The 72089-nt window shown below is 43.8% G+C and overlaps 3 protein-coding genes across 6 annotated transcripts in view; 2 read left to right on the forward strand and 1 right to left on the reverse strand.

The window, feature by feature from the left end:
* Nucleotides 1-11022: 11022 nt before the first annotated feature.
* Nucleotides 11023-28405, reverse strand: xkr9 (XK, Kell blood group complex subunit-related family, member 9). The gene is made up of 4 exons (XM_084326194.1): nt 28312-28405; nt 26349-26849; nt 17077-17291; nt 11023-13648 (listed from the first exon to the last, which is right to left on the reverse strand). Exons 2-4 carry the CDS (start codon nt 26663-26665, stop codon nt 13017-13019), a joined length of 1164 nt encoding a protein of 387 aa, XP_084182320.1. The 5' UTR covers nt 26666-26849; nt 28312-28405; the 3' UTR covers nt 11023-13016.
* An 11582-nt stretch (nt 28406-39987) lies between these two features.
* Nucleotides 39988-62789, forward strand: tram1 (translocation associated membrane protein 1). The gene is made up of 11 exons (XM_084325636.1): nt 39988-40278; nt 41611-41674; nt 44826-44947; nt 45745-45861; nt 47142-47200; nt 49552-49636; nt 50008-50078; nt 52402-52506; nt 56788-56931; nt 59928-60079; nt 60568-62789. Exons 1-11 carry the CDS (start codon nt 40153-40155, stop codon nt 60636-60638), a joined length of 1116 nt encoding a protein of 371 aa, XP_084181762.1. The 5' UTR covers nt 39988-40152; the 3' UTR covers nt 60639-62789.
* Nucleotides 62790-67870: 5081 nt separating this feature from the next.
* The window catches only part of ncoa2 (nuclear receptor coactivator 2), a 236939-nt gene continuing 232720 nt past the window's right edge, over nt 67871-72089 (forward strand). For all 4 annotated transcript variants that reach the window (XM_084326053.1, XM_084326055.1, XM_084326054.1 and 1 more), the window contains exon 1: nt 67871-68006. The gene's annotated coding sequence lies outside the window, so the exon portion shown is untranslated. The remainder of the gene's footprint in view (nt 68007-72089) is intronic.

The raw sequence follows: 72089 nt of genomic DNA on the forward strand, positions 1-72089 counted from the left end.
GTCCTCATTTAATTTTAGGAATTTGTTTGTCATCCATTTGTTTATTGCTAAGAGACAAGCAGAAATGGAGTTAATAGCTGTGGGATAATTTGGTTCAGCAGAAATGTACAATTGTGTGTCATCTGCGTAGCTATGGAAACATACATTGTGTTTTCTAATGATGGACCAAGGCACCTCCCCTGTGGAACTCCAAAGTAGGTGTCATGTTTCTCAGAAGACTGATCTCCAATCCTGATGTAATATTTTGTCCCTTTGATATAATGGTGCCATAATTGTCATGGTCCCAGCCAGGGATCATGCTCGAACAATGTGAACAGTGGTTTTCTGCCGCCCTCTGGTGACCAAACGCAGCAACTCCAGATCCTGGACTCTGTGGCATTTTAGTCTAGGTCTGCTGAATAATATTGGTGCTGTGTTTTCTCTGTTCATGTTGTGTAGTGTGTAGCTTCTGTTTCCAGTAGGGGTTTGTCTCTTTGCATGTACTACTGTATATGTTTCTAGTATGGAGACAATCTCTTTACATGTACTACTGTATATGTTTCTAGTATGGAGACAATCTCTTTACATGTACTACTATGGAGACTATCTCTTTGCATGCACTACTGTATATGTTTCTAGTCTGGAGATGATCTCCTTACATGTACTATGTTTCTATTGTGGAGATAATCTCCTTACTTGTACTAGGTTTCTATTGTGGAGATAATCTCCTTACATGGACTATGTTTATTTTGTGGAGATAATCTCTTACACGTACTAGATGTTTTATTGTGGAGTTATCTCTTTACACATTCTATATGTTTCTAGTTTTGAGATGATCTCTTTGCTATATGTTTCAAGTGTGAGATATTCCCCTTACAAGTATTATATGTTTATCATATTCAACCAGTCTTTTTCATGCCTGGTCTTAACCAGCTGGCGCTCCTTAGTAATCAGGGGCAGTATTTATACCTGCCAGTTACTGACTTCCTGGTCGCGCCATTGCCTTGTTTCATTGTATTTTCATTCATGGTTGTGTTCGGTCGTACTCACTTTGTCACCAGTCTTCCCCGTGAGTCCGTTCCCTCCTTAGTCCATTTTTGCCAGATCTGCTGTGTATTGTTTGTTTTCGGGTTACAGTTCGCTTTTGTTTTGCTACCGTTTGTAACGTGTATCTTTGTCGCAACTGTTCAGTAAAAGCCCGTTCACCTTGATCCGTCGTCTCAGCTTCTTCTCTCTCTGCTCGTGTTACCTGCAAGTGGGGTCTCCTCTCCTAACCCACACGAAACCATCACAATAATGTTCTGAACCAGTTTAATACATAGTCAGAAAGACCAACTAACTTTTCTAGACGATTTATTATATCATGGTCGATCGTGTCGCTTAGATCTAATGGGACGAGAATTGAGACTTTGTTTGCATCAGGTTGAAAAAGCCCTCAGCTCAGAACTAGGCAAAATCTGCATATGGCTCGCCGACAACAAACTATCATTACACATGGGCAAAACAGAGTCCATTCTCTCCGGTTCAAATAACAAACTCAGCAAGACCGACGGCTTCTCGGTTACAGTGGGTGACAATATTGTCACAAGGAAAGATGAAATTACCTACCTGGGTTCCATCCTAGAGGCTAATCTTTCCTGTGACAAAATGGCATCCAATGTAATAAAAAAAGTCAACCAACAAACTCGATTCTTGTACTGGATCTCCTCTCCGGTAAACAAGAATACCCTGAAGACTCTAGCAGGAGCACTCATTCAAGGGTACTACGACTATGCTTGCACCTCATGGTACCAAAGCACCTCAAAGGCACTAAAAAAACAAATTACAAACATCTCAAAACAAGCTAGTCAGACTACTGCTTGACCTGACTCCTAGAACCCACCTCACCCCTGCCCACTTTGACAACCTAGGATGGCTTAGAGTAGACGACAGAGTACAGCAACTTGCAATGGGCCTGGTCTATAAGATACACTACGCGACCAAGGTACCCATGTACATGTCAAAATACTTCCCAAAGGTCAGTGAATACCACGATCACAACACCAGAGGGAGCTCCACAAATCATGTTAAACCCAGATTCGGCTCAAACAAGGGACTAAACACGTTTCGCAATTATGCCACATCAATGTGGAACGCCCTACCCAAAGCTGTAAAGGAATGTGAATCACTACCCACTTTCAAAAACACTCTAAAAAAACACCTACGGGAGACTGCAATTCGAAACTGGCCCCTACAAATGTCCTAACCCAGTTGCACAGTAAATGACCAAGTATGGCTTTGTCAGTATTCCAATGTACAGTGTACAGTGCCCCCCCCCCCCCCCCACCTCCAATGTACAGTTTCTACGTCAAATGTATATACACTATTTTTCTGGACACTTTTGTATCACAAACAGTACTGTATTTGCAAATCTGATATGTCATAAATGTATAGATGTAGCAGTACTGTCTATTGTATGTCATGTATATATGTGTAGCAGGGTGGATTATCCCTGCTTCGTGGGAACGGGTGTGCACAGCCACTGGGTAGCGAGACACAGTAGATCTCTGTCCGACTGCACCTCCGTCTTTGGGTCTGGAGCACCAACTGGAGGCTGGCAGTGGGGGTGGATGGGGCCCGGGATTTACCAACCTGGTCTGGTACTCTGGTCTTCCTCTCCCTTCCAGGGCGGTCAGCAGTACTCCCCAACACGCTCTCACTTCCCCCAATTACTCCTTTAACCCTCCCACACCTAGTGACTGAATTGTAAATAAATAACTTGCAAGCAGTACCCTCCCTCAGTGACACTAGAAACCTTACAATAAGAAGGGAAAGGTGGAATAGGAAGGGGTTAATTATAGTAGCGTTACCCACACCAAAATGGTTAACACTGGGCACAGGAATGGACACGCACACAGAACCCCATTTAAGCCTTTATGTTATCTGTGCTGTTCAGTTACAAAGATTTACTGGTAATGGTTAAATAGCATAGAATCCTACCATTACCCAAGTTGCAACTCATTATCCTCTAGGCACCTATATGACACACCCATGTGCTTAACTCATCACCCACGTCTGGGTTAATACCAAGAATAATACCTTTACTTATGCTTTACTTGATGCACCAGGTCTGTAACCTCCCCACAGGGAAAGGGTTAATTAAATGGGAATTATTATTAAAGAACCAACACGTTATCACACTCAAAGGAAATCAAAAATGTGGGCCCACTGTACCAGAACAAAAGTCCTATGCTAATGCCGGCATGTAATGTTGATGGGGTACCCCTATGAACTGTAGTTAGCAACCATTAGCTTCGCCTGTAGGCCGCACCACACTGTGTACTGTGTAATAGATCCGGAGCATTGACGCCCTATTGTACTCAACCAAAATGGCGGCCTCGCCGTGCCACCACCGTCCAGGTAGCAAGATGGCGTCGAACGCTCTCGTCGCGGGCGCTAGCAAGCGGGGCTGGAGCAGAGGGCAGTAGCTGGCTGAGAGCGTGTGCTGGGTGATGGCGACCTCTGCTGGACGAAGAACTCCCGTGCTGGGCTGTCGACCGCCGGAGCCGAGCAGACGTCGAAACGCTGGTGAATGCTGGTTGACGCGCCTCCATACACTTGCCCTACCTTACACTGAAGCTACTCTCTGGGTTCCAAACAGCCCACCTGCTACACGGTTATACTGTTGCGCAACGTGGCTGACTATACCACCGGTTTTCTTCAGCGCCCCGCGCTCGGTGTACACTGGAGTCAATATAGCCGTTAGCAGCATGCTACTTATACCGTCACACTGCTACTATAACACGCTACCTATGGACGTTAGTCCTTGGGTTTAGTTTCTCTTACTCACGCACTATCACGGGTCCTTCTGGGATAACCCGTCATATACTCAAGTTCAATACGTTCGCCCGTGTGGACCACACCACGGGGGCTCTGTCGAGACACGTCTGATCACATCAAAGTCCAAACTCGAAGAGGCTCGTTCTTCCCCCTTCCGTCTCAATTCTTGCTTCCTTCCCATCTCTCTCGTACACTCTCTGCCTGCCACCGCCCCCTGCTGGTACCGCCAACTAGTCACACAGGGAAAACTGGATGGTAGAATATGATCCAGTAATACTGTTTATAATCCATATTCCAGCCGGTAGAAGAAGGAGGAGCCCGCGTCATTGTTCGAGGGAATATTAATGGAAACTAGTTAGTATGTCTTGGTGCACCAGGGGAGATAAAAGGCAAGTCAGCACTTCTGAATAATAGCCATATTTTCAGGGTGCTACATATGTTATGATGAATTGAAAATGGGGGACCCTGATGTAAACAAGACGAAAGTCTTTCTCTGGTCTGCATCCCCTTAACAATTGTATCTATTGAGCTGTACTGTACTGTACCCATTCTGCAATCTGTTAATAAACTTTTCAATCAATCAATCAAGAGTTTAGTCTGAGGTCACTAATTATTTTAGTAAGAGTTATGTCAGTGCTGTGGTGCGTTCCGAAGCCCGGTTTAAATTCCTCCATGATGTTGTTTTCTTTGAGAAAGGAGAGTATTTGTATTGAGAAATTTTTTTCATGTATCTTGCTGATGAATGGAAGGTTGGATATCGGCCTATAGTTGGTCAGTACATTACTGTCTAGTTTGGGTTTCTTTAGTAAGGGTCTTACGACGGCTGCTTTGAATGCATCTGGGAAAATGCCTTTAGTTTTCCTCCATTTCCGTTCAGCAGTTCTACAGTCTGACCAACACTGCTATTATTTAACCATGGGGAGTTAATGGAGCAATCTTTAATGGAGCAACAGCATGTTGTTGAGATTTTCAACCATGCAGTTTAAAGAGCAGTCCAGGCTGGATGGTTCAGATAGGGGCCTTTCTCACTCACCCATTCGGTTCCATTCCATTCCGTTCTAGTCCGTTCCGAGATCTGATGCGAACTCCCCCCCCCTCTCCCCCCTCTAGTTTGTGTACACACTCAGTCTTGGTGCGCTCTGGGTTTTGTTTACGGTTTGCGTTTTGAGCTTGCAAGCTTGCCGTAGGCGATGATGTCACGCTCGAAAATGTAAACAGGAAGAGACTGAGAGACACGGTGGAGACTGGATGCTGATATAAAATGAACAAATAACCAATAAATATGAAGTTATATTTGAACATCTGTTGTCAAGCCTTGTCAATATAACCCACCCCATTTTATCATGAATGGATGGTGTTGTATAGTTAGCTTTTGAGCGTTTCCCAGGGCTAACTGTAGCACTTATTTTTCAGCAAAGAACGTGCAATAAACAAAACGGATACATTCACTGTGTGTTCTGCCTCTCATTTGTTGATGAAACAAAACTAACATCAACACAATTGAACACCAAAAGCGGTGTTTAGTCTAATCTGCGTCTTTTTGTTAGCTTACATGCTAACGTGAATGGAATATGCCAGTATAACAGTATAGCATTGTGGCTAGCAGCTAAACGCTAAGCTAACGCTATTTAGCTTAGCTTGTTCAGCAACTAACATCCCATCGCTCGTGGCAATTACATTGCATGTCATTGATCTACTGGTCGACCACGGCCGACTGGTTGGGCACCACTGGTCTAATAGAAATAAATGCATTCGAACAAGAAACCAATGTATAGACATAGCATGGCAAACAAAATTGCCAGGCCTAATGCGAGCCAGGGAAGTGCTGTGCGTTTGTAATGTGGCTTCATGTTTTCATCCACTGAGCTGTGAGGCTCCACAAGGCTTGTTTTTGGTTGAGGTCTGAACTCTCAAATTGCCCATAAATATCGTTTTTGTGGGTATTGTCCAGTTGTTGCTGTGTGGTTTTATCTGCCCAAAATTCAAGCAAGCATGAAAGCATATTACAGTAACGACGTTGTGTGTGTCACGCCCCCCGCTCCCACTGGCCCGCACCCGAAACCACCTATTTCAACCGTCCCAGGTTCAGCGGGGGGTATTCCGAATCAGCGCCGCTTCGCATCCAAAAGGGGTGTGTCCGTCTGAGTGAGAACACTCCCCCCCGTCCCCGGGGGCGCTGATTCGACCCCGATTGGTGAGTGAGAAAGGCCCCTTAGTCTCATGATATTTGAGAACTTCACTTCTGCCATGTCATCTAGTACTCTTTAATGTTTTTTCTGTTAAGTTTAGGTTAGCATAGAAAAATACACAGTAATGATCAGATATAGGTATTTCGATTTGTGATACTTTATCAATGTTCAACCTTGTTGTTATCACTAAGTCTAGGATGTTACCATGTTGGTGAGTCGGTTCATTTACATGTTGTATTAGCTCAAAGCTGTCCAGTAGGTTGATAAGCTCAATAGCCTTGGGGTCATTCTTCTTATTAATATGAATATTCAGATATCCATGTATGATTAATCTTTCACATCTAATGATACCCATGATTAGCTCTGAAAATTCCTGCAGAAATATTGATGAGTATTTTGGTGGCTGGTACAACGTGATGATAAGCAAAGACAGTGTTACGGTTTGTATGCGACCCCAATAGCACAACACAAGACAGGTATGAGAGTTAGCCAAAACAAGGGCATCATTTATTCACAACAAAAAAGCGGCACTGTCCCTTTAAGGGAGAACTCAAAATACACAGGTGAATCTTCTAGAGTCCATGAATGAAATGAAAGTTCTGAGTCTGGTCCTGTTCAGACTCACGAGAACACTTGCCGACGGGCAACACAGCAAACAGGGGTCCATGAAAAAGGAGTGAGAACATAGGCATCCTCCCGTGGAAGCATAGAGAGCGATGACGATGCCTCACACCACAGAACACTGCCGACGTGCAACTCAGCAAACGGGACCCACGAAAAAGGAGTGAGAACATAGGAATCCTTCCGTGGAAGCATAGAGAGCGATGACGATGTCTCACACCAGGAACGAGGCCCATGGAGAGAGAGTAGGGCAGTAGATGGCACGACGTCTCACCCCAGAGACGCGGCGGTAGATGGTAGCAACGGAACGACCTGGCAATGAGTGGAAGGCAGTAGGCAGTCCTTGTAGTCTCCCGACAAGCTGACTGCCAACCACTCTCAGGTGCGTGAGCTGAATGTTCGACATGCTCCCTCGTTGGGAAGCATGCAGTTCCTAACCAGCCCTCACAGACAGTTCAGCTTTGAGCTCAATAGCAAGATATTCAAATTACATAAATTCACCCATGTCAATGTCATTACATACAAACGATAAAATAGCGGCAACCCCTCCCACTTTCCTGTTTTGCCTGACCAACTGATAATATTTATATTTTGGAGGAATAGAATAGAATAGAATAGAATCTTTATTGTCATTGTTGGTACAACGAAATTTAGTTTGGAGCATCACCACTGGCATACAAGCATACTGAATATAGCATGTGCAAAATAATAATGTCAATAATAATAATAATATAATAATATAGTATCAATGTCCCAATGTCCTCAATAATAATAATATACCATCAATGTCCCAAGTGCAATAGTGCTAGTGCAAATAAATAAATATTACAGTGACAGTCCAGTTGAGTTAATGGATGGAGGGGGGATGGTGACTTGCAATGGATGGAATAGTGTATAGTGCAGCAATGCAAGTCCGGTTCACAGGTATTGTTGTAATGGAGAAGTGGGAGTTATGTCACCGGGGGCGGGGGGGGGGGGGGGGGGGGGGGGGGGGGGCGGGGGGGGGGGGGGGGGGGCGGGGGGGTGCGGGGGGGTGCGGGGCGGTGCGGCAAGTTGATGTTGATCGTTGAGCAGCCTGACAGCCCGTGGATAGAGGCTGTTGGTCAGTCTGCTAGTTCCGGACTGGATGGATCTATACCTTCGACCAGAGGGCAGCAGTTGAAAAAGATGGTGTGCTGGGTGGTACTGGTCCTGTAAGATGTTATTCACATGACGTAGGCAGCGGGAGGTGAAGACTGTGGAGATATCTGGGATGCTAGCTCCAGTGATCCTCCTCGCAGCCTTGACCACTCTGTGGAGGGCCTCCTTCTCTGCCCTGGTGCAGCTGGAGAACCACACCAGTAGTCCGTACGTGAGCACACTCTCTACTGCACAGTGGTAGAAGTTGGCCATCAGTCCCTGTGGGAGTTTAGCCCATTTAAGCTTCCGCAGATAGAAGAGGCATTGCTGTGCTTTCCCCACAGCAGAGGTAATGTTGATCCCCCAGGACAGGTCATCAGACATTGTCACGCCCAGAAACTTACATTTTGAAACCTTCTCCACCTCCTCATTTCCAATGAGGAGTGGAGAGTGGCTGAGGTCACCAGTCCTGCAGAAATCAAGGATAATTTCCTTGGTCTTCGTGGGGTTGAGAGCAAGGTTATGACCATCGCACCACTCCACTAGTCGCTCAACCTCCCTCTTGTATGAGGTCTCATCGTTTCCTTTGATGAGGCCAAGTACTGTTGTGTCGTCTGCAAATTTGACTATCAGGTTAGATGGAGAGGAGGAACAACAGTCGTGGGTGAAAAGTGTATAGAGAAGTGGGCTGAGTACACACCCCTGAGGGGCCCCGGTGCTAATGGGCAGGGTGGGGGATGTGTGCTTGCCAATCCTAACATGTTGTCTGCGATTTGTAAGAAAGTCCAAGATCCAATTGCATAGTGTGGTGTTCAGTCCGAGTTTGTGTAGTTTACTGTGAAGGACAGGCTTCTATCAGTGTTGTCGCACCAGTAATGTTGTTTAGCCAGGTCTCGACATAGGAACATGCATTGCAAATCTTTTTCAGTTATTAGATCATTGATTAAGAAAGATTTGTTGCTAAACAATCTGACATTCAGGAGGGCCATTTTCTGTGATTGGCTGAGCGATGATAGGTCTCAGGTTACTAGAGTATTTCTTCTTGAGTCTGATAGTAGTGAAAACAGGAACAGCATGGTTTGTTATTGGAACAGACTGATAGTAGTAGTTTGGGGGCGAGGTGGGGGGGGGCGTGGTGGAAGTTTTTGGGGGTTGCAGTTGTGGGCTGTCGAGGAAAGAGGGCATTTACAGTTATTTTTGGGGGTTTTGGGGATGGTGCCTGGCTGTACATGAGACCAGCATTTACCCAATTGTCCATCCTGGGTGTGAATGGCTTGGGTCGATGAAGGGGAGAGTTACTGCTCCCTCTCCATGGAACCTAACTGAGGAGGGAGAGGAGGGAGGGGGGAAGAGGAGAATGACAGGGAGGAGGGAGAGGAGGGAGGGGGAGCCTGGTACGTTGGTGATGAAGCTGGCAAGACCCTGTGTTTTAGGGCTGTTGGTGGCTGGGAGGGGGTAACTGTAATGAGGGGGCCGGGGGGGGGGGGGGGGGGGGGGGGGGGTAGATGGTACATGGTCTGATAGTTCCATGCTCTCCTCTGTTCTGAGGGTGGGTGGAGTCATCCTGCTTAGTGGGGTAGGGCTGTGGATGGGTGGAATCATCTTGAGTCTTGTATTATTGTAGTGTCTGTCTTGGAGCTTGGCGCCTTGGCGATGACTGCCTCAAGGTCGTTGACTGGTTTCGAGGCGTACTTTGGTGTCATTGGGTGGTGAATGGAGTAGAGCGTGTGTGAGGTGTACAGTTTTCCTCCAGATCTGTTAAGAGAAAATCCATTATTTTGGAAAATTTGTCCACGTCTCCAGAACAGATAGAAGTTTATGATATAATTAACATTGTGTAGCACACAAGCGGTTGAGAGCCATTTGTTTAGCTGAAGGAGTCTGCTGAATCATTCAGTCCTTTCAGTGACTATTGGTAAAGGACCACTAATGCTAAGGCGTCTATGTTTGTGGAATCAAGCATTTTCAGCAATTCATTAAAGTCATGTTTCAGATTGTCAGACTCGATTAGGGATGTAATTTGCTCCTACACGAATGATTAATTTCTTGGCTGCTGTGTTTTCAGTTAGGATTATTGGAATTTGCTTTTCACAAACATTTCAATTAAATTAAACTGGACTTTGAAGAAGTCTTTATTCATTGCACACATTGACAATGTCGTCATGCAGCGTGTGCAGTGGGTTGGTCATTACCATTATTATTGTATTTGTAACACCATGTAAACATCAGGTTATTATAGGTAAGTTGTTTTTGGTATTTGTCTAGTAGTTGTGTATGGTGTGGTGTCACCGAGTAACAATAGACCTGTCTCAAACCCTGCCCCTTTTCTTGATCCTCCAATCACAACTGTCGCTTACCTCGGACAAACCAAGTTTGTCCGAGGTAAGCGACAGTTGTGATTGGAGGATCAAGAAAAGGGGCAGGGTTTGAGACAGGTCCATTCCCTTTTGTGTTTCCCTCCTCTCCTCAGGTACCGCCCACCCTTTCCTGTAAAGTGCCCAATGATGACTACACAGCTGAGGGCAATCACTCATTAAGGGGTGGGTGGATAAAGCCTGAGAGACTGCAACCACACGGGGCGTATTTTGCCATTGTTGAGAGTAGTGTAGGAATGCGGTAATGATAGCGAAGACGGAGTCGTGTTCCGATGCAAAAACACTATTTTATTATGCACTCTACTGTCGCACAAACAACACTTCCATTCATCTTTCACTCGTCTCTCTTTAACTACGTCATCCCCCGCTAAGGGTCACGGGAGATGTAGTAAACACCACAATAGGCTAGAATGCCGTGAATTATGTCCCAGTAGCCACTACAGTAGTCTCATTATTGTGTCGGCCTTGTTCCACTGTGGTGTGGAAGTGAGTATGTGAACGTGAGGTTCATATGCGTTGGTAAATAGCCTGTGGCTTGTGTATTGTGTTGCTGGGTGGTTTTCCCGGTTTGCCAACCATACCTATATATTTTTATTTTCTTGTGTTACTGTGACACTGGGTCACATGTGTCCAGGGTTCCCCTTTGTTTCCCCCATTTGTTGGGGCTAGTAGTAGAGGGGCATTATTGACTGTGTGGTTTTTGTGTGGCACTGTGATGCTGGGTCTCAGTGCCCCAGTTTCTCCCCCCATTTGATGGGGTTAGTAGTGTAGGGTCATAATTTACTGTGCTTATTTGTGTTTGCCGTTATCCCTGTTGTGTACTCCCCTCCCTTTGTGTCAATTTATGTTGTGGGTTTCATTCCCCTTTTTGGGTACAAAATAAACACCATTTACTTTTGGAAACCGTCTTTATTATTTCCTCCTACTAAAAGCACCTGCTGGACGGGTTGATTTTCACAGCAACCCGGTTCAGCTACCGTTATACTGTAAGTTAAACTGATATGTCTGTAAACATTTACATCATAACAAACAACATTTATAGACCTTTGTATGTGACACAGCAACACACACATGCGATGGGCGGCACACACACATGCAATATTTTGGGTCGCCGAGCGGCGTGGGGCCGAGCTCGGCGACCAATCCAAGTGCTCCTGTCCGCCTTCGTCAGGGACGCGACAGCGTTAGTAGCGATCTGTTCTGCATGTTTTTCCATTGGGCTTATATTCTGGAGGGGAGACCCTTGCGAGCACGGGGAGAACATGCAAACTCCACACAGAAAGGCCCGGGAGATACCCCACCTGGGTACCTGGTCCCCAAGCGGGAATCAAACCGTGGACCTTCTAGCTGTGAGGCGACAGTGTTAAACACTACACCACCGTGCCGCTACAACAGTCCCATCAGGGTAGCAGTATATCTTGGTATTTCTCTTACCATCAACGTTGATATAGCCTACAGCAGAGTCACCAGGGACCATGATGGAAATAAGTGCTTGCATTTTATCATGTTTTTATCCCTTGGATGATGTCTCTAATCCACAATAAAAATCAATCAATCAACCAATTATCAGCGCTGTTCTCGTGTTCGTCAGAGGCTTTATCATTCTGCGGCCTGTTTTCTTTTGCAGGTCCTGGGCGTTTCGTACCGTGAGCATTCGTTTGTAGCTGTGGTGGATTGTCCATTTGCCCACGCCGCCTTGTTCTTCCCGAGCAGCGTGGAGTTGATGACAGGGGTGTCAGGTCTTCCGATGATAATCCAGGTTCATGCAGTAGTGGTAGGTATTGGTTATCTCTTTTTGTGTTAGTTGTGATAGTGTTAGCATTAGCTGTGTTAGCTGCATTAGCCGTGTTAGCTGGATGGCTCATAGGTAGAGAGGGCCACCCAGTGTCTAGCCGCTTCAGGCTTCGTAGTTTTGCAGAGGATCAAGCGATAGAGTGACACAGAGCAGCAATAAAAGCAGCTTGAGTAAAATATGTGTGCAGAGAATAAAAAAAAAATGTCAAAACAATGCATAAGATAAACATGACGTTCACATATTGTGACTGAAAGTAATAAATATAACTATTTACAGTTTGAATTACTGAACCAAAGTGAGATCTATGGCATTGCACCATGGATGCTAGTGTCATTATGAGAAACCTTAGCGCAGATACGTGAGAAGACAACTGACAATATACAGCTAAAATAAACAGACAGTAATATGAGGCTATTATTACATTTTGTTCTCTGCACTGTGTGTGTGTGTGAGAGAGAGAGAGAGAGAGAGAGAGAGAGAGAGAGAGAGAGAGAGAGAGAGAGAGAGAGAGAGAGAGAGAGAGAGAGAGAGAGAGACTCTGATTTCATCTCATGTGGGAGTGAGTTTCAAGTTCAGAGAGGATTGATTGAGTCCTTTTTATACCATTTCCTACGTTGGAACACTGCTACGATTTCATTAAAACACAGTGTATATTTAATTGTAAAAGAATACATTTGACACCAGCACGGTAAGTTAAACGTTTCAAATGTACTCTTATGGAGTCTAATATACGGATTTCTGGGGAAATACTACTTCCGAGAAGAGAGATCAGGCCCATGCATGTGGCATAAGTATAAAGTATAGTATTTTGGTTTGCAAAAAAAGTATGCAGTCCTCAAAAAACTGAAACTAAAATGGCCAATTTTGGGGGCACCTGTTAACCCTTTCACTCCCGCGCTACCAAACGGTTAACCCTTTTCACTGCGACAATACACAGGAGGTTAACCCTTTCACTGCCACACGACAGTCGGTTAACCCTTTCACTGCCACACGACCGTCGCTTGTGTGATAGTAAAGGGTTAACCTTCTGTCGTGTGGCAGTGAAAGGGTTAGGCTAATATACACAAAATAAATGTGTATCATTGTTTATAATCTGCCGTGCAGTCTAGTCTAAATGCATCAAGGCTGCAAGAAGTTCCTGATTCTCAGTGTGGTCTCTGGCTCCTCCTTCTGCAGACCGTCCACCTCGTCCGCCTCGCGGAGCTCGTCTTTAGGGTGCAAGTGGGCGTAGTACACCACCAGACTCACCAGCCCTAACACCGTGCCCACGAAGATCACGCAGGTGACCGGCAACAGATACCCGGCTGTCCGCACCTCTGGCTTCAGCCAAGTCACCAGCACCGGTGCCAGGAAGTTAACGAGCGCGTAGAACAGGTAGTACACGCCCATGGCTACTTTGGTGTCCTGCCCTTTGACGTTAAAAAAGGTGAACATCAGGATGACGCCCACGATCGCCCTGTAGAGCCACTCCAGGGCCCCCCGTGAGCAGAAGTTGGTGTTGAGCGCGTGGGCCCAGGTCGTGCCCACGAGCCAGACGCAGGCCAGGGCCACGACGCTGTAGACGCTCAGTATGAGCAGCAGACAGTAGCTGAGGATGTGCGTGGTGATGGTGAGGAGCTTGTAAAGGAGGTAGACGATGCTGGGAAGACCGGAGGGCATCTCCCTGACATGGTCCAGGGACCGGCGGAGACAGCGGCGGTAGTCCACCAGGGCACAGGCGGTGTTGAAGATCGAGAAGGCCACGCTCACGTCTGAAAGGCAGACATCATAAAGTTTGGACGTTGATCTGGACCATTATCAATAATAAGCATTCTAAATTAGGCCCACGTTTATTTCCTGTTGCAGTGTGTGCTAGTATCAAAGCTAACAGGAACTTTTCAAACTTCACAACATAAACATTCTAAATGTATCCAACTGTATTTCCTGTTGGAAACTATAAAAGAAGGAAGGGTCATCATGTCAGAATACCTGTGGTGTGTACCCTTGGTATATGCTTGGTGCCAGACTTTGGTGCCAGTTCAATTGAAGCCTGTATTAAAACTAAATATAACAACTTATCTGAGAAAATATACATCAACCAATCAGCGTTTCCGTTAGCCGGTAATTACCGGTATTTGACCGGCAAAATCTGTTGAAGTCCGACATATGTAATCTCTCCGGTCTTAATGTCCGGTGAAAATAATTCCCTGAGTCTAAGCACAATTTGATTATTTGAATTGTATTAAAATAAGCTAAAATTAAATAGCCTATGCGATGAACGAAACGATCATTACATTTGTTTCCTCGTTGCTTCTAATAATGACAACGACGTTGTCAGCGAGAGCTTACTGCTGGGTGTGCGAACTTTTGTGAAGCTGCAGAGCCAGAGCAACAACAGCACAATGCAGTATTCCAGCAGTACTCCAATTCAGCCATTTTCAGCCAATGTTGGGTGGGGGGCGCTGCTGTGCGGTTCCCAGAAAAGAGCCAATAACAGCTAAATGAGCTGCTCTGCAGCGCCATACTCTTTGCAAATAAGTCGTTGCGAGGTGGAGAGAGTCGTCACGCAAACCACGATAATGTTGCCGTCTCTCTGCTTTCTCAGTTCTTCGCTTGATATAATTAATACAAATGTCCAATATAACGGAATTCGTTAGCTCATAAAAATGTGATTATAACAGACTGCTGTTTAGTGTCGGACCGACTGCCCACATACGCGGTCTATTTTATTTCAAGTCAGCAGCAGCACGGAGTATCGAGGGACTTATTTTATTTGGAATATATTAATGACTGTATACGCAAAAGTAGCCTAGTTTTAAGTAATAATATTATAAATCTACATGCCTTGAGGATGACATTCTTTATATAGCCTGCCTATCAATTGTTTTAAAGCTCAATAAACTATGACCGGAATTAATCTCATTTGTCCGGTAGATTGAAATCTTGCAGGTCACGGAGACCGGCAACAATTTTTTCTAACGGAAACCCTGCAACCAATATATAAAACGTGAGCTAGTTATCAATGAAACAAATTACCCATGATTCTGACATCCAACGTAATAACCTGTTTAAATGACTCATAAACTCATAAACGAGGAGATGACTGATCCCATTCAACTTATTGTCGGGTGGACTGAAGGTTCCCACACTTGGCACCGATGTGTGTTCATGTGCTACAGTGACGTGATTACCTTCCTTTTATAGTTTCCTTGGTTGCAGTGCAAGGAAACTATAAACAATAACATATAATTTACAGTTACTCAAAAAGGACAAGGACCCCAATGACGGTGGTAGCTATAGGCCCTAAGTATTCTCAGGGCCGACCTTAAAATATTTGCCTTAAAGTACTGGCCCGCCATCTACAGAAGTATATGACGTGCTGGTACACTGTGATCAAACCGGATCTATTCGGGGACGCTTTGCCGCAGCTAACCTTAGAAGATTATTGCATGTAATTGACAACAGTAAGGACAATATAACTCCGGCCACATTTCTGTCTCTGGATGCCATGAAGGCCTTCGATAGACTAGAATGGTCATATCTTTGGATGGTACTGGAGGCTATGGGACTTGTAAAGAAATGTATACATATGATTAAAGTACTCTATGCCTCACCCTCAGCAATGAATATGCTCCCCACTCTTCCCGGTCTCTAGATCTTCTAGACAGGGTTGTCCTTTGAGTCCCAGACTTTTCGCGCTTTCCCTTGAACCATTAGCCCAATTTATAAGACAAACAGAAGAAATTGCCCCTATAACGATTACCCCACACAAAATTGCTCTTTATGCCGACGACTTACTAATTTTTATGGAAGACCCCTCCCAATTGGCCACAAATTTACTTAGGATAATTGATGAATTCTGTAAACTATCAGGCTTCAAAATTAACTGGCCCAAATCAGCTTGTTTACCTCTGAATGAGTTGGCCAAAGCGGTGCAACTACCGGCCGACATCCCCATAGTTGAACACTTTAACTAGGCATAGAGATTCCCCCCACCCTAAATCAGACAACTAGATATAACTTTACAGGCACATATAATAAAATACACCAAGATCTAAATAGATGGTCGAGCCTTCCCAACTTATTACAAGCCCAAGCATCCATAGTTAAAATGAACGTACTGCCCAGAATAAACTTTGTCAGCTCAATTCTCCCCTTACCTCCTCCAATAGACCACTGGCGCAAGGTACAAACTATGATATCTAAATTTATTTGGAAAACAAACATCCAAAAATCAAAAGACCCACCACTTAACGTAGGAAACAGGATGGGGGTTTAGCAATCCCCGGTTTTAAATTATACTTCTGGTCCTTCTCGCTGAGACCCCTGATAAGCTGGTTGGATCTTGAAATTGCTGTGTTGTGGTATAACCAAATATTGATTATCGAATATCGATAATATAACGACCAAATATCGGTTATTCGATAATTGCCGGCCATTTATCTGGCACTATTTAAAAGTTTAACTGAGATCGGAATAAAGGAGTTTTTAAACCTGTTTAGTCTAGAGCGTGGAACTCTAAACCTCCTCCCAGAGGGCAGTAGCTCATACTCTGCATGTAAAACATGGGAGGGGTCCGAGACAATTCTATTGGCTTGCCTTAGAGTAGCCTGTTCAAAAATAGACTGTAGGGATGGGTGACCTTTCACCCCTATGATCTTCCATGCTGTCTGCATTAGACGGACCAGTTTGGACTTTAGTTGTACAGACAGGTACATACACACACACAGACACAGACACAGACATACACACACACAGACACAGACACACATACACACACACACACACACACACACACAGACAGACAGACAGACAGACAGACAGACAGACAGACAGACAGACAGACAGACAGACAGACAGACAGACAGACAGACAGACAGACAGACAGACAGACAGACAGACAGACAGACAGACAGACAGACAGACAGACAGACAGACAGACAGACAGACAGACAGACAGACAGACAGACAGACAGACAGACAGACAGACAGACAGACAGACAGACAGACAGACAGACAGACAGACAGACAGACAGACAGACAGACAGACAGACAGACAGACAGACAGACAGACAGACAGACAGACAGACAGACAGACAGACAGACAGACAGACAGACAGACAGACAGACAGACAGACAGACAGACAGACAGACAGACAGACAGACAGACAGACACACACACACACATACACATACTCACACTGCATGATGGATTTCTCTTCACTGCCCAGCATGATGTAAAGCTGAAGGAGACTCTGGGGAACACTTTCCAGGAAGCTCTCAAACAGTTTGAGCATGCTCAGATCAGTGGCCAGGCCAAACAGTCTCTGGTGGACATATCTCCTGTCTTCCATGGCATCAACAGACGTCTTGGTCCAAACCACATGGAACCCACTCTTCAGTAGGTGATAGTACCTGATAATAGACAGACATAATAGACAGACTGGTAGGTATTTGTACATATATATATATATATACATCATCATTGTCATCATCATCATCATTGTAACTGAGGGGTACAATTCCCTGACTGTATTAATAAGTATGGTATCATTAAACCACTACTGTCTTATGTACATTACTACTGGCCATACAGTACACAGGTATCTTATGATGAACACTTCCCACAATGACTAAGTTCCACACAAAACTGGATTTAAGTATTTATTAGCAGCAATGATAGTACATAATATACTTTACTTTGGATGCGCTTATAAGGCAAAGGAATGTGCGTAGGCAAATCAATAACGTATGTCCATTCTCATATTACGCAGGAGATAATAATACAACCTGAATCTTAGGAATTATATCTATGGTACTCTGGTAATATAGCGGGAGATACTGGTAGGGTCCCTCCGGTCGTAAGCCAGCAAGGGGAGAGGATTTGTCGGTAGTAGAGTCTGGGTCAACGATGATAAAGAGACTCCAAGTACAGGAGACGGTGCAATAATATCTTGATCCGCAGACGAATACAGCTGTTCTCCGTAGCATGCAGCTCCGCATGGAAGAAAGCTAGCCGGCCTCAGGCTTCTGAGAGGCGGGCTCGACGTGGCTCCTCACAGGGTAAATCCCACACAATTGTGGGTGTAGGCGATTCTCCGCTCCATCAATTACAGGACCAAAAGCAAATATAATCCAGCCGAAAAGGGCTATGCAGTCGTCGGTAGGTTATCCAGTGTACATGATCCACACGGTCCTCGTCTAGGGCTCCTCGGGTGAAAGCGCCAGGGTAAGCAGCCCAGCCTGGATAAGCACACTAGCTGGTACGAGGAAACGTTGGTGATGCTGGTCACTGTAGAACGGTAGCCGCACGATACACTATACATAAATAGACTATTACTGACTTAATAGAATAGGTCGAACTCGACGGTACAGCGTTAAACTCTGATACTTCAGTTATTAATTCGCATGCGGTCTCAATGCTCTATTTGGGGCCAAACAGGCCATACTTCACCGCACGTTGTATCGTGGGTGAGGCTTCAACTTATTGGGTAACTCTACTTCTGTATTGACCTGCGCCGTATTTATACGTTAGGTGAACAAACTAGTACCAGCTTTATTCCTGTCTCATATCCTTGCGCAGAACCGTTCATGCCCAGGCATGTCTTTGGCGGTGACTTTGAACCAGACCTTGGAGGTATGGCAATGGCGCCCAAGGGACCGCTGTCCAATAGGAGAACGAAATATTATGGTCTGTACTAGGCTAAAGGGATATTCCGTGTATATATACAAGGAATACACAAGGGATATCAAACGATATACAAATATTATGCAATATATAACAATCAATAAATATATATATTCGGTTTAATCTGATCCTTCGTAACAGCCGCCTCCTAATTAGTCCCACCTAATTAGATAAGCAGAGACAGAGCCTTGGCAACTCTATTAGCCTCGCCACGGACCGGGTGTATATCCGCCCTTGGACGAGCACTTCTGCCGCTCTGACCTTTCCGTCAGCACCGGTGATCACTTTGCTTACGCGGCCGGCCGGCCACATAGCTCGGGGTAGTGACTGGTCGATAATCATGACGACTGTTCCTTCTGTCAAATTGTCTCTTTCTTTCACCCATTTCTGGCGGGTCTGTAGAGACGGTAGATAGTGGAGTAGGAAACTGTTCCAAAACTTGTCAGCCAATACTTGACTGTACTTCCACATTCTTCGGCCGTTCGCTTCTTCAGGCCTGTACACTGTCTGTGGTAGCGCGGGGTCCAGCCGCCCCATCAAGAGAGTGTTGGGGGTGACTGGGTCGACATCTGCTACATCACTTGAGATGTAACCGAGGGGCTTTGAGTTCAATACTCCCTCGATCTCCGTGAGGACTGTCGTTAGGACTTCTTCCGCCACGGTCTGGGCCCCAAGCACGGCGTACAGGGCTGTCTTTATTGAACGTACTTCTCGTTCCCAAGTTCCACCGAAGTGAGGTGCATTCGGGGGATTAAACTGGAAATCAATCTGGTATGGAGCGAGGTGGGTCTTAAGTTCTGGGCCCATAGCTTGGAAGCTCTCTCTCAGCTCTCTTTCTCCGCCTTTGAAGTTTGTCCCGTGATCAGACAATAATATAGACGGTTTCCCTTTCCGCGATGTGAATCTTCGGAAGGCCATAAGGAATGAGTCTGTGCTCATGGTTGGAAGGAGGTCTATGTGTATCGCTCGGGTGGTCATGCATTTGAATACAATACCCCACCGCTTCTCTGTTCCTCTTCCTTTCTTTACATACAGCGGGCCGAAACAGTCCATACCGGTGGAGTGAAAAGGCTTGTCGCCGAGTCGGAGGCGACAGGGGGGTAGGTCAGCCATCCGGGGTATACTCGGCTGTGCTCGCCATTTACGACAGTCTAGACAAGTCCGCTGGAAACGTCGTACTGCTTCTCTCCCTTGCAGTATCCAATAACGACGTCTGATCTCCGCGAAGACTCTCTCTGCCCCGGCGTGATGCGCGTCCTCGTCGTATTTCTTTATGATAAGCTCTGTGACCTTGTGTCGGCTGTTTAAGACTATCGGGTACTTGACGTCATCCGGTAAGTCTGGAGCTCTCCTCAGACGACCACCCACTCTGATGAGATTATGGGCGTCGCTCTCAGGGGCTAGGTGGAGCAATCTGCTGTCTGACGGGACGGGCTTTGCTCCCTGTAGACAGTCTAGCTCATCAGGGAACAAGTCTCTCTGGGCTCGCTGTAGCAGAAGAAGTTCTGCTTCTTCGTAGTTAGCTGCAGTAATGTCAGTAGTGGGCTGAACCTCTGGGTGGTGCCACAGGAATGTCTTTAGCTGCGCACTCTCAAGGGTGAGGCAGTCGTCTATGTTGGGGTCTGTGGGGACGAGTTTGTGTGTCAACCCACAGAACATAGATTTCTTGTTCTCTGCCTCCTCTTCACTCGCCTCCCGTGGGGTGGGTGTAGGCCACTCTTCTTCCGGGAGCTTGAGGAACTCGGGCCCGTCACTATATAGATTGTGACGGGTGAGGTCATCCAGGGACATTCCCCGGGTGATGACGTCAGCTGGGTTGTGTTTTGTGTCCACATACCTCCAGCTTGCTGCTTCTGTTAAATCTTGGATCTCTGTGATTCTGACTTCCACGAAGACCTTGTATCTACACGAATCAGACTGGATCCATGTGAGTACGGTCGTGGAGTCTGACCACAAGATTGTTCTTTGCACCGGGATGGTGAGTTCACGTTGGATTAACGTGGCGAGTTGCGCTCCTGCTAGGGCTGCGCAGAGCTCTAGACGCGGGATAGATTGTTGCTTGCGGGGGCTATTCTTGAGCGAGCCAGGATGAAAGCAGTATGTATTTCTCCTCCCTCCTCTCGGGCACGCAAGTAGGCCACCGAACCGTAGGCTACTTCGGAGGCGTCGCTGAAGACGTGCAGGTCCATCTGGCACGTCTCCGGCCTCACTGTGGGTGGGAAGTAGCTGCGGCGTATGTTGACACCTGGGAGTGAGCTGAGTTCTGTCTCCCACTCTCTCCATGTGGAGGCAAGGTGTTCGGGTATGGGGTCGTCCCAGCCCTGGTCCTTGTCCCATAACGCTCTTACAATCATCTTTGCCCTGGTGGTGTAAGGTAGAATACATCCCAACGGGTCATATTGTCTGGCGAGTGTTCTGTATACACTCCGTCTTGTGGTCGGTAGTGCAGTCGACCTTCCCTGCTCCTTGGTCAGGGGTGTGTGTTTATAATGGAGCGAGTCTGTTTTGAAGCGCCAGACTAGTCCTAATGTCATTTCTTGGGCTTCTCCTTGGATGGTCGCCATCCAGGTCTCGCTGCTTGCTGCCTTGTCCTCTGGGGAGAGGCTGCGCAATACTTGAGGGTCGCTGCTGGCCCACTGCCGGAGATCAAAGCCGCCTTTGATCAGGGAGGCGCGGAGCTTGAGTAGGAGGGCCTCGGCTTCTTCTGGCGTCGAGACGCTTTGCAGACAGTTGTCCACGTAGAAACTATTTCCTACACTTTGTCGGACCTCTTCATCAGCTGCTGGGTCCTCTGCGACGTGTTTTTGCAGTGCAAACGTAGCACAGCATGGGCTGCATGTGGTTCCGAAAGGGAGGACTTCCCATTGATAGATGGCTGGTTGCTCGTCCCCGATCCTCTCTCTCCATAGGAACCGCAGCAGGGGCTTGTCCTCCTCCACTAGTCGCACCTGCAGGAACATCCCTTTGATGTCGCCGCTGATGGCCACCTTGTCTTGGCGGAAACGTAGTAACACGCCTAGTAGAGAGGGGCCGAGTGTTGGGCCGGGCAAGAGCTCAGAGCTTTATTCAGATTTTGTGATCCTATCTGGTAGCTGCAGTTGAACACAATACGATCCTTGCCGTTGTGGTGGACTTTGTGGTGCGGCACGTACCATGATTCGGTCGTCTGATCGGCCTCTTTAATGTCAATTTTCTTTATGTGTCCCGCTGTGATTAGCTTGTCAATCTCAGCGCGGTACACAGTCTCTTGAGCGGGGTCTCTGGCTAGGCGCCGCTCTGTGTTCAATAGATACCGCTCCGTCGCTTCTTTTGGGGCGTGGAAGGTAGGCATACCCTCTCGCCTCAGGAGTGGAGTTGCGTATCTCATCACTCCGTTGACTTTGACTCTCTTTGTCCCCCACTCGAGGAGGGCTATAGCATAAATGTCTTCCTTGGAACGAATGTCTTTCTTTTCGTTCTTAAAGGGCATTGTCTCTAGTGTCCATAGCCTCTCGACATGCTGTAGGAGGGTGGTGTCTTCTTCTGTCACTCTGGAGTGGAGGCAGCTAGTGGCTGCTGTTCGGTTAGGAGACCTAGCGAGGGGGCCTTGTAGTGTCCATCCTAGGCGGGTCTCGACTGCTACAGGACAGCCTCTGGGCCCTGTGTGGACCCGGTCCATCGGGACGATGAGGTGTGCATGGTCGGATCCTATCAGCAGGGTCGGGGTGGCACCGTCTATGAGCAGTATAGGTATTTGACGCAGGTGCACATATTTATCCATCAGCTTGGCGATGGGGTAGGTGTACTGCGACAGGCCTATGTCTTGGCTGGTGAAAGCGTTAGTGATCCTATACCGTCTCTCTGGCTGCCCGCTTGCTGCGATAGTGAAGGAGACATTCTCGCCCTTTATCGTCTTTAGGTCTCTTCTTATTGTCCGAATCGTCATCGTTTCTTCGCTCCCCCGCAGCCCCAGCTGGGCCGCAGCGGACGCGAGGAGAAGGGTCTTCTCTGACCCGTCGTCAAGGACGGCGTAGGTGTCCATGACCTTGTCTTGGTAACTCAATGTTACGCGGACCACCTTCAAGAGCACCCGGGCGCCCCCGCTGCTGGCGGGGTCAATGTACATAACACTTGCCTTTGTGCTGCTTGAGGGTGCAGGCTTTCTTCTGTTACTGTCATGTAGGACGTCCAAGTGGGCTCCGTCACACCGACTACACCTCTTCTTTAAGCGGCAATCGGCTGCCATGTGACTGCGCGCACATCGGTAACAGCGTCGGTTGGACTTTATCCATTGACTCACCTCGTCGGCGGTCATCTTCTTGAACGTGTCACAGTGTGACAGCCAGTGTTCCTTTTCGCAGTACGGGCACACCATCTTCCACTTCTCTTTCATCGAGGGGGTACTGTGGTTCTTGTTGCTCGGTACTGATTCTGCTTGGTGCATGACGGTCACCAGTCTGCGGCCATCGTTTGCTCTCCTAGGTCCCTCTCTGGAGCTTGGTGTGCTCCGCACGAACGTATCCAACCGTAGGCTGTTGACTTCTCTCGCCAGGAAGTCGGCTAGGTCTAGGAGGGATGGCTCGGGACCGTTAGGATCACGGTGGTCTCTTTGCCGCCTGAAGCGCTCTTGTCGGGCGGGCGGAAGCTTCTCTAAAATCCTCTCGACATTAGAGTTTGCGTACAGTTCATGCATACCCTTTTCCTTTTGCGCCCCCAGCATCCCTACCAGGGATTGTACCTTGATAGACAGGTCATCTAGTGAGCGATTGTCTGTGGCTGGGGGTAGACGGTCAATATTCCTTATCTCTTGTATTACGTAGTCCCATATGCGTCCATATCTTTGGTCGAGTGCTGCTAGAGCCGCGGTGTATGGGGTAGTAGAGGTGGAATATGCCAGCGCTATATTGTGCGCTCGGGGCACCTTGAGGTGCTTGAGTAGGATAGCATATTTGTACGGTTCATCAGCTACATCGGACATCATTGTCTCTAAGCACATTCGTAGCTCTGTGTACTGTGCTCTGTTCTCGTGTGTGAAGTCCGGGAACGTCGGTGTGCCAAGGTACGATGCCATGGATGGCTGGCACATCGGTGAGCGTTGGAGGAGAGGCCTCCTAGGCGAGTCTCCTCTTACGTGTCGTGGTGGGCTGGTACCTGCTGGGTACCAAGGCCCGCGTACCCAGGTGCTGTTCCTCGGGGCTGGTCGTGCGTCAAGCTCACCCGTGAATTGAGTCGGGAGTCTGTAGCGCAGAGCCGCGGGGGTAAAGTCTGGGCTGTACTGGACCTCCTGGTCCTGTGGAGTACTGTGATGCTGTTGGGCTTGACTCTCCTCCTCTCCCTCTTCTTCTTCCTCTGGCAGGTCATCTAGATCCTGTAGTCGTCTATTTAGCCTCTCCGCGGTATAGACCGGTTCTTCCCTGTAGCTGGGTCTCGCTTGGACCGGTCGGGGAAGGGGTTCGGAGAGGGGTATAGGCTCTCTCTGGTGGTCGGGATCAGGGTCGCTTGTTCGGGTAGGGGAGGGTGCCCTTGACCCTTGTCTTGACAAGGCCCTGGAGCCCCGTGTGGAGGGAGGGGGGGTTGCCCTGGTAATCAGCTGCTCCATTATCTGCGCTTGTAATCGGTCGCGCTCGGCTTCGCGCTTGGTGAGAGCGAGGTCGCGCTCTGCTTCTCTTTGGGCACCGGCAGCGGCGCGCTGGGCTTCGGCGGCGGCGCGCTGGGCTTCGGCGCGGTCTCTTCCCATATTCTCTTCCGTCTGGAGGCGTCTAATCTCTAGGCGTACGCGGTCTTCGTCACTCCGTTGCTGCGCTTGAAGGCGTTCTTTTTCCATGGAAGAATGTTCGCGCTCACTAAGCGTCTGTGCTTGGAGTCGATCGCGCTCGGTTGAGGCTGCCAGGCTGGCGATGAAGGCCTGCGCCAGCATCTTGTCCGCTTCGCTGGGGGAAGACGCTGGTTGAGGTGATCTGCTCCTGGTAGTACTCGTTGGAGATCCGTTCTCCTGTGGCGTATCGAGGAGATCCATCTCCGGGGTGCGCGTCCCTTCTTGTGGTGGGTCGGGTTCCATCCCTGGAGGGCTTTCTTTATCCTGGAGCTCTCCGGGGACTACTTCTTCGGTCTTGGCGGGGGGTAAAGTCATGTCAGGTCCCTCCTGGTCCCCACCGTGAGCTTGGTCAGTTACGTTAGAACCCACTAGGGTCTCTACTGGCGGGGTAGCCTGGTCGGTAGGGTCGGACATAATTTTACTATCTACTTTTTCCGCGTTTACCATCTGTAGAAAGCTAGGTAGTATACTGGCAACGTAATCCTCTAAGTACTGAGGTGTCTGCCGTCTACGCTGCGGGCGATCTATTTTAAGAGAACCGTTTTGTGGAGTGTTCATCATTGGCCATGTCAATATTAATACCACTATATTAATATTACGCTAGTTACCCTCCGGCTCGAAGGACCAATTGTAACTGAGGGGTACAATTCCCTGACTGTATTAATAAGTATGGTATCATTAAACCACTACTGTCTTATGTACATTACTACTGGCCATACAGTACACAGGTATCTTATGATGAACACTTCCCACAATGACTCGGTTCCACACAAAACTGGATTTAAGTATTTATTAGCAGCAATGATAGTACATAATATACTTTACTTTGGATGCGCTTATAAGGCAAAGGAATGTGCGTAGGCAAATCAATAACGTATGTCCATTCTCATATTACGCAGGAGATAATAATACAACCTGAATCTTAGGAATTATATCTATGGTACTCTGGTAATATAGCGGGAGATACTGGTAGGGTCCCTCCGGTCGTAAGCCAGCAAGGGGAGAGGATTTGTCGGTAGTAGAGTCTGGGTCAACGATGATAAAGAGACTCCAAGTACAGGAGACGGTGCAATAATATCTTGATCCGCAGACGAATACAGCTGTTCTCCGTAGCATGCAGCTCCGCATGGAAGAAAGCTAGCCGGCCTCAGGCTTCTGAGAGGCGGGCTCGACGTGGCTCCTCACAGGGTAAATCCCACACAATTGTGGGTGTAGGCGATTCTCCGCTCCATCAATTACAGGACCAAAAGCAAATATAATCCAGCCGAAAAGGGCTATGCAGTCGTCGGTAGGTTATCCAGTGTACATGATCCACACGGTCCTCGTCTAGGGCTCCTCGGGTGAAAGCGCCAGGGTAAGCAGCCCAGCCTGGATAAGCACACTAGCTGGTACGAGGAAACGTTGGTGATGCTGGTCACTGTAGAACGGTAGCCGCACGATACACTATACATAAATAGACTATTACTGACTTAATAGAATAGGTCGAACTCGACGGTACAGCGTTAAACTCTGATACTTCAGTTATTAATTCGCACGCGGTCTCAATGCTCTATTTGGGGCCAAACAGGCCATACTTCACCGCACGTTGTATCGTGGGTGAGGCTTCAACTTATTGGGTAACTCTACTTCTGTATTCACCTGCGCCGTATTTATACGTTAGGTGAACAAACTAGTACCAGCTTTATTCCTGTCTCATATCCTTGCGCAGAACCGTTCATGCCCAGGCATGTCTTTGGCGGTGACTTTGAACCAGACCTTGGAGGTATGGCAATGGCGCCCAAGGGACCGCTGTCCAATAGGAGAACGAAATATTATGGTCTGTACTAGGCTAAAGGGATATTCCGTGTATATGTACAAGGAATACACAAGGGATATCAAACGATATACAAATATTATGCAATATATATCAATCAATAAATATATATATTCGGTTTAATCTGATCCTTCGTAACAATCATCATCATCGTCATCATCATCATCATCATCTTACCTGGTGAAGATGCCCATTCCAAATAGATGGAGGGCAGCAAGTCCACCCCTGGACATCCCTGATACGGTCCCTCTCCCTTCAGGGTTGATCATACCATTGTTTTTATCGTCCAAGTACCAGGAATAGCTGAAGGTCTGTGTCCCCAGTACTCCAGCTAATACAAACAGAAGAGTCAGCCCACACCAGATGAAATGGTCCTCCCTGAAGTATCGCAGGGCCAATGCCACGTCCGTCCCAATATCCACCACGTACAAGACCAGTCCGCCGGTGGTCAACGACCACCGCAGTTTAGTGTATCCGGTGTACTGCGGAAGCATGTTGGTTTCAGTTTGTGTCAAGGGTTTCACCCTGCGTTGAGGGATAGGTGGTTGGTATCAGTTTGTGTCGAGGGTTTCACCCTGTGTTGAGGGGTAGCTGGTTGGTATCAGTTGGAGTCGTTGGAGACACTAATCCATGTAGCTCTTCTGTACCCAAGGGATTCTGATGCCATTTTCTTCCTACCTGTAAAAACAGATACTGTGTCACGAAGGTCCTACCATAAAGTGGACAAGATAGTGATTATTTGATATAATAAACAATACATAACGTGGTGCACTCACAGCACAGCATATTGCACTCACAGCACACACATCCACATGCACACACTCACTTTAAACAAACAACTCACTGCAGCACCCACTTTACCCACTTTAGAACACCTAAACACACTTTATATTTATTGGTAAAGAATTTGCACTACAACCCATACCTCATTACACCTTACTGTAAATTATACCTAAATTGTACCTCATCCCATTTCTGCTTTGCACTGTATAATATATAGTATATTGTATTGTAACTCAGTTACTTCTACTCTGCATTGTACATTGTATATATGTATATACTGAACACTTTTGTCTACGTACTTGACTTCTATTTTATACTTGCTATACTTATTTTATACTTATCTATTTTTGTCTAGCACAGTCTCTGGAGCGTAACAGAAAGAAGCATTTTGTATAAAAGTATTCTGTACTTCTGTATGACAACTAATAAAGAAACTTGAAACTTGAAACTTGGTGATCTTGTGTCAACTGCACCGATTCAGCCTAATGATGTCAAGGTTTTTCTCTTCTTCTTTTACTTGTACAATAAACCAAACAAATTGGATTTTTTTAAATTTGAATAATGAATAGAAAACAGTCGCAATCATGATTATTTGTTTTGTGAAGTACTTCGGGCTACATTATGGGTAGTTCAGTTAAGTGACTTTAGAATATAACTTTTTTTTTCATAGAACATTTGAATATTGATATTCCTTCAGAACCCCATCGCAATCGTCTTGCTTGGATTCACTGAGAAAATACATGATTATCATAGAGAATTGCATCATATCGTATCACACTCTGCCCTTTGACCTCTCTCATAAACTCTGGATAAGTCACTGTCCGTACGTTAACCACGTAAGCAATGCAGTAGGATGACTAATCAATGAGTATAGGGTCAATGACACTCTCCAAGCCAGCATTTTCAAACCCCCCTTTTCTTTTCTTTTTTGTTTTAAATCATATAACGACCGAATGTGTCTTGACTTCTTTTATCAATCCTGCTGTCCTCAATACAATGTTTTAGATTATATTTAGTTTAACGAGACACCGGCTGTCAGTGGTGATCATAATCACCTGTGACAGTATTTCATTATTATCATTATTATCATTATTATTATTGTTCCAAATCTGGAATGAGGGCAAGACGGCAGAACACCACCAGAGAAGAATCCTCAGGATATATTGGGCTCAGTCGTCTGCGGTCCACGCAAACCGCTGTATCTGGTATCTATTTCTAGATAAAATGCCTCAGAGCACATGACATAATACTATAATAATAATCACAGAGGTACAGTATATCACATCGTCACGCAAAGGTGAGAAATGGAATCAAACACACAAATCCAATTCATGAATAAATACCCTTTAATACTTACTGTCTTTCGGCCCATTCAGTTATGAGATCATAGAAGCAAGTTGTCCAACACTGTCTGAAGGCTCTACTTTCCTGAAACACCCGTGACAAGCTCCACCCCACTGGTGTCACTCTGCAAACACGTGAAGTCAACCCTCCTTATGACATAATGGACTCAATGGAAGTTACATTCCATTTGGCCCCGCCCCCTGGTTCAAAATATAACTATGGATACGGTGCATAGTTTATAGTAAACAACATTTAATCCTTAAACTTTATGATGAAATGCTTGTTTCTGTATTAGCCCCTGAGAGTGTGCTACATACAGAAAAAATAAAGTAATTAAGAAGTAAGTACAAAGTAAGTAAAGGAATGTTCAGTCAATATACATATATACATATATACAATACAGAGTAAAATGAGTAACAGTGAGGTACAATGCAGAAATGAGATGAGGTACAAAACTTAGGGTAGGGTGCAAATGAGACATGAATGTAGTGCAAAGCTCTTTAATAATATATAAATATAAAGCGTGTTAGATTGTGTGCCATGGTTCACACCTTATGTTCTAAATGTATGACAGACACACCTCTATCTTCCTGTCAGGAACAAAAGCGCATGTTTACACACACACACACACACACACACACACACACACACACACACACACACACACACACACACACACACACACACACACACACACACACACACACACACACACACACACACACACACACACACACACACACACACACACACACACACACACACACACACACACACACACACACACACACACACACACACACACACACACACACACACACACACACACACAGAGAGAGGGAGAGAGACAGAGGCAGAAAGAGAAACATAATTGTATTAATTAAACTTGTGTGTCTTTCTGTTTCAGGTAAAGCAGCAGCAGCCTGCACATCAACATACCAGACATTCTACCAGTGACAGACATTCTACCAGTTACAATCAAACATTCTATCAGTTACAAACATTCTACCAGTGGCAGACATTCTGATAGAGAGTGCCCTGGTGCATTTTTTATATTTGACATATTGTTTACTGCAATAGATATCTACCCTACCCCTCTGTTAAAGTTAGAGGTTATATATGATTGCAAGTAACTGAGTAAGTAACTGTGTAACTGTCTAACTGTATATAACTGATTCCACAAGAGGGCGCTATAGGCGGAGCTGTTATTTCTGCCGCCAGGTAGAGGGTATATAAGGAGATGTTTGGCTCCCCCTCTGTCTCTTCCACCTTCGCTCTCATAAGAGAAGGATGTATCATGTACTGCTGTGGAGCATGTGAAATAAACCATGCTGTTTATAGCTAAAGATAGAAACCATGCCTCATGAACATATTATTGTCGCCCCATAGCAGACTCTGTCAACAGGTTATGGGCCCAGATCACGCAGGGGCGAAATAATAAAGGGTAGCACTAGCAAGTTTAGCTGAAGTATAGGCTAGGTTAGCACCGGGAGCACCGCGTGGCTAGACGCTAGGCCAACAAGAGCTAAAGCTACGCCTACCATCAACAAGAGGATGGCGACAAAAGGAAAGAGCAAATGGCCCTCGTTCAACGGAAGAGCCGAGGACTATGAGCTCTGGGAAGAGCGCATGTTATGCTGCATGCACGGTGCGGGACTGAAGACGATGATCTTGGCGGCCCCCACGGGACCACTAACGGCGGAAGCGCAAGCCCTGGACGACAAGCATAATGCAGATGCATACTGTGAGTTAGCACCACTGCTCGACGACACAAGCTTGGGGCTGATATTCCGCGACACAAGGACAAAGGCAGAGAAAGCCTGGAAGTGTTGAGAGAACATTATATCGGACAAGGAAGACCCAGAGTCGTGTCCCTCTACATCACACTAACAGCACTGAAGAAGGGGCACACCAAGACTGTGACCGAATACGTCATCAGAGCTGAGCAGATCATTACGGCGTTGAAGAAAAACCTACTCTAGCGAGGCCTTCAACCTTGAACTGGAGAGTCTGGACTGGTCAGATGAACTCAATGGTACACTGGTTGAAGAAACATGGCATGGTTTCAAAACCAAATTCTCAACAATACTAAACGACATGGCCCCCCTAAGAACCACCAGGGTAAAAAATCGCGCTGAGCCGTGGATGCACTCCGAAATACTGGCCGCTATGAAAACCAGAGACAAAAAATGCTCTGAGTTTCGTAAAAGTCAGTCAAAGCTTACCAAAAGCACGAGCAGTGAACTCCAAGCCCACGTGACTGAACTCAAACTAGAAAGAAACAGACTAAGAAACGACGTAAACTCCATGATCAAAACTGCAAAAAAGAATTTCATCAATGACAAAACTGAGGAAAACAAAAACAAACCACGTGAACTTTGGAAATTACTCAATAATCAACTAGGATGCAGTAAAAAACTTAAAACCAGATTCTCAAACATAAACATAAAAATTAATTCTTAATTGGAAAACGACCTATAAGATTCCCTATATGGGAAGAGCAAGGCATACACTCATTAGGGGATGTTTTTAACAAACAGGGTTTTTGTAGTGATAAAGAAATACGCAAAAAATTTAATCTCACCAAGTCCACATGGCTTTTTCACAAACAGTTAGAGCTATGTTTGAAGTATCACGGTGTTCCATTAGACAGACCAATTGAACACCACAGATACCACAAATTCTTCTACTCAAGAGAAACATCGAGAGGTTTTGTTTCAGAATTTTATCATCAATTACTAACGTCCTCGTATGAAACCCTCCAACTTGACTCTGTCTGGAGGAGGGATATACCAGACCTGGAAAATGACTTTGATTGGCAAGGAGCCTGGGCAAATGTCCGACTTACATCAAGGAACCCGGATCATCAACAAATCAATCTTAACTATATTCACAGGACATACTTGACTCCTATAAGACTGTGCCGAATGGGGCTCAAACAAGATTCCAAATGCACCCAATGTACAAATGGGGACGAAGGGACATTTATGCACATGTATTGGGACTGCTCACCAGTTAAGGCATTCTGGAAAGATGTGACCCAACAAATATCAAAACTCGTATCTTGGAATATACCTGTACACCCCTCGGTATTGCTGTTGAATGATGTTTTTGAGTTTGCAGTGAATCCACAGCTAAAGAGATTGGTTTTATCGGGTATCACAGTAGCCAAAAAGCTGATCGCATCACGCTGGTTTCAACCGGAAAAAATGTGCCGTAAAGTTTGGTTTCTTACATATCTCGATGTAATTTACCATGAAATATCTACAGCAAGAATTCTGGGTCTCAATGAATCCAAAATGTCAATGTGGTTAGAAGTGGTGGAGAGAATAAAAGCTAGCTTATAATGGTAGTGTCTGGTTAGGTGCGAGGGATAGTGGAGGTACTTCTCAAGGTGGGGTCCGGGAGGGGGGGGTTCGAGCTGAGCATATGTGTGTAGGGTTTTTTTTTTAGATAACAGGTATTATGGGTATATCTTATATAAAACAACTAACCAAAAGGTGATCTCATTGGATGTGCCCTGACAATTAATGCTTGTATATCTTATCGTGTGTTGTCATGTTTGTTTATATGTTTGTTTAAAAAAAGAATTAAAAAATAAAATACAAAAATAAAAACGGACAACACGCTCATCACAGACAAGCTGGATGTAGCCAATTACTTAAACATTTTCTTCACAAACATAGCCACAACACTAGTAAACAAACTACCCTCCCACTCAGGGCTTTATGGGGTAGAACACATAGTAGCTTACTACAAAAACCTAGGGGTCCGCAAGGACGACTTCAAGCTGGAAATGGTAACAACAGATGAGGTACATTTACATTTACATTTAGTCATTTAGCTGACGCTTTTATCCAAAGCGACTTACAAGTTCTGTACGACAAGCCATCAGGAAGAGCACAACTCTATCAGCTGAGTAACAATGTTCATCAAAGTGTTGAGTGCTACAGTGTAGGTTAGTTTATTAGGACAAGTGCATGACAGTATGGTTAGTTAGGGTTAGATTTTTTTTTTTTTTTTTTTTTTTTTTTTTTTAATTCAGATAATGGTTGAAGAAGTGAGTCTTTAGTCGACGGCGAAAGATTGGACGTGTTTCGGCTGTCCTAACTGGGGTGGGTAGTTCATTCCACCATTGTGGGGCAAGGACTGAGAATAGGCGACTTCTCTTTGATGACCCTCCCGGAGCTTGGATAGGAGTAGGTCTGAGGCGGCCAGAAGATGCAGAGCGTAGGGGTCTTGAGGGTGTGTAGTTAGATACTTAGTTAGGTAGTTAGGTACTCAATAAACTGAGCGCCCTCCAACCTAACAAGGCCACTGGCCATGACAACATCCCCTCCAAATTCCTCAGAGACTCAGCAGCCGCCATCACCCCAATCATCACACACATAATAAACCTCTCCATAAAACAGGGACACGTCCCCAAGGACTTCAAAATTGCGAGGGTGACCCCTCTGCACAAAAAGGGCAGCAAATTAGACCCAGGCAACTACCGCCCTGTTTCTATTCTCACCTCCATCTCGAAAGTCATGGAAAAAATAGTCTACGAACAGGTCGAAAAGTACCTAGCGGAAAAAAATCTAATCTACGAATTCCAATCTGGCTTCAGAACATCCCACTCCACTGACACATGCCTTCTCTATTTGAATGACCACATCAAACAAGAGGTGGACGCAGGCAAATACTGCGGCATGGTCATGCTGGACCTACAAAAGGCCTTTGACACGGTCAATCACTCCATTCTGATTGACAAGCTAAAAGCAATTGGTTTTGATAGTCTATCAGTGAGCTGGATGCAATCCTACCTTGAGGGGAGGGAACAGATGGTGGAGGTAAACGGTACCCTATCCCCCCCCCTCACAGTGAGCTGTGGTGTTCCACAAGGAAGCATACTAGGACCGCTACTGTTCCTAATTTATGCAAATGACATGTCGTCAGCTTGTGACTGCAACTTGTTCCTGTTTGCGGACGACTCAGCCCTGCTGGTCTCTGACAAGAACAAGTTACAGGTTGAAAAAACCCTCAGCTCAGAACTAGGCAGAATCTGCATATGGCTCGCTGATAACAAACTATCATTACACATGGGCAAAACAGAGTCCATTCTCTTCGGTTCAAATAACAAACTCAGCAAGACCGACGGCTTCTCAGTTACAGTGGGTGACAATATTGTCACAAGGAAAGATGAAATTACCTACCTGGGTTCCATCCTAGAGGCTAATCTCTCCTGTGACAAAATGGCATCCAATTTAATAAAAAAAGTCAACCAACGAACTCGATTCTTGTACCGGATCTCCTCTCTGGTAAACAAGAATACCCTGAAGACTCTGTCAGGAGCACTCATTCAGGGGTACTACGACTATGCTTGCACCTCATGGTACCAAAGCACCTCAAAGGCGCTAAAAACAAAATTACAAACATCTCAAAACAAACTGGTCAGACTACTGCTTGACCTTACTCCTAGAACCCACCTCACCCCTGCCCACTTTGACAACCTAGGATGGCTTAGAGTAGACGACAGAGTACAGCAACTTGCAATGGGCCTGGTCTACAAGATACACTACACGACCAAGGTACCCATGTACATGTCAAAATACTTCCCAAAGGTCAGTGAATACCACGATCACAACACCAGAGGGAGCTCCACAAATCATGTTAAACCCAGATTCGGCTCAAATAAGGGACTAAACACGTTTCGCAATTATGCCACATCAATGTGGAACGCCCTACCCAAAGCTGTAAAGGAATGTGGATCACTACCCACTTTCAAAACCTCTCTCAAGGGACACCTACGGGAGACTGCAATTCAACACTGGCCCCTGTAAATATCCTAACCCAACCCCCTCCAATGTACAGTCATTTACCTAGTATGGTTTTGTCAATAGTCCAATGTACAATTTTGTTTGTTTGTACAGTGTCTCCTCCCCCCCCCCCTCAATGTACAGTTTTACTTGTTTATACAGTGTGCCCCCCCCCCCCCCCCAACCACCTCCAATGTAAATTACCCAGTATGGTTGTCAATATCCCAATGTACCCAACCCCCCCCCACCCAACCTCCTCCAATGTACAGTTTCTACGTCAAATGTATATACTCCCTTTTCTTGACTCCTTCTGTATCACAAACAGTACTGTATTTGCAAATCTGGTATGTCATAAATGTATAGATGTAGCAGTACTGACTATCTGTATGTCATGTATGTCATATATGTCCTGATGAATTGAAAATGGGGGACCCTGATGTAAACAAGACGAAAGTCTTTCTCTGGTCTGCATCCCCTTAACAATTGTGTGTATTGAGCTGTACTGTATTGTACCCATTCTGCAATCTGTTAATAAAGTTTTCAATCAATCAATCAATCAAGACTGCAGGAGAAGCACCAAGCGATTGGCTAATGATGGCGATGGTGATGAGAGGACTACCGGAGCTGTACAAACCGTTCACACTCCTGGTAAGGCACGGTTCAGCGGACATGACGCTGGGAAAGTTCAAGGCCAAGTTGCGAAATTTCGAGGCCTCAGAAGATATCCACCCAGCCGCCGCGGAGGCGGGAGAGAGGGTGCTGAAGGCCCGAGCGACGCCGAGGGAGAAGACCAGGCCCACGACGGAGCTGGCGTGTTGGCGATGAGTAGAAAAAGGCCATTGGAAAGGTAACTGCACAAAGACTGTCTGGTGTAGCTTCTGCAAATCCACGGGGCACACAGACAGAGTGTGCATGAAGAAACGCGACCAGAGCGTGCGGTATGCGCATGGACAAGATGGCGGCAGTGGACAAGATGGCGGCGACGGTGGACGTGAGACGAATCGAGACGACGCCCGGAGAGTAGCGGTACAAGAAGACTTCATCTTCGGGGCGCAGACAGCGTACGTCACCCGGCCAACGCAGCTGCAGCAGGCCCAAAGGAAGGGACTGGTCTTGGACACAGGTGCGTCGTCCCACGTCATCAACGACAGGAGTCGGTTCAAGAACTTTGACAACACTTTCGACCCGGAGAGACACAGCATGGAGCTGGCAGACGGGAAGCGCACCTACGGGTTGGTGCAAGAGAGAGGAGATGCACAGGTATGCCTCATAGACAGTGAGGGGCGCCGGTGTACAGTGACGTTAAAGAATGCTCTCTACGTACCCTCGTTCCCACAAGAACTATTCTCTGTAATAGCTGCTACTGCGAACGGTGCCAAAGTATTCTTCAATGAAGGTAAACATTTTCTTGTAGAGCCTGACGGTACGCGATTTAACATAAAGGTGTACAAGAGAATGTATTATCTACAAACAGAGTGTAATGACAACAACAAGTGTAATAATAATGATCTGTGTAATGTGACTGTCAGTCACGATATTCAGACATGGCAGGAGATTATGGGTCATTGTAATTACGAGGATCTACTGAAACTGCAAGCAGTGACGGAAGGCATGCACATTGAAGGTGAAAAGCGTAGACCTGACAGAGAATGTGTAGTGTGCATAAAGGGGAAGTTCACTCAATCGAGAAACAGAAATCCCACAGAAAAAGTAAAGGTACCACTTGCGCTAGTTAACACAGATCTAGCCGGTCCAGTAAGCAACGAGTCCATAGGAGGCTTTAGATATGTACAGTCCTTTACAGATGTGTGTACAGGGGCAGTGTTTGTTTACTTTCTCAAAGCAAAGAGTGACACACTCCAGGCCACGGAGAAATTCCTGGCAGACGTAGCCCCTTATGGTAACATAAGATGCTTGAGGTCCGGCAACGGAACCAAGTTCACAAATAGCGAGTTCCAGTCACTGTTGAGAAGGAACAAGATAAGACATGAGACGTCATGTCCATACTCCCCACACCAGAACGGAGTGGCAGAGAGGGAATGGCGCACGCTTTTCGAAATGGCTAGGTGTAAGCTAGTAGATAGTAACTTACCTAAGAGTCTATGGCATTATGCGGTGCAATAAGCCGCTTACACCAGAAACAGGTGCTTTAATAAGCACACGGGCACCACCCCGTATACAGCACTGACAGGAAAGAAGTGTAATCTAGCTAGAATGCACCAATTTGGATCAGTGTGTTATGCTTACCTGCAGGACAGAGGAAAGCTCGAGTCCAGGTGTGAAAAAGGACTCTTTGTAGGGCACGACAAAGGAAGCCCCGTGCAGCACGGTGGTGTAGTGGTTAACACTGTCGCCTCACAGCAAGAAGGTCCAGGGTTCGATTCCCGCTTGGGGACCAGGTTTCCATGATGCCAGGTACCCAGGTGGGGTATCTCCCAGGCCTTTCTGTGTGGAGTTTGCATGTTCTCCCCGTGCTCGCAAGGGTTTCCCCCCCGATAAGATAAAACCCAATGGAAAAACATGCACAACAACAGATCGCTAACGCTGTGGCGTCCTTGACGAAGACGGACAGGAGCACTTGGATTGGTCCCCTGGCGCGGCTCACGTTGACGCCTGTCTGCTCCCGGCTGCCCTTGGGGGGGAAGGACGACGGGATGGGTTAATCGCAGAGACGAATCGCATCAGCGATCCTACAGACAATGCATGCGTGTGTGTTCCGGTGTGTGTGTGTGTGTTGAGGATAATTGCCAATGCCAATTAAAGACCTCTGAGCAGGTCCTGCATTATTATTATATATATTTATTATTATTATTATTATTATTTCCTAGTTTATTATCCCGGTAAAGGGAGAGTGCAGAAACACAGGCTAGTCAAATTTGTCACAAAGACAACATGTGAGAACGAGACACAGACAGAGGAGCCAGAGCTGGACTCCAGAGTAAGGTGTGAAGAAACAGAGACACCTCAGCCTAGTGTACTTAGCACGGTCGTGCAGACAGACAGTCAGCAACCCCCAGAGGACGATGACGAGGAGCACCCAAGAGTGACGTCACGTGCCCCAAGCAGTGGGAGGTATCCCTCAAGGGAACACAAACCCCCAAAGTATCTGACAGACTATGCCCGGAGAGAAAGTGACGAGGATGACAGTACACTTACCAGCATTGATTACTGCTACAGAGTAGTCAGTGGAGTACCTCAGACCTTTAAAGATGCCATAGTGTCCCCTGAATCAAGTAAATGGGAGAGAGAAATGGATGAGGAGATGAGGTCCCTAGAGGACAACCACACCTTTACTCTAACCAAGTTACCAGAGGGCAGACAGACAGTGGGAGGGAAATGGGTGTACTCAATCAAGGAGGGTATTGAAGGCCACGACAAGTACAAAGCCAGGTTCGTAGCTAAATGTTTAAATACTGAAGGAGGGTACTCCATGTTTAAATATGGAAGGAGGGTGGCTACATGCTTAAATGCAGAAGGAGGATACTCCAGGTTTAAATACAGAAGGAGTAGATTCCAGGTTTAAATACCGGAGTGGATTCCATGTTTAAATACAGAAGTGGATTCTATGTTTAAATACAGAAGTAGATGATTTACTAGATTTAAATACAGAAGTGGATGATTTACCAGATTCAAAATGCTTTAATTAAAACATTTTCTAGGCATGGACTTTGAACAGTCTGCCAATTGTGTAAAAATATCCCAGAAGAGATATGTGGAAAATATCCTGAAACATTTTGACATGCAATAGTGTAGAACAAGGGAAACACCATGTGATCAAAAACTAGACTACCAAGAGGATGCTCAGAGATTGACTGATGTAAAGATGTACAGAGAAGCTGTAGGTAGCCTCATTTATTTGACAACATGTACTCGCCCTGACCTATGTTTTGTAGTGAGTAAATTGTCACAGCATTTTGCTGACCCCACAGAGGAGCACTGGATTACAGCAAAACATGTTTTTCGTTATCTCAAAGGTACAGCAGATAAACAGCTTTGTTTCAGAAAGAGCAGCAAAGGCTTAGGGCTTAAAGCCTACAGTGATGCAGACTGGGCAGCAGACACCACAGACAGAAGAAGTACCACAGGGTATTGTGTGAGTTTGAACACAAACAGCTCACTGGTTTTGTGGAAAACAAAGAAGCAGCCCACAGTGGCACTATCAACTTGTGAAGCCGAATATATGGCTCTAGCTATGACAATACAGGAATGTATTTATCTAGAACAACTGCTCGAAGGGATGGATACCTATGTATATAAGAAGACTGTTGTTTATGAGGACAACCAGGGAACCATTGCGATTGCTAGAAACCCTGTGTGCCAACAGAGATGTAAACATGTCGATATAAAATATAATTTCATCAGATCTGTCATCAGAGAAGAAAGAATGACACAGATTTATTGTCCAACAGACGACATGGTAGCAGACGCTATGACGAAACCTGCTTCCAAACTGAAATTGAGAAGATTTGCAGAGGTCATGTTTTGTGTGTAAATATAGACTGTTATGTAGTATTGACTGCCATATTCTTTTTGATGCTCTGAACTGTATTATTTTCTTTGTAAAAAAAAATATTTTGAAGAAGTAGTACAGTGTACTAGACAACCATAAGTGGGGGTGTTAAAGTTAGAGGTTATATATGATTGCAAGTAACTGAGTAAGTAACTGTGTAACTGTCTAACTGTCTAACTGTATATAACTGATTCCACAAGAGGGCGCTATAGGCAGAGCTGTTAATGCTGCCGCCAGGTAGAGGGTATATAAGGAGGTGTTTGGCTCCCCCTCTGTCTCTTCCACCTTCGCTCTCATAAGAGAAGGATGTCTCATGTACTGCTGTGGAGCATGTGAACTAAACCATGCCGTTTATGGCTAAAGATAGAAACCATGCCTCATGAACATATTATTGTCGCCCCATAGCACTCTGTCAACACCCTCATATCCATATCTATGTCTATATCTATATTTATATCTATATCTATATCTATATACCATACCTACTCTTATTAGTTATACCACTGGCCAGTATGGCTTATGTTTATACTTGTATCACTGTACATAAGAATACTGTACATACATCAGATGAACATATTTACTCAGTAGCCTTGTTATTCCATTTAATCACATGTTACACTGTATATTACTGTATATATTATACACTGCATATTACACACCTGCCCTGTATATTGTTATGTACTTTCCTGTTACCTTGCAGTCTGGTTAGATGCCAACTTCTTTTCATTGTACTGTACTTGTGCTGTACGATGACAATACATTTTAATCTAATCAAATCTAATCTACTCTAATCTATTCATATATCATGGACAATTGCCTTCAACTCCTACAGGAGGTTATCAACCTTTGCTGTGTCAAGGACCAGGACCATATTGGTCTCCATTTGATAAGATTTTGTTTCATGCACCTCCATCTGAGATGCTTTTGGTGGAGGAAAGTGTAAAAATAGCCACTTGTATGGGCTCACTTCCATACCTGGAGAAGAGACACTGAGCAGGAACTCAAGACGAGGGGACTGGCGTGGAAACAGCTGGAGAGAGGATGGCTCAAGACAAGACAGACGGGGGTGGACACTTTTCATCAATGGCCTATGTTGTTCCGAAAGGAATAAAAGGCCTAAAAGTAAAGTAAAATGGGCTCACTTCTATAGTAAATGAAATAGTGAAAGTAAACTACTATTCCCCATTTTCTGGGAACCCCTAAAGAAGGCCCCCCCAGGTTGAGAAGCACTTGACATAATATACTCTTTATACTCCATACACGCAGGGGGCGACAAACGGCCCCGATCGGTGTTTTTTTACGTCTGTGCGTAAAAACGTCTTTTACGCAGCGCGTAACTCTCTGGCGCCTCCCACAAGAACAAGAGTGACACGCCATTCAATTGCTGACTGCCTGCTCCGTGGTGCTTGTGTGAGACACATAGGGGGAGCTTTGAGCTGTATTCTAGGACGGATCGACAACACAGAATACGTGGTAAAATACATTAGTATTCCTTTTCCCCACCGCGCCCCAGGGAAGTTGGGGTTTGGATCAATCAGGTCAGAAAATGGGTGTCCGAAAAAAGACCAACAACAAGAACCCGCCGGTGCTGAGCCATGAGTTTGTGATCCAGAACCATGCAGATATTGTTTCCTGTGTTGCTATGGTGTTCCTGCTCGGACTGATGTTTGAGGTGAGTCCAGACTAGTCCACATGTTGTGAATGGGTCTTCTCGTTGCAGATCATTATTGGACATGCTTGCTTGCTTGGCACACACCGAAGGGATCATCAGCCTTCTTGCAGAGAGATGATGCCGAATTCACACAACTCCCCATCTGGGTGAACTGACATGGCTGTCTCTGATGATCTATTCTGTTCATACTACTTCCTCTCTTCTTGTGTGATCGCAAAGTTTTCTGTCCACAACGGCCTTTTATGGTCTTTCGATATCGTTTATAATATGCATGAATATGTTTAGTGCATGAATGAAAGCATAACTGGGTCTCTCATCTTCCATCTGCCTGGTTTATTAGGATCAATAATATACTTCTACCACAACAGGCCTGGCGCTCCTCTGGACATACAACGCCAAAGTTATTTTGTGTGCAAATGTTTGTCGTGTGCGTAATTGCATGAATACCACAGGTCGGTTGTTGTTTTAGTGGAGGATCATGTAAAGCGTTACGCAGCTGCTACATTGTTGCAACACTCGACACACGGTTAGTTTGATGCGTAAAGATGTGTTACGTGGCACAATCACGCAGCGGCTCCGAGGGCTGTCATCGTAGTAAGTTGGTGTTTTTGGATTCAAAGATCATTGATAAAACCCCCCGTCCTATGACTTTAGATGATAAGACAGGGGATTCGTGTGTCCGTAATAGATATTGTGTTATTCCTTTAGCAGCAGGGCCCCAAGTCCACTCGAATGAATGTATTTTTTTTTATTATTTTTTTTTCCATTCAAGTGTATTTTTTACATCCTCACTGAGAATCTGCGCCCAGTGGCGTCTTTGAGGGTTTGACGCATCATGGGAAATGCAGTTTTCTTTTTTGTAGTCATCTAGCGACTTCAAATTATGATGCTTCTTCTAAGCTGATCTTTTATAGCATGACCTTAACTACCATACTACCCGATATGGCTTTATTTTCAACACGGGTCACGAGAATTACAATAGGCTAATTCAAATCGCACCCTTGATCATTTTCTGGATGGGTGCCAGGCATAATAATAATCAACAGGGGATCTTGAAGGGCCAAAATGCAAGGATCGGCATTTCAATATCTGTAACAAATGAAGCAACCATCACCAGATAGTGTTTGTTGTGTCATGCAAGAAGACTGTTGTGAACAAAATCATTAAGTTAATAAATATGTTTTCTTTTGCATGCACATAGCCAACATGGAATTTGTTCCACTTGTTGGTTTTAGAAGGCTATAGCTAGCACAATCACATACATGATTTTGGTGTGTCTTCAGACCTTGCATGTTTGATTATTCATAAACTTCCCCCTCTCTTTCTATATAGGTCACTTCAAAGGTTGCAGTGCTGTTCATAACTGTCCAATACAATGTCACCATCTCTGCAAACGGTAGGTCATGGCCTGTTACAATACAAATGTGTACACATGGTTTGACAATATAATATGTAGATAGGCTTACTGTTTGAATATGTAGACATTATGTAGCTTCTTATTCTTGTACATCAAAGTCTGTTTTTAGAGAAGTTGGTTTGCACTCTGTCGCCATCTTGATATATCAGGGACTAACAATACCCGACTCCTGTCTCTTTGAATGGCAAGTTGACCATTTCCAAGAATCTGTCAGACACATACTTGTTTCTCTTTCATATTTTGAAATCACGGGTAAAGTACTGACAAAACAGAATGTTGTTTGATTTGGTCAAAAGGGAGAATTTTGTGATTCCCCACATAGACCAGCTTCTACGCCTGCGCCATTCACTGCTTTCTGCCGCAGAGTCCTTAGTTACCATGGCAACCTTCTGCCAGAGTCATTAGTTACCATAGCAACCACTCCCTGTGTGATTCCCAGCGTTTTAGCAGATCATTATTAATTTTAGACGTCTTCAAAACTCACATTTCATCTCAAAATGCAGTAAATTAGAATTTCACTCTACTTCATTGAAATATTTAGTTTTGTAGCGTGTCGTTTTCATTGTCACCGCCACCTTTAGCGTTACAAAAAGCAGAACTATCACTGTGAGCCATCTCCTCGTCATAATAACACTTCTTCGTTTTTCGGTTCTCACACGGTTTCCGTGGCCCAACGCGACAGAAGAGGTTAGACAGAGATGTTACACACGCAGCAATCCCTTGGAGCCGTCTCCCTGGAAGCTTGTCATTTGGATTCTAGAGCTCTACTTATGTGGCCTCACACAATCCCATTTGAGAGCTCCCCCCCCCCCCCCCCCCCCCCCTCTTCAGAGCTATATTTAGTCCGTCTGATTTATAAAGTTCTCTCGTGGCAAGGTGGTGCTGCCGGGCAAATTTGGGCTAAGGTGTAATACAGGCCTCTCAATTCAACGTCCTGTTTATCTCAAGGTTAACATTTCCTTCGCCTGACTCCTGTTACAGTTAACCACAGTCTTGGAGGTACGACACTAGATGCTGAGGGGCCGTGCAGATAGCTGTGTAGATGTTAGTCAGGCTGCACATATTCTTATCTCGGAGACCTTATCACTGGCATATCACTGTAGTAACTCATTTACAGATTGGTAGAAAACAATAGCAATTGTCAAAGTAGCACCACTGCGAGGTCTCAGCAGTGAATGCGCACACACAGCTGTTCTTTGTTCTGTGTATGCATGCGTTGTGAATGTACATTTCTTCTCCATATTCGTGGATAAACGCGCAACATATCTTTTGTGCGGTTGCACGAGCCAGTTAGTGCAGAACGCACCGTAGCTGTTCAGAGACTTTCTGTGTGGCTCCCGGTTCTCACAGTGGGGTTCGGGGATGTCGGGGGGGGTCCCCAGTTAAATGGGGTAATAGTCGTTTCACTCATATTTTATTTGCTAGAAGTTAGCCCATTGAGAGAACGTATAAGAATGACTTTATTCATACCTTTCACTATCTCTCCACTATTATCTCCTGTTCTACCCAACAATACATATCTTCTCAGATGGGGGCCCCTGAGACAAACCCTTCTCAAACGGGGGTCCCTGGTCTATTACATATCAATCTGGGGTCCCTGGTCTATTGCATATAAATCTGGGGTCCTTGACATGAAAAAAAAGTTTTGAGAACAGCAGCTGTGAGGCAAAGTAATTTGTGAGAGATTATCTGTTATTGTTACCGATTGCTTAGCATGCAAGATTTGCTTATTGTTGCCCTAATTATTATAAAAAGAAGTTTCTCCACTTTTTCTCCTCCTTTTTAAATTTTTTTCTCCCATCCCAATTTAGCCATGCCAATTCTCCCCTCCCCTGTCTTGAACGTTGCTCGCATGTGCCCCCCACTGGCCGGTTGTAGGGAGGATAGAAGCCTTGCATCACATGTCCCCTCCGATACATGTGGAGGCAGCCAGTCACATCTTTTCACCTGCCAGCGCGGACTCTCATTTGGCGAGGAGTAACGTGTAGGAGGCTCACACTGCCAACGCCATTTTCCTCTCTCTGCTGTGCAGGCGCCCCAACCGACCTGTAGGAGTCGCTGTTTACAACGTCCAGATTACCACCCTTCGACTTCCCACCCGCTAACTCTGCCAATTAGTATGATGGCCGGCCCAAGCCGGAGGCAACGCCGACAGCCGGATTCGAACCCGGTGTCTCTTGCGTTGGTGACGAGCACAATGTCCGCTGCGCCACCCAGCCGCCCTGTTGCCCTAATTATTTAGCGTTGAAGCGTGTTCTCTTTCTGTCATCTGCTAGTGCGGAATAATGCACACAATCTTGCTAATGCTGAATACACACATAATATACTGTAGGGCTCTGCCTAATTATTCATGGTGTTTTACAAGCGACTGCATCACATTCTGTGTACTTAATCAATGAGGAACCTTTGAAAAAAACTGTCAAAGATACAGTAGCCTGTAGTAAATTTTTGATCTATGGATGTTTGTATGTCCCTTTTTTTTTTTTTTGGTAAATTTTCTAGGCCGTCTCAAACTCTGCTGTCTCTGCAAGACAATCCATGTGTACACTGACATTCCAAAATGCCCTGTATATGGTTTACATTTTAAAAGGCTGCTAATTATCCTTTATTAACAAGGAAATTCTAAATTAATAGAATATATTTTCAAATGGCTGCATATTTTGTTTATTATGTCTGTCAGTTAACTGGTCAGTTTAGCATTTGTTAGGTTGGATACTAGGGGTGTAACGATGCGACCTCACAACGATTAATTTCTATTACGATTCGATACATTTTCTATAAACTTTCTATCAGTTAATTCCCCAAAAAAAATTTGAATACACAAATGTGGCTGGGGGAACTGATTCACTCAGCATGAATGGACTAGGTCAATAAAAACAATACAAAAACAAAAATATTTAAATTGATTAATTTCAATTATAATCGATTCTAACATTTTCAAATCGATGCAGTTGAATCGTCACATTAGAATCGATGCATTTAGATTATCGATGCATTGTTACACCCCTATTGGATACACAAGTTTCAGCCGTTGTTGACATTGGGTGTCATGTTTGTGCTTTTTGGGTGTGTCTTGTGTGTTCGTTTGTGTTGTTTGGGTGTGTGTTTGTGTTGTGTGTGTGTGTCCCAGAGGGCCTAGAGGAGACTGCTGTGAACCACTTCCATCATGGTATCAAGGACCTGGCTACAGTCTTCTTCTATATGCTAGTGGCCATTATCATGCACGCCATCATTCAGGAGTATGTGTTGGATGTAAGTAGTGCACGCACACAATACAAACACAAACACACAAGACACACCCAAATGACACACCCAAACGACACAAACAAACACACAAGACACACCCAAACGACACAAACAAACAAACAAGACACCAAACATGCACAAACACGACAACACCCAATACATCAACAACGTACACGCACACATAATATACACAAATGTGAAATGTGAGGACATTACATAGACTTTACATTAATTCCTAACTAACCCTAACCATATCCCTGATACCAAAATAACTTGTCAAACATGTCCTCCTTTTGTCCTCAAACTCCCCCCCCCCCCCCCCCCCCCCCCCACACACACACACGCAAACACACACACACACACACCCCAGATTCCCATCACCCTCCAGAGATCTGCAGGGTTCGCACAAGGTCCTTGAAGTGCTTAATAAAGTGCTTGGTTTGTCAAAAAACAAGTCAAGGCCTGGCATTCCTTTAAAACAGCAAAACAAATTAACAAGGTGCTTAAAAAGTCCTTGCAATTAAAATCAACCATTCGCAATGAAAGTTTTGTTCATCCATGATAAAATAGTTCTGAATCAAGAAATATACTTTTTTTTATCTAAAGTGTAACTGATTGTCGGACATTGGTTTTAAGCCATACATATTGTATCCGATTTTCTTTTCAAGCATTTAAAAGTGAATTGTATCCTTTTTAAATGGAAAATAGTGCTTAGAAAAGTACTTGAAAGTCATTGAATTTCATTTTGCAACGTCTGTGGGAACCCTGGATCTGTGTTGTTCACTCCTCTTGTATTTGTGCAGAAGATCAACAGGAAGATGCATTTCTCCAAGACCAAACACAGCAAGTTCAATGAGTCCGGACAGCTCAGCGCCTTCTACCTGTTCTCCTTCGGCTGGGGGACCAGCATCCTGCTCTCTGTACGTACAGTAGCTCCAGTCACTGAGCTAGTATACTATCAAAAACAATGGCTGTGTCCCAACTCTCCATGATACATACTGTTTGTATGCAATTTTCACTATGTGATCTGTTGGTCTGCAAATAATGTGTTGTGTGGTGGAACCGGATCAATCAATTATATAATATAGTTCAGAATCAGAATCAGAAAGGTCTTTATTGCCAAGTAGTTTTCACATACAAGGATTTAGTTTTGTACGTTATCGGTGCGACATTAGCGGACAGACGTTAACAGACAGATAATACAATAAAGAGGTGGAGTAAATTAAAATGAAATATGAGCTAAGTTAAGCACAATAGAATAATGTAATTATGAAATTAATTATAGGCCAGGGCTGTACAACTGTACATAAGAGGTTGAATACAATTATTTGGGATATCAACTAAATTAAATATAGCACAATAGAATATAGTACAATTATAAGTAAAAAAAAAAATGGAGTAAGAATAGGCCAGGGCTGTACAACTGGGCAGATGTGGTCAATTATATACACTAATTAGAATGAGTAACAATGCGGTGGGCAAGTAATAGTCCAGTAGGTGTGCACATATAAATGTATTAGTAAAACACATGGGTCAAATACAAACCGAGAGATCAGTAAGCTTAGCTGAGAGGACTGTGCTCCCATTGACGCCACCAGAACCACCACACTGAGGGAGCTCAGGGGACCCACCCAGGCGTCTCGTAGGCTGTCCAGGGTGGAGGCTGCCTGGGGGAAGTGGGGCCGTTGTCCCTCCCAGGTGGGAGATTTGGGCTATTGTCTTGATCAGACAATGGGATGTTAAGATTATTCCACAGTATGCAACATAGATTTTGTACGAATTTTACACAAACATAAAAAGTTAACAAACTAGCTGGCATGCTATAGCATCATTTGTGTGTTGTTCTTTTGGGCGAAACTGACTGTATACCCTCTCATTATGAATGGAAAATGGGGGACCCTGACGTAAACAAGACGAAAGTCTTTCTCTGGTCTGCATCCCCTTAACAATTGTGTGTATTGAGCTGTACTGTTTACTGTACCCATTCTGCATCTGTTCATTAAAATGTTCAATCAAAACCTTCTAATTGCACAGCTAGTATGTTGTATATGTATAGTATGCACTATTTACTGAACAGTAAGCTCTGAACCTTTTGTAGTACGATGCACATACTTTTGTGAGTGTAGAACATGCAAGGAGGCACTCGGCGCACATGTTCCCATGCGTTCTTAGCTCAACGTATGATCTGTTCCCCTTCTAGGAGAACTTCCTGTCCAACCCTGTCAGCCTGTGGGAGGGATATCCCCATACTCTGATGCCGTGAGTATCCAGTATACACTAATGGAAACTGTAAAGCCATGTGTCTAGTAGAGGCCATGTGCTTTTATTCCACAGTCACAAAAATGTGTTGGCATTTTTTTTTAAATGGGCAACGGGCATACGCTTATAGAATAGAAATACTTTATTCATCCCGAGGGAAATTTGGCACTACAAATCGCTCACAGTAAACGGTAAACATTTAGGTAGACAAAACCAAAGGTTACAAATAAGAATAAAAATAAGCCTAAGAATAAAATACGGTCCGTGATATACATGTCCTATGTTATTCTAATATTAAATATACAGACATTTACAATAAGTGTTAAATTGTACTATGTCGGTTTAAAAGTAAAAGTAAAAGTCCAGGAAGATAGTACTGTCACCCTGTGCTCAGTGATGCAGTGAGGCACAGTGATGCATTATAAAGTCTGATGGCTGTCTGAATGAAGGACTTCCTGTGCCGTTCAGTGCTACATCTTGGGAGTCTTAGTCTAACACTGAACGTGCTCCTTCTGTCTAATATATATTATAGAACCACCCTTCTGTCCCCAGAATAGATTTAGTGGTTACTAAGGACAATACCAGTGTAATTTTAACTTCTCGTCATTACTGGAGATTGTCCCAGTGCTTTAAAGGAACACGCCAACATTATGGGATGCACTTACCGTCTTCTCCAGAGTCAGACAAGAAGATGGATACCAATTTCCTCTCTGTGCGGTCAGTAGAAAGCTATCCGGCTATACTAGCTTGCAATGAATGAAAGCGGATACGGACTACTAGCCTAGCTGTTGGACAAAAACACCTCTCCCAGAGTTTTAAGCTAGCGGTCCATATCCGCTTCCATTCATTTGTGCTAAGCTAGGCTAGCCTGCAGCCGGATAGCTTTCTACTGAACGCACAGAGAGGAAACTGGTATCTATCTTCTTGTCTGACTCTGGAGAAGCGCATTTCCCATAATGTTGGTGTGTTCCTTTAACCCTTTCACTACCACACTACAGAAGGTTAACCTTTCACTACCACACTACAGACTGTTAACCTTTCACTACCACACTACAGAAGGTTAACCTTTCACTACCACACTACAGAAGGTTAACCTTTCACTACCACACTACAGACGGTTAACTTTTCACTACCACACTACAGACACTTAACCTTTCACTACCTGAGATCTACCAAAACATACACTTTTTATACACCTATGAACATGAATTTCTTAACGACAGGGACGATGGTGATGGTGAGCTGTCAAAATTAGATTCAAGATATTTATTAGTCACATACAGACACAAGACATGTAGTGAAATGAAGGTGGCCATGCCCGCCTTGATTGTGCAAGAAAATACAAATAATAATAGAATAAAATAGAATAGATAATAGATAGACATGACAAAAGGTACTAAGATAAAAATACAATACAATGCTAAGCTTACAAATTGAAGGTAATGAGTCCTATATACACTACTATACAATATGCTATACAATATACACTTATGCTATATGTAACTATACTCACTATACTATACAAAAACATACAGTTATGTTTTTTTAAAGTGACCTTTGCTTTTTCCTAAAGTGACCTGTAGTGTGTTTGTGTGTGTGTGTGTGTTAGGGCTGTCCCCGACTAAGTATTTGGATGGTGGACTAGGATTGGCCAAAATTTGCCGTTAGTCGACTATTGGTCGACACATTTTTTATTTTTATTTTTTTATCATTCCATTTGGGCTGTGGGGGGTGCTTAATGTCTGAAGGAGTCGACTGAAGCATGCAATTGGTTCACTGATGGATACATCTTGATATTTGTCTAGTCTAGTGTGTTCATTAGATGGGTGAAATCCTCTTTCAGTGCCTCTGTGCCTGTTTTTGTAGGCAGTTAGCCTCTGGTATGCGTGCCATTAGTGTTAGCCACGCTTCTAGGCCTCTTTTCTTTTGAAAAGAATGATTTAAAAAAATATATATATTATATTCGACTAAGGGGTTGGCCAGTCGACTACGGCTCCTTTTGACCGATTAGTCGACTAATCGATTAATAGGGGTCAGCCCTAGTGTGTGTGTTCATGTGTGCTTGTGTGTGGAGTGTGTGTTGTTGTCTCCCCTGCTCCGTCTCCTTCTCACCATTCCTACTGTCTCGATTTAAAGAAGAAATAAAATAAAATCACTAATCTTCTCCAGCGAGGAGCCGTTGTGGTAATTTGCCTTTTTAAGCTCAGATTTGCATAGGCGTTCAGAATGGCACGTGTGTTGGACTGTGTGGTCACGTTTGGCATGTATCGTATGGAACCTGAGAGTTTAACCAAAGTGGCTAATCTAGCAAAAACGGCTTGTTTTGAAATGTTTTATATTTTATTATTTAGATTCCAGATGAAATTCTACTACATTTGTCAGCTGGGCTACTGGTTACATGCTCTGCCAGAACTCTACTTCCAGAAGACTAAGAAGGTGGGTGTGCAGAAGAGGTGCGTGTCTGTGTGTGTCTGTGTGCGTGTGCGTGCGTGTCTGTGTGCGTGTGTGTGCGTGTGCGTGCGTGTCTGTGTGCGTGTTAGCTGCGGATCCAACTCATTAGAATACAAGGATGACATGGCCTCCATTTTTACCTCAGGGCCATTTCCTATTTGACTTCCTTGTTTACATTTGCATTGTTTCACAGATCCATATGCAGACTTTTACTCTTGACTGACTCTTTACTGCTTGTACCGCTCCGTAATAATAAAAACAGACAATAGAAGAGAGAGTATATACACACATTTTGTACCATCATAAATATTTAGATCAGGATTTTGGCCTCACATGCTTTGTCTTTTGCTGTTTAGGAGGATATTCCACGCCAGCTTGTGTACATCTCCCTATACCTGGTCCACATCGCAGGCGCCTACGTTCTGAAGTAAGAACTGTGTGGAGTAGCAGGGCACACATCATATATAATAATAATAATAATAATAATAATAATAATAATAATAATAATAATAATAATAATAATAATAATAATAATAATAATAATAATAATAATAATAAACTTTATTTATATAGCACCTTTCATACAGAAACTGCAGCTCAAAGGGCTTCACAACAGAAAAAGACAGGCCATACAGGCCCAGGGCGCTATCTATTCTAAAGGCTGCCAGCTGCCAGGCCAAAAATAAGAACGTATGGGGTAATTTAAGGAAAAAGTGTGAATTTTAAATTATTTTATAAAAAGAATAAAGGTTTTAAAATGTTGGGTACCCTCCTCCTTATATTCTGCCTCAAGATAAAATAACATAAAAAGGGATACAACTTTAATATTATTTTGTAATGGAATTACACAGTACTTTCTTGATTTGGCTTTATGAAAGAACCAAGATTGAACAGTGGTTGTGTGTCAAAGTGGCGTAGCGTATATGTATGAAGTTGGCTGCTAATGTGTGATTAATAGGGGTGGAAATCTTTGGGAATCTCACAATTAAATTTCGTTTCTTGGGGTCACAAGTTTGATTAAAAATTAGGGATGTCCGATATTATCGGCCTACCGATATTGGCATTAAAATGTGATATTGGAAATTATCGGTATCTGTTTAAATTTTTTTATTTTTTTTTATTTTTTACATTTATTTAACCTTTATTTACCCAGGCAAGCAAGTAAGAACAAATTCTGATTATTATTATTTTTTTTACCTGAAATTATTCCGTTTTTTGGGGGGGGGGAACCCTGCATATATCGGTATCGGAAATTAAGAGTTGGACAATATCGGTATATCGGTATCGGTAAAAAAGCCAATATCGAACATCCCTATTTAAAATGTATTCTCAATTCAGCTAGATTAACCGCTATTATTACATGGCGTTTTAACATTCGCCGAAATGCTTGATTGTGATTGGTCAATAGCGCTCGTCAGAGGTCCGTTATTACTCTATAACGGACCTCTGCCGAGCAATAATGACCGCTGTGCGCAGCTGGACCAATCAAGCCCACTGACATCAGTGCAATCAGACACACCTGCTGGCTGCTGGCGAAGCTGCCGGCAATGACAGCGGAGCCGCGATGACAGCGGGAGCGACAGAACAGAACTGCGCATTTGATCTCGTCTTGTCGATGTTGTAAAATGAATTACCGTACTTTTCGCACTATAAGCCGCACCTGACTATAAGCCGCAGCAGCTAAATTGAATGATGTGTACATATATAAGCCGCACTGGACTATAAGCCGCAGGTGTTTTAATGTTTAATTACCATATGTAATTAGCATTGGGACACAATACTGTCGGACAAATAACAAGAATTAACTCATTTACAAGTTGTATTAAGTTGAGCAAATAAGGGAACAGATAAATAACATTTCAATGCAGTCAAAAAAGCAATATTTAGATTTTAACATTTTCGGGTTTGGTCATGTCGAGTCACATATAAGCCGCACCGTTATATAAGCCGCAGGGTCGAAAAATGGGGAAAAAACGTGCGGCTTATAGTCCGAAATTTACGGTAGGTATATTGTTAGTAAGTTAGCCATGTAATAAGCGGGATAATGTATAGCCTATACTCGGTCATTGTCGCAAAATAATTGACCTTCACTGACGTTTAAAACACCTCGGCGAGGCGCCTCTGTATTTTAAACTCCGCGTCGGTCAATTATTTTGCGACAATGACCGAGTATACATTATCCCTTACTTAACCTTCATGTTACAAAGCTTGTATATTATTGTCTTATCTCCTGGCTAATCTAGGCAGTCTGTTGGCTTTAGCAAGCTAATGATTTATAGTTTTAAGGTCATGAAAAGGTTCAAGCCATATAACATTTTTTCTTTTTTTATAATTGTAATTTGCTAATCGATTTTTAGAATCTTGATTCTGGATTTTCTTTTTTCTTTTATCACCGATGTTAATGAGGACAGAATGCTACAGTAGGAGGGAGTGCTGTGGGGACTGGATTGGTCCCGGTGAGGGGACCTGTTTAAAATTTGATGAAGGGCATCTGCCTTTTCCAAGCTGAAACTTTAGCTTCAGATCGTCTGTGACATGTTAAATCTTTCCTTTCCGTGTTGCTCGACCTTGAAGAACAACTTACAAGCGGGTGGGGGGGGGGGGGGGGGGGGGGGGGGGGGTTCTAGGCAGTCAGAAACACAGCCCAAGGCTCTGCCAGGGCTCTAGCTATATCTTGTCTCCTGTCTCCTGTCTGCTGTCTCCAGACGACGTGTGTGAATAATATCTCTCTCCTCTCGTCTGTGTTTCAGTCTGAACCGTCTGGGTCTGGTCCTGCTGGTACTGCACTACTTTGTGGAGGTACTCTTCCACGTGTCCCGGCTCGTCTATTTCAGCAACGAGACCAGGCAGACTGGGTGAGTTCTCACTTTCTCTGGGTTTTAAAGTTAAGGACCTCAGACCTTTCACAGGGGTCCTCGCTTGTCGGTCAAGCCACAAAGTGTGAGGTTTCCTGTAAGGATATGGTTATGGTGTGCGTGGTGTGTGTATATGTATAATATATTAGTGCTGTCAATAGATACAAAAAAATTAACTAATTAATCTCACAAATTTCTGTAATTAATCTAGATTAAAAATTGCATTTTTCTACATAAGACCGAAGCTTGTAACAGATATTTACTTGAGTAAAATCGTGGAATTAATATAAAATCAACACAAAGAAAGTATATTTAGATTCAAAGACTATTTGAATAGCTTTCTTTGAATACAGTTTCTCTCCTGTGAAATACAAATGTTCAACAAAACCATCAACATTGACTCAGCTAGACCTCTTTCTTATATTTGCGGCGCTAAGATTGATGATTTTTCACTCCATAGATTAATCTAGATTAATTTATTTTAATGCTTTAAATAATTTAAATTAATCTCAAATTAAAGCATTCATTTTGACAGCCCTAGTGTGTATATATATATATATATATATATATATTCGGGTACGTGTTGGCAGGCGCAGGGTTAATGATGGTGTCCCAGTCAGATGACTGGTCTGGTTTGAGGACACAGACAGAGTTCCACTTTAACCACTTGCAGTTTCAAGTTTCTTTATTAGTTGTCATACAGAAGTACAGAATACTTTTATACAAAATGCTTCTTTCTGTTACGCTCCAGAGACTGTGCTAGACAAAAATAGATAAGTATAAAATAAAATAAGTATAGCAAGTATAAAATAGAAGTCAAGTACGTAGACACAAGTGTTCAGTATGTACATATGTACAATGTTCAATGCAGACTAGAAGTAACTGAGTTACCATACAATATACTATACAGTGCAAAGCAGAAATGGGATGAGGTACAATTTACAGTAAGGCGTAATGAGGTATGGGTTGTAGTGCAAATTCTTTACCAATAAATATAAAGTGTGTTTAGGTGTTCTAAAGTGTGTAAAGTGGGTGCTGCAGTGAGTTGTTTGTTTAAAGTGAGTGTGTGTGTGTGTGTGTGTGTGGCGAATAGGCAAAAATGGATACTTAATGAATCGACAAACAGGAAATCAATTAATGTAAATAATCTGAAGGATCTCTCAATCTTGCAAAATAATGCAAATAATATTCATAGACAAAGTAAATAGCCTTTCAATTTCTCTCTTTCACTGATTCACGTGTACTTTTTGTATCATGCTAAATGTATCCTTAATTCATCATAGTCATGGGAACATCATATCACAATACTGTAACATTCAGTATGTTCCAGTCGATCATTAAATACAGCATTATCAGTCCTCAAAGAAGAGCAGAGCTCCGGGCCATGAGGCCACAGCCTTGGGGTGACGTCACCGTTAGACCCCACAGCTTCTCAGACAAAGGAATTACTTGTCATTATAAACAGCACTCTAACAATCCAGTGAATGGTGGAGTTTCTTAAAGCGGTCGTGATGTCATGTGAGGAGTCCCACAATGCAACGCTGCACAGAGTTGTTGTTCTGCGGTGGGAGGCTGTAATATGGATGCCCTCTATATCCATGACCCCCGTTCTCTCAGTCCAGAGGCTGATTGTGGGAAGGTACGACGAGAAGTCCAGTTTGATCGTTTATCATTTTGTCTTGTGTTGTAAATGCAGCGCACCTTTCTTTCATCACAGCGCTGCGCCCCTCCCCCCAAACAGTAGCTTCAGCTCGTGTTGAGAGGGAGGAGGGAGGAGCCACGGCGTGTCTCTCCAGTTATTTTGAAACGTCTTTGGTAACTTGTAGAAGATGACAGAAAGACGGCCTTTGGTTGAGAAGAAGGGTAAAACAGATTCAACCGTTGTCATATGATGTTCTCAAATCAATGAGTAATCATGTTTAATAATCGTGATTTCAATCAAAAATAATCGGATTATGATTTTTGCTATAATCAAGCAGCCCTAGATAATGGGATCAGAGTGCCGTTCCCGATGGCCATTGAGCATCCGCTCTCTGTCAGGACCACGCATCACAGCTTTTCTACAATTGTGACAAATCTACAAAGTTCTGTCTTTGCAGCTTGGCCAACAAATGGCAACATGTTTCACTGTCTGTGGAAAACGGATACTATTTTTAAAACAGCGGTTCTTATTGATCTCATCTCTGTCCCTCTATATATGGTTTCATACTTCTAAATTTTTATGATATTTGTGATATTCTCTACTAACAAAATGACACAATGACATAAGCTCATTGGCTCATTGTTTAATTATAATCACCTGTTGTTTTATTGCATTCACCTGTTGCCTACCAAGATGTCTGTGGTGGTTATGTAATGGAATACTATTAATAGTTAAATAGTTAAAATAATTTAAGATATTTATATATAGTAAAATTAGTGTTGGTCATCTCCTTGTGTATATTAATTCATTCATTATTTCAAACCTTTATTTAAAAACTCTGAAAAGCACTGATGATGACCCTTATTTCCAAGGATGCAGATCATACAACGAATAATAATAAATACATAAAAACAAAAGGAAAACACAATAAAAAAATAAAGATAAGTGAGCGTAATCAATAAAAACGATCAATTAAATTATGAAAACAATTACAAATAGCAGGTGGAAGATTTAAAATCATGTCTAAGTTAACCCTTTCACTGCCGGTGAACCCTTTCACTGCCGGTTAACAGTCTGTAGTGGTAGTGAAAGGGTTAACAATCTGTTGTGTGGCAGTGACAGGGTTAACAGTCTGTCGTGTGGCAGTGAAAGGGTTAACCTCCTGTATTGTCGCAGTGAAATGGTTAACAGTCTGTCGTGTGGCAGTGAAAGGGTTAACCTCCTGTATTGTCGCAGTGAAAGGGTTAACCATTTGGTAGTGTGGTAGTGAAAGGGTTATGTGTGTGTTGCAGGTTCACCATATGGGCGGTCCTGTTTGTCCCCGGGAGGCTGCTCACTCTGTCCCTGTCTGTCCTGTCCGCCTGAATACTTTTGCCAACGGATTTCCAGTTCCACGTTCGAGTTCTGCGCTCTGATTGGCCACTGACGTTTCTGGTCGCGCCAATCGTGTGACGGCAAGTTCTGCCACCGGTTAAGCTTAGGCACTCTTTCGAAGTTGGTTAAGGTTCGAGTTTGTCTTAGAGCAGGACAATAGAACACCTGCCCTGATTCCAAACTCTAACCTTAACTAACTTACTAACTAACCTTAACCTTAAAGGATAACTCCACTATTTTGGGAAATTAGCTTATTTAACATCTTCCCTGGAGTTAGACAAGAAGATGCATACCTTTTTTGTCTCTGTGCGTGCATTTTAGCTTTGGGAATAGATGCTCCGTTAGCATAGCTTAGCTTCATCACTGGAAGTGAGGCAGGACAGTAGCCTTACAGTGCCTTACAGTGTATTGCAAGGTCTGACATTGACCAAACTTGATATGCATGACCTTGGTGGGCTCTAGGTCAACTCCTGAAAAGGGGGTCAATGTCAGACTTTGCAATCAAAAGTTAGGGGGCTAATAACCCTTGCCATAATTTCAGTGCGCCCCTAACTTTTGATTGCAAGGTCTGACATTGACCCCCTTTTCAGGAGTTGACCTAGAGCCCACCAAGGTCATGCATATCAAGTTTGGTCAATGTCAGACCTTGCAATACACTGTAAGGCACTGTAAGGCTACTGTCCTGCCTCACTTCCAGTGATGAAGCTAAGCTATGCTAACGGAGCATCTATTCCCAAAGCTAAAATGCATGCACAGAGACAAAAAAGGTATGCATCTTCTTGTCTAACTCCAGGGAAGATGTTAAATAAGCAAATTTCCCAAAATAGTGGAGTTATCCTTTAACTAAGCTTAACCAGTGATAAACTAGGCGTTAGGTAGTTTGCTGCTGTTCGAGGCGGAAATGGGCGCGTCACGCGATTGGGCGCACATGTCGCATGACCAGAAACGTCAGTGGCCAATCATATCGCACCAGAAACGTCAGTGGCCAATCAGATCGCAGAACGTGGAACTGGAAACCCGTTGGTAAAAGAATAGACGCGTCCTGTCCCCAGGTTCACCATATGGGCGGTCCTGTTTGTCCTCGGCAGGCTGCTCACTCTGTCCCTGTCTGTCCTGTCCCCAGGTTCACCATATGGGCGGTCCTGTTTGTCCTCGGCAGGCTGCTCACTCTGTCCCTGTCTGTCCTGTCCCCAGGTTCACCATATGGGCGGTCCTGTTTGTCCTCTGCAGGCTGCTCACTCTGTCCCTGTCTGTCCTGTCCCCAGGTTCACCATATGGGCGGTCCTGTTTGTCCTCGGCAGGCTGCTCACTCTGTCCCTGTCCGTCCTCACCGTGGGCTTCGGCCTCGCCACGGCTGAGCAGACGGGCCTGGATTTGGCTGCAGGGAACTTCAACGTGCTGTTTGTTCGGTAAGTGTGTGTTTAAAATAAAAAGCAACGGTTTGTGTTTATTGGAAGGACGTTAAGGGTTAGTAATTGATCTTTTATATGGGCATTGGAGACTAATTCTATTTGGTTTGGATGGCTATGAGCAACACAACTTTTATCAAGTCTTTTATTATATTCCCGGTATATATTCGGTATTGAATATCGGAGATATTATGGATTTACTCCAACCGCAGCAGACTTTTCGTGTTATTAATAACTTGAATAGCTTTCAGTTGAATCTTAAAAAAAAATGCGATGCACATTATGAACCCTGGAGGAAGAAGCCTATCTATTTTGGTGACCCCATGACCTTTCCTGTAGCGCTACCATCGGGCCAAACATTCATATGCTACTTGTGAACATGATAACTTAAAATAGCCATCATAATTTTTTTTTCTAATTTGTGGTACACATTCAGTACCCCTATACGATGAACTCTATTCATTTTGGTGACCCCATGGACTTTCCTCTAGTGTCACCATCAGGTGAAACTTTACATTTTAGAATAAGTGTATCTCAAATACCTTTCGATCTAATCTTCGAAAGTTTCCGGTGCACATTCATGACAAGAGGAAGAACCCTATTGCTTTTGGTGACCCCATGACCTTTCCTCTAGAGCAGTGGTTCTCAACTGGTCTAGCCTTGGGACCCAACATTTTCCTTAGTCATTAAGTCGTGACCCACATTTTTGAACCACTATGATTTATTTCAATTTTCTTTTTGTTACAGTAATACACAATCTTTCATGCACTGTTAAAAACATGAAATAAACACAAAAAAGTGCAACAAAAGTGCAACTAGGGCTAAAAACCCAATGAAATATAATAATAATAATAATAATAATAATAATAATAATAATAATAATAATAATAATAATAATAATAATAATAATAATAATAATAATAATAATAATAATAATATAATAATAATAATAATAATAATAAATAATATGCTTCTTAGCTTTTTCTTAGCTTAACATAACAGACCTACAGTAAGTTTGGGGGAACTAATGGGATAACTGGGGTTGCAACAAAAGTGTAACTAGGGCTAAAAACACAATGAAATATAATAATAATAATAATAATAATAATAATAATAATAATAATAATAATAATAAATAATATATCCTTCTTAGCAGACTTCTTAGCTTAACATCCCAGGGAACCAATGGGATAACTGGGGATGTTTGCTCCTGACAAGAGTCTCAAAGTCTGGGGTGATGGTAGACAAAGCAACTCTGAGGTCATGCTCAATGTCCAATCTGTTCCTCTGCTTTGTCTTCAGCTGGACCAGAGCTGAGAAGCCACTTTCACAAAGATAGGTAGTGCAAAAATATATATAAAAATAAATATTAAATAAAATAAAAATTCTTTTTACTTTTTTATTTTATTAATTTATTTTTAACACACATCCGCGACCCACTCAAAATGGCCCCGCCACCCACCAGTTGAGAAACACACCGCCATCAGGCCAAAACGTCAAATTAGTGTATTTCCTGATCCGATTTCCACCAAACATGACAAATATATTTTCCTTACCATAGCAAGGAGGCCTATGGAGTTTCTCATAATTCTCATGAAACCAAAAACATTAACTACTTCTCAACAGCTAAAATTATGGTATGGTCACAAAAGGTAGATTGTAAGGCTGAGACGATATGCCATTTGGAAGAATCGATAAATCGGGACAAAATTATCGATAAATATAGATATTTTTATTAGTATTATTATTATATATTTATTTACACATATATATATATATTTTTTTTAACATTTTTTTATTTATTATTTAAACAACAAATGTATGTTTATTTTCCAGCAATTATTTGTTGTTGCCGCCATCTTTAGTGTTACATATTTCCCCATTCAAAACGACCACAGTGATCCTTCTCATTTTACAGTCGGTGGTCTCTGGATGTGATGGAGGAGTGCACTGCATATTGAATGCACAGTGCAGAGTTGCAATTCAACTGAATTTACATGAAATGGGGATATTTTAACTAAAAACATGCCACAAGACCTAGTATTTTAGTATAGTATAAAGTATTTAATAATAAATAATAATAAAAAACATGTGCAAAAAAATCGATAAGTGATGCCACTTTCACGCAGTTAACGATAATTATCGATAAGTGGTCTGAGCCTTAGTGGATTGAGAATTCTGGGCGTTTGTGGGATAAAGCCGCTGTTGGCCACTGGCGCCTCATGTCTAGTTTGTATCTGATGCAGTAAAAGAGACACTGGAAACCATTACATTTATCTAGCTAAACCAGTAGTAGGGCTGGGTAATATATCAATATGTATTGTGTATCATCTATCGGCGTCTAAATTAATGTAAAAAAGAAGAGTCAAATATTAAGTGAGATTTCTTACAAAAGTCATTTCTTAATGATTTGAGAATGTGAATTGAAAATGACTCTGTTTGACTTCACACTTCCTATTACCATGCAGTATTATTTTCTGTACCTAAGCAGATATTGTGACATACAGTATCAAACCTTTATTTATTTTCAAAAAGACGATTGTGAGGTCATCCTCATTTTCAATGTCATCGACACTTTACAGACATTTCAATGCACACATTTCTACAATATAACAATAATAAATATGAATAACTATCTATATAGTACTTTTTTTTCCCCCACACATGGACCGCAGTCCAGAGTGCCCCACAGCAATTAGTATACAATTAACATAGGCATAAAATCAGCACACAATTGACAGAATACAAAACAATGCATAAATTGCAGACATAAGAATAGGTATAAAAGTAGTGCAATGTAAACATGCAGACTTAAGAATAGGCATACAATAAGTACAATGTCGCTCAAAGGCACAGTCAGTCCCCCAGTATTGATAATGGGGGGGGGGGGGAGCCATTCTATTTCCCATGATATGTCCCTTATTGCCCTGCTGTAGTCAGCGTTGTTGATGTGTACTGTTGCCCTGAGTGTTCCCTCCTCTGCTCTTCTCTGATAGGATCACGGTACTGGCTGCTATCTGCATCACTCAAGCCTTTATGATGTGGAAATTCATCAACTTCCAGCTGCGGCGGTGGAGAGAGCATGCTCACGCCCAGGCACTGAAGAGGAAACCAGCTCCACCCAAGAGCAAGACGAAGAAGGACAAAGGTGAGGATGGAGAGTAATCACTCGATCCGTTTACCAAAGAATCGACCCTTCCTCAGAACATTGTGCATAGGGGCTGGGAGGTACAGCGATTTATATTGAGGTAAACTGTCATGGAGCCACGCGAAGGTATGGATTCTACACCGCCGACACATATATATATATATATATATATATATATATACCGGTACACAAATCGTAACATTTGTAAGTTAATTAACTTAATTTTAGGTTAGTTAAAAAAGGTACTTGCACGAACGTCTAAACGCAACAAATTGTATTAGAATATACCATTTAAAATTAAAAAGCACCATGACTATTGCAAAATACTATGATTTGCAGGGGGGGGGGGGGGAGAGAGCGAATGCTGTCAAAAATAAGAAATGATTGTTCTCTTTAGCCATGGGAACAGCGTTTTGAACCGCGACTTCATCATTTACAACACAGTCATCCCAATGGTTCCCATTCTGACCTGTTGTCTTGTTTTTCAGCCAACGGCGTAAACGGTGTAAGTTCTAACGGAGCTGATTCGCCAAGAGCGAAGAAAGAGAAGTCATCGTAAACACCCCCCCTTTTGGACCCTTCCTTATCTCTCCACCTTTCAAAGACCCCCGTCCCCCCCCACGCCTCCCTGGCTGTATGGAGCCAACCAGTCCCCCACGCCTCCCTGGCTGTATGGAGCCAACCAGTCCCCCACGCCTCTGGCTGTATGGAGCCAACCAGTCCCCCATGCCTCCCTGGCTGTATGGAGCCAACCAGTCCCCCATGCCTCCCTGGCTGTATGGAGCCAACCAGTCCTCCAGCTCTCAACAACTATATGCATCTTCAGCTCCCAGAGGACTGACTTTCCCAGCTGGACTTCAAGGGCCAGAATGCATTTAGCTTTACTTGCTTGTTGCCAGTTGTCCCGGCATGCTTTGATTTCAGAATCATTGCCGTGCTGGTGCCGTTACAGGAAACAAAAAAAAAGAAGAAAGAAAACGAATTAAGAAAAAATTATATAAAAAGAAAATACCTTTATTTAAAAAAGAAAAAAAGTGCCTATTGATACCATTTGTTTTGTACAGGGTGTGCGGTTTCAACTTCAGGAATGATGACGTCAGTGTTTTGATGTTTGTCCCCCCCCCGGTCGGGTCATTTCACGCTCTTTTCTTACATACTGTAAATTCCAGATTGTATTTTGTTTTGTTTCTTTCTTTTTTTTTTTCACTTTCGCTATTTCATTCAAATATTTATGATGGCAGGTTTAGGATCCCCCCTCTGTGACCATCTCTTCTGAGACATTTATTTCCATATTCTATGCTGGTAGTTTTATATTATTTTCACCTTCCATCACTTCTCCCAATCGCTCCACAACCTGTTGCACACGATCTCAGGCTCTCATCTTTTTAGAGCATTTGGCAGGAGAGGGATTTATAGTAAAGACAAAACATTTGGAGAAGCGACACAGGGCCCCATTTTAAATACCTTGGATGGAACATACGTTTTGTTATGTAAACTGACCCATACAGAAGATATAGGCGGAATTTACTGTACATACAAGGATACGTTTCCCCTACATGGGCAGAGTAGTAAGTAGATGATACTCAAGGAGAAAAGAGGATGTAACATCTTTCACCATAATTGGCTAAATCAAAGCCCATATTATGAACCCTTTCAGGTGTATGTTTTTAACGTTTTCTCAGAACTCTACCTTGGAATTCTAAAACATCATGGCTTTCAGTGGCCAGTAGACGTTGTGACATCGTGGCTTTCGGTGGCCAGTAGACGTTGTGACATCGTGGCTTTCGGTGGCTACACTGGCCAGTAGACATTGTGACGTTGTGGCTTTCGGTGGCCAGTAGACGTTGTGACATCGTGGCTTTCGGTGGCCAGTAGACGTTGTGACATCATGGCTTTTGGTGGCTACACTGGCCAGTAGACATTGTGACGTTGTGGCTTTCGGTGGCCAGTAGACGTTGTGACGTTGTGGCTTTCGGTGGCCAGTAGACGTTGTGACATCATGGCTTTCGGTGGCCAGTAGACGTTGTGACATCATGGCTTTCGGTGGCCAGTAGACGTTGTGACATCATGGCTTTCAGTGGCCAGTAGACGTTGTGACATTGTCGTCGGAATGGTCGATTCGCAAAGAAAATGTGTAATCGCACACGCGAGGTCACCTGAAAGGGTTAAGTGAGTGATGGGAAGGCTGGAATGACCTGATGTGAAATGTTTGGGAGCTCGGCGCAGCGTGTTGCAGTGAAATCGCATATTGAATTTCTTCCAGTTGTGAAATCACAGAGTGGATTTCATCCAGTTGTGTCTCGGAACGCCACAAAAACCACTGAGTCTGCCTTGTGTTTTACTTTTACTGTCGATCATGTGAAGAAGACAAAGATCTCTGTGGAAAAGTATCCATTTTGTGAGGTTTATTTTCAGTACTTGTCTTTGTACTATAATGGTCCAAAAATGTACTTTCGATCTAAGAGGAATGATTTGTTTGGCCTTGCATATTATCCCTTGAAAATGTCCACAATAATATAATTTGTTGGAGAAAGAAAGACATGGACTGGGAATGAATGAACCCTATTTTGCCTTGTGTTTTTTTTGTCCCCATCACTGAGCTGCCAAACGAGAGCCTTTAGCATGATTGAGCATTTTAGGCTAAACAGTATATCGTGTGGTCTTTACTTTCCATTTTCACCTGTTGCCATTAAAATAATTGACACAGACACTGAAGTGTATTGATCTCTGATGTCCTATTTATAGAACAGATAGTTTAGGACAGTGGTCCTCAACCTTTTTGGGTTTGCAACCCCTTGACTCAAAATAATGAAAGCTATTTAACTTAACTAATGATTGGAGGAGGGCTTTAGACATCAAATATCCATTATTTCATGTGAAAAAAGTAACTAACAGAAATGATAAATATGATGTATTTTGTATCTTTTTGCGACCCCCCCCCCCCCCCCTGATTTCGTAGTGCTGTGTCACACCATTAAGATTAACTAACTCATTTTAGGTGGTAGCGATTCAGCGTGTGTGTTTTTATCAGGAACGGGATTTATGTAGCACGCACAGACCTGCAGGAGTTTTTGGGCGAGACTGCTTTCGCTGCCTATCGTACCAAAATACCCTTTCTTAAAATAGAATAACAATTGACCTATCTCAAACCCTGCCCCTCTTTTCTTCATCTTCCAATCACAATTGTCGCTTCCCTCAGAGTGACGATTGTGATTGGAGGGTGGAGGAAAGAGGGCAGGGTTTGAGATAGGTCAATTAGGTGCAATGGGTGAGGGGAGGCCCAGGATTCATTTGGGAGGCTAACAGGAAAAATCCACTCAGAATCGACATAATCTACATTGTACTATTCTAATTATCTCTGGCAGTCTCCCTAAACTGGAAACCAGAGCATCAGGACTTTGTGAATTTGTGACGTCAATCATCAGGTGACATCATTTTTTGGAGCTGGGCCGTTCACAATAACAGAATTGTAGATGTCTGTTTTTTTGTCCCAATAAATAAATGGGATTTATTTAAATGTAGGTCTTACAGCTCTGAATCCAAAACATGTACCCATATCCCTGTAAAATGGCTACTGCCATAAGTGTCGGTCCATTATTCACTGTATATGGAGCAGCTCAAGGATTAGTCTCTTCACATGCCATAACTAAACTCTTGTCTCTCTTGTTCATATTCACAAAATGGAAACTTGAGTTGTACAGTATTATAGAAATAACATGCGAGTGCCATATGTGAATTCTATTTTAGCATGGACTTTCCCTTGGAGTTGATATTATCCAGGTGGAGCCAGGTAAAGTACCGGCATCGTCCACTCGGTGGTGCTGTGGCACCGTTTTTTTTTTTATATGAACAACATAAGTGTCTAGCAGTTGACCTAACTGGCATACGACAGTCAATCAAAGTGTTAATAAATATGCAGGATATGCAAACTTTTAGGCGTGTGCATTGTTAGAAGTGTGTCAGGCAACAAGGTTGTGTGTCATTACGCTACAACAACAACAACAACAACTGCAGTCAAGGTAAGGTTGTGTGTGCGTGTTATGGAAATTGAAAATCCTTCTATGCAGAGATGACTCACTCTTTTGGCATAGTATGTACCTTGCAGAGATACATTCGTGTTATTAATTCACTGATGATGGTGCGCATTATCCTAATCATGAATCGATGCCAATATATAATGTCCCGTTTCACTCCTTCACAATGTCGTGATCATTAGCCTATTATAGCTACAGACTAGTAAGTATGGGAAGTGGTTATTAACGTGTACTGTACTTTTAGGTGGTCGTCGTTACCCACTGTTGTTGTAGCTCGCTGACATGTTGTGTGTGTGGAGTTGTGATGATTGTCGAAGTGTTTATTTTATTACACACAGCCATTGTTGTCACGTTTCACCGGATACACAATGATATTATTATTAAACCAAAAATCACGGGTTCACCAAAGAATAATAACATACGGTGACAGATACTCGCCGCAAGGTTGTGTATGATGTGGGGGACCCTATGTAAACTAGACGAAAGTCTTTCTCTGGTCTGCATCCCCTTAACAATTGTGTGTATTGAGCCGTACTGTATTGTACCCATTCTGCAATCTGTTAAATAAAGTTTTCAATCAATCAACCAATGTACCCCCGGTATTCTTTATTTACTTTGATTGATTGATTGATTGATTGATTGATTGATTGATTGAAAAGTTTATTAACAGATTGCAGAATGGGTACAGTACACTAGTACAGTACAGCTCAATACATACAATTGTTAAGGGGATGCAGACCAGAGAAAGACTTTCGTCTTGTTTACATCAGGGTCCCCCATTTTCAATTCATCATAACATATATGACACACATGACATACAGATAGACAGTACTGTCTGCTACATCTATACATTTATGACATACCAGATTTGCAAATACAGTACTGTTTGTGATACAAAAAGTGTCCAGAAAAAGAGTGTATATACATTTGACGTAGAAACTGTACATTGGAGGAGGTTGGGTAGGTGGGGTGGGGTTGGGTGGGTGGGAGGGAGGCTGTACATTGGAGGTGGGGGGGGGGGGGACACTGAACACTGTACATTGGAATACTGACAAAGCCATACTTGGTCATTTACTGTACAACTGGGTTAGGACATTTGTAGGGGCCAGTTTCGAATTGCAGTCTCCCGTAGGTGTTCTTTGAGAGTGATTTTGAAAGTGGGTAGTGATTCACATTCCTTTACAGCTTTGGGTAGGGCGTTCCACATTGATGTGGCATAATTGCGAAATGTGTTTAGTCCCTTGTTTGAGCCGAATCTGGGTTTAACATGATTTGTGGAGCTCCCTCTGGTGTTGTGATCGTGGTATTCACTGACCTTTGGGAAGTATTTTGACATGTACATGGGTACCTTGGTCGTGTAGTGTATCTTGTAGACCAGGGGCGACAGTGGCCCAGGAGGTAGAGCAGTCGTCTGGCAATCCGGAGGTTCCCGGTTCGATTCCCGCTCCTCCCGGGCAGCGTGTCGATGTGTCCTTGAGCAAGACACTTAACCCCTAATTGCTCCCGATGAGCAGGTTGGCACCTTGCATGGTCGCCTCCGCCGTCGGTGTGTGAATGTTTGAGTGAATGTGTGAGTGAATGGGTAAAAATGTGAGTAACAAATTGTAAAGCGCTTTGGATAAAAGCGCTATATAAAAAAGCAGCCATTTACCATTTACCATTAGACCAGGCCCATTGCAAGTTGCTGTACTCTCTCGTCTACTCTAAGCCATCCTAGGTTGTCAAAGTGGGCAGGGGTGAGGTGGGTTCTAGGAGTCAGGTCAAGCAGTAGTCTGACTAGTTAGTTTTGAGATGTTTGTAATTTGTTTTTTAGTGCCTTTGAGGTGCTTTGGTACCATGAGGTGCAAGCATAGTCGTAGTACCCTTGAATGAGTGCTCCTGCCAGAGTCTTCAGGGTATTCTTGTTTATTGTATATATATTCCATTTACAATAGGTAAACATAGACACATGTATGACACCATGCTATTTGCAACCGTATCTTGACTAAAATATAGCATTACATCAAATATATATGTCAACATTCACCACAACTTTTATTCATCATTATTTTTTTTGTATTTGAAAGTTGGCTACATCAATCCAGAACATTCTTGTATATATATACACACACATTGGGGGGAAATATATGGGAAATACTCCAGTCCACAAAAGTCACACTTATAATAAATATCCAGTTTGAATCTTTCTAACACATGTTTTAAGATCCCCTGTAGTGATGGTGATAGTAGATAGTGATGGTGGTGATAGTGATGGTGGTAGTATCATAGTGGTAGTAGATAGTGATGGTGGTGGGAGTAGTGGTGGTAGTAGTGGTAGTATACAGATAGTGATGGTGGTAGTAGTGATGGTGGTAGTAGATAGTGATGGTGGTAGTAGTGATGGTGGTAGTAGATAGTGATGGTGGTAGTAGTGATGGTGGTAGTAGATAGTGATGGTGGTAGTAGTGATGGTGGTAGTAGATAGTGACACTGATGGTGGTAGTAATGGTGGTGGTAGTGGTAGTAGATAGTGATGGTAGTAGTAGTAGTGGTGGTGATAGTGGTAGTAGATAGTGGTGGTGATAGTGGTAGTAGATAGTGATGGTAGTAGTGATGGTGGTAGTAGTAGTAGTAGTGGTGGTGGTAGTAGTGGTAGTAGATAGTGATGGTGGTGGTAGTAGTAGTAGTGGTGGTGATAGTGGTAGTAGATGAGTGATGGTGGTAGTAGTGCATTTTTTATTTTTTTTACCTTTATTTTACCAGGTAGTCACTTGAGATCAAAGATCTCTTTTTCGAGCAAGACCTAGTAGTAGTGATGGTGGTGGTAGTGATGGTGGTAGTAGTAGTGGTAGTGATAGTGGTAGTAGATGAGTGATGGTGGTAGTAGTGATGGTGGTAGTAGTAGTGATGGTGGTGGTAGTGATGGTGGTAGTAGTAGTGGTGGTGACAGTGGTAGTAGTAGTGATGTGTGTAGTGGGGGGGGGGCAAGGAAACTATAAAATAAGGAAGGGTCATCATCACGTCACCGTGTAGCGCGTGGATGCACATTGGTGCCAAGTGCAGAAACGTTCAGTTCTGCCGATATTTGAGTTGAATGGGATCAGCCATCTCCTCGTTTATTTATTATGTCATTGATTAAACAGGTTATTATTACCTCGGATGTCAGAAATGAATTATCTGAATTATTTGTTGCATTGTTAACTAAGCTAACGTTTGGTATATTGGTTGGTGTATATTTCCTCAGATAGCTGGTATATTTAGAATTTAGTAGTAGTAGTAATTTAGTAGTAGTAGTAGCAGTAGTAGTAGCAGTAGTAGTAGTGGTAGTAGCAGTAGCAGTAGTAGTAGCAGTAGTAGTAGTAGTAGTAGTAGTAGTAGTAGTAGTAGTAGTAGTAGTAGTAGTAGTAATGGCAGTAGTAGTAGTGGTAGTAGTAGTAGTAGTAGTAGTAGTAGTAGTAGTAGTAGTAGTAGTAGTAGTAGCAGTAGTAGTAGTGATGGTGGTTGTATTGGTGTTGATAGTGGTAGTAGGTAGTGATAGCTGGTATATATTTAGAATCTGAATACAGGCGGTTAATAGAACTGGCACCACCACCAAGAAGCAGAGCATAGAAGAAGAACGCTGGTCTATTCTGACGTGAGGACCCTTCCTTCTCTTATAGTCTCCTCGGTGATGGTGATGGGGGGCGGGAGGAAACCCAAAGCTCCGCCAGCAGCGGCGAGATAAACAGTCCGCGGTAGAGAGCAGCAGCAGCAGTGGCAGCGGCGGCAGGAGGAGGAGGAGTAACATGGCGGCGCGGGTTAGCTAGCAGAGAAATGTTGTTCCACTACCGCGAAGGTCAGAAGAAGACGAGCTTGTTTCGATAAACGGGATTTAATAAAACGACGACACCGGCGACAAAGTTTCCAACCGTTAAGTAAGTGAACGCGACACACTACTTAAAAAAGCGTGGCTTCTTCTCGCAACGAACGAGACGTTGAAGCGCTGTGTTTTTGTTGTGAAATTTGTGACCTAATGTTTGTGAGAGAGAGAGAGAGCGAGAGAGAGGGGGGCTGCTGCTCTGCTGCTGCTTCAATCTCGGCTCCGTCTAGAGAGGCTTCGACGTTAGCTTAGCCGTTAGCTTAGCAGTTAGCTACAGAAGCTGCCTGTCAGCGGTGTGTGTTCTCCTGCAGCAGCAGCAGCAGGGACGGGCTTATATAGCCACAGCTAGGTCTTCTGGTTGCAATCTATGTGACCTATTTTAGCTGAATACATCTGGGTGTTAACTTTAGGTGTGACTTGGCAATGCACTTCTTTCCTCGTATAGTGTTTCTTGTTGTGTGGAGTGAGCAGAGTGTGACAGTGCATTAACCGGTCCTAGTGGGGGGGCCGGGGGGCTGAGTGAAGTTCTACCCCCCAGCAGCAGCAGTGTTTTATTTAGCATGCTTTTACTGCTGCTACTAGCATAGTTAGCTGCCTGGCTCTTCTTCTTATGTCTCTCTGGGTTTAATAATGTTCTGAGAATCTCACACAACAACACCATGTGGGCTTTTAACGCGTCCTTTATGTTGGAAATGTGCTTTATATACTTCTTCTCCAGGACAAGAAGACACAGAACGACTTCCTCTCTGTGCGTAGAGTCACTATACTATCCGAGCTGCAAGCTATAGCCTAGCTTAGCACACACATGAATGGAAGTGGATACGGACCAGCTAGCCCTTTTTTTTAGCCTTTGGCCAAAAACACCTCCCGGAGTTTTGGACTAGACTAGTGTTGGTCCGTACTGAAGTGACTGAACACACACAGAATCAACTGTTCTCTATCTTCTTGTCTGACTCTGGAGAAGACTGTACAACACAAGCGCATTTCCCCATAATGTCGGCGTGTTCCTTTAAACGAGTTGGTTCTGTTGATATCGGTCATGTGGTTTTGACAAATCACCGTCGTGTTGCATAATGATACTTTTCTGTATTTACATTATGAGATCCACCTCCATCGTCCTCAAGTTTTTTTTGCTGATCTCTTCTTCAGCATGGCTCGCTTCGTTTTAGCACAATTTACCAGGGGATTTGCATGTAGCCATAGCAGCAGGCGATGCATGTATTGATTGAAAACTTTATTAACAGATTGCAGAATGGGTACAGTACAGCTCAATACACAATTGTTAAGGGGATGCAGACCAGAGAAAGACTTTCGTCTTGTTTACATCAGTGTCCCCCATTTTCAATTCATCATAACATATGACATACATGGTCATACCTTATGGTGTTCTTGTTCTGTTCTTGACTTATTGTTATGTTTTCTTCTTGACTTGTTTAAAGAAGACATGTACGGCCCATGGGGACATTAACGTGTGTTTTCGGGCCTTTGACATGACATACAGAGACAGTACTGCAACATCTATACATTTATGACATACCAGATTTGCAAATACAGTACTGTTTGTGATACAAAAAGTGTCCAGAAAAGAGTGATGAAGGTTAACAGCATTGCAACTAACACACTAGTGTTATTATTAAACTGACATAATGCTACTTTTCCTCATGCAATTATGCTTTACTGTTTTTCAAAGGAAATGCTTATTAAAAAAGACAGTACAGGCAACTTCCCACTTCTACTTTAGATTTACTAGTGAGAGCTCAGACCAGTAAACAGATGTTGCACTCCACAGTCCACAAAAGTCACACTTATAATAAATATCCAGTTTGAATCTTTCAAACGCATGTTTTAAGATCCCCGGTAACTGGTGGTGGTGGTGGTAGTAGTAGTGATGGGGGGGGGGGGGGCAAGGAAACTATAAAAGAAGGAAGGGTCATCATGTCACCGTGTATGCACGTTGGTGCCAAAACTGTGCAGACACTTTCGAACGATATTGAGTTGAATGGGATCAGCCATCTCCTCGTTTATTTATGTAATTTAAACGGGTTATTTACCTCCCGATGTCAGAAATGAATTATTTGCATTTTTTAGTGCTGCTGGGGTATTTCAACTTTGTTGCTGCCTGACTCTGAATGATTATGTTAAACGTGTGTGAAAATGGCAACTGCAAAGCAAACCAAAGTTCATCACTGGAATCGGGTTCAATGAGTCAGTAGACTTTTTCCTTTGTGAACCTTGAGTAGGGTTATGGAGAGGTTTCATTGAAGAGAATGAATCTAAAGACACTGGGGATACACTGCTTGAGAGGTTCAGCTTCTGGTCGGCAGCATTGTCATCCTGTACTAGTGAGTGCGGTGCACTCTCGTCTCGGCTGCTTGGTTGAGTCTGGACTATACAGGCAAACAGCTTGTGCCATTTCAATGTTTGTCAACTCTCCTCTCCCTTAATACCGGAGGAACGCAGCCTGTGGAACCAGTCGAGCAGTCTGTTATATCACTGCCTACCTGACGGCTCACAGGGGCTCGTGTCACATCACCGACACAAGGCATGACATGTTGGGGCCAACTGTGTGGTTTTTTTTGAGGGGGGGCGGGGGCTACCATGATGAAGACGACACGAAGCATCTCGGCAACACCACAGTACTTCATTTAGAATTATATTTTGACATGATTTCAGTTCACATTTATGAAAATGTTTTGATAATTGTGCAGCCCTAATTCAGCCTCGCTGCAAAAATTGGAATGTGATGAAATCTGAACATATGGCCGGCCCTATGATCATCTTCTGACCCAGGGTCTGGAGGTCTACTGAGTATGCACAGGTATACCAACATGGATCCATGCAATGGTATATATACATATTGTAAAACTGTGTACTGTTCACTGAAAATGTGTTCAGTGAGAGTCGGTGTGTAAGATGGGGAACATCCTAACGAGGCCCATTGTGTTCAGTGAGAGTCTGTATGTAAGATGGGGAACATGCTAACAAGGCCCATTGTGTTCAGTGAGAGTCTGTATGTAAGATGGGGAACATGCTAACAAGGCCCATTGTGTTCAGTGAGAGTCTGTATGTAAGATGATGAAGACATGGAACATGCTAACGAGGCCGGCATGGCCGTCTTGTGGTTATGGGGGGAAGGATTCCATTAGAGGCACCCTATGGAGGAAACAGCCTTAACAGTTTTTAGATTGGACCGTTTGGCCTATATCCCTTTGTGTCATTTTATTTTATGTGGTTAATCTTGTGCTTTATTGAGCTACGTACATACAGTATAAACAGGGAGCGAAATTAACTTTTTGACTCACCGGCCAGTGGCGGGTAGATGGGAAGAATCTACCCGCCAAGCAGATTTCTTACCTGCCAACTTTTTTTTGATACATTTTTTTTTTATTATTTTATATAAAACATTTTTTTTTAATAAAATAATATATTATATAATCATACTTGTAGTTGTATTATCTGCGAGACATCGCCACCTCGCTGTCTGCAAACAGCTCCACTGTCTGTGTGTATACTCTAGTGGCCTCCAGCTCCAGCAAGGATTCTCCGGCGCTACAGCTGGACCCTAAACTCTTACATTCAGCATGAAAGGATTCTCCTACCCTGCACCTGGACCCTAGTCAGCAGCGCTGCAGCCCTCATGCGATGTAACTGGACACTTGCAGTTGTTTATGTCGGGAGCTATCAGAAGCTAGCCAGCTGGATAACGTTACACAATGCCTCATGTATTAAACTAAAAGTGAATAGTTGACTGGGTCATTTTGTAACAGTAGCTAACATCAGCTCACGGAGGTCTCTCTGACTAGAGTAGACTAACATCAGTCACGGTGACTGTGTGTTTACATGCAGCATACAGAAACAGGTAGGGGAGGTTTAGGAGCAGCAATGCGCTCAGACAGCGAGTGAGAACTCCGCTCAGAATTGGATCATGATTTTCGGTTTTCACATGACCATTTGATTGGCCGCCACACGGCGGTCAGTCCTCTAAGTGGGAGGCGCCAAACGTAAAAACTGCCCGCAAATGGCGGGCGGCGCTCTCTAGTTTTGGTCCCTGAGTATAAAGCATATCGGTTAGGCCCTGCATAGTGTATTTATCGGTTCATTTTGGTCTTGAATCGATCAAGACTTTGTTAGGATTTAA

The sequence above is a fragment of the Notolepis coatsorum genome, assembly GCF_963971535.1.
Source record: "Notolepis coatsorum genome assembly, chromosome: 12".
In the NCBI taxonomy this organism is placed as follows: Eukaryota; Metazoa; Chordata; class Actinopteri; order Aulopiformes; family Paralepididae; genus Notolepis; species Notolepis coatsorum.

Excerpts from the sequence above, each read along its gene's own strand:
- xkr9 (XM_084326194.1), bottom strand. The coding sequence starts at position 26,665 with ATGCTTCCGCAGTACACCGGATACACTAAACTGCGGTGGTCGTTGACC. Across the intron at positions 17,292-26,348 it reads GGAATGGGCATCTTCACCAG|GTACTATCACCTACTGAAGA; the intron begins GTAAGATGATGA and ends GTCTATTATCAG. Across the intron at positions 13,649-17,076 it reads AGAGAAATCCATCATGCAGT|ACGTGAGCGTGGCCTTCTCG; the intron begins GTGAGTATGTGT and ends TCTGCCTTTCAG.
- tram1 (XM_084325636.1), top strand. The coding sequence starts at position 40,153 with ATGGGTGTCCGAAAAAAGACCAACAACAAGAACCCGCCGGTGCTGAGC. Across the intron at positions 49,637-50,007 it reads ACTTCCAGAAGACTAAGAAG|GAGGATATTCCACGCCAGCT; the intron begins GTGGGTGTGCAG and ends TTTGCTGTTTAG. Across the intron at positions 60,080-60,567 it reads CAAGACGAAGAAGGACAAAG|CCAACGGCGTAAACGGTGTA; the intron begins GTGAGGATGGAG and ends CTTGTTTTTCAG.